At 31.4% G+C, this 72,089-nt stretch overlaps 6 protein-coding genes, 2 long non-coding RNA genes and 1 pseudogene across 11 annotated transcripts; 5 read left to right on the top strand and 4 right to left on the bottom strand.

The window, feature by feature from the left end:
* Nucleotides 1–7,186: 7,186 nt before the first annotated feature.
* Nucleotides 7,187–8,178, top strand: LOC110009659 (uncharacterized). The gene is made up of 2 exons (XR_002284539.3): nt 7,187–7,659; nt 7,764–8,178. It is a non-coding gene; the product is annotated as an uncharacterized LOC110009659 (long non-coding RNA).
* Nucleotides 8,179–8,542: 364 nt separating this feature from the next.
* Nucleotides 8,543–10,838, bottom strand: LOC149498116 (uncharacterized). Its single transcript, XR_016319439.1, has 2 exons — nt 10,486–10,838; nt 8,543–10,235 (listed from the first exon to the last, which is right to left on the bottom strand). It is a non-coding gene; the product is annotated as an uncharacterized LOC149498116 (long non-coding RNA).
* A 943-nt stretch (nt 10,839–11,781) lies between these two features.
* Nucleotides 11,782–15,640, top strand: LOC105635899 (pentatricopeptide repeat-containing protein At3g09040, mitochondrial). Its single transcript, XM_089718591.1, has 2 exons — nt 11,782–14,704; nt 14,863–15,640. Exon 1 carries the CDS (start codon nt 12,027–12,029, stop codon nt 14,592–14,594), a length of 2,568 nt encoding a protein of 855 aa, XP_089574717.1. The 5' UTR covers nt 11,782–12,026; the 3' UTR covers nt 14,595–14,704; nt 14,863–15,640.
* On the bottom strand, nt 15,629–16,960 carry LOC119371031 (BTB/POZ domain-containing protein At3g05675 pseudogene; annotated as a pseudogene).
* Nucleotides 16,961–17,974: 1,014 nt separating this feature from the next.
* Nucleotides 17,975–21,589, bottom strand: LOC119371026 (pentatricopeptide repeat-containing protein At2g33680-like). The gene is made up of 2 exons (XM_089718590.1): nt 18,336–21,589; nt 17,975–18,047 (listed from the first exon to the last, which is right to left on the bottom strand). The coding sequence occupies exon 1, from the start codon at nt 21,107–21,109 to the stop codon at nt 18,365–18,367; it is 2,745 nt and encodes a 914-aa protein (XP_089574716.1). The 5' UTR covers nt 21,110–21,589; the 3' UTR covers nt 17,975–18,047; nt 18,336–18,364.
* A 740-nt stretch (nt 21,590–22,329) lies between these two features.
* LOC110008647 (pentatricopeptide repeat-containing protein At3g09040, mitochondrial-like) lies at nt 22,330–26,702 on the top strand. Its single transcript, XM_089718592.1, has 3 exons — nt 22,330–22,686; nt 23,348–26,338; nt 26,630–26,702. The coding sequence occupies exon 2, from the start codon at nt 23,564–23,566 to the stop codon at nt 26,225–26,227; it is 2,664 nt and encodes an 887-aa protein (XP_089574718.1). The 5' UTR covers nt 22,330–22,686; nt 23,348–23,563; the 3' UTR covers nt 26,228–26,338; nt 26,630–26,702.
* LOC105635809 (BTB/POZ domain-containing protein) lies at nt 26,691–28,848 on the top strand. The gene is made up of 2 exons (XM_089718270.1): nt 26,691–26,702; nt 27,556–28,848. The coding sequence occupies exons 1-2, from the start codon at nt 26,691–26,693 to the stop codon at nt 28,846–28,848; spliced, it is 1,305 nt and encodes a 434-aa protein (XP_089574396.1).
* Nucleotides 28,849–30,164: 1,316 nt separating this feature from the next.
* BLH1 (BEL1-like homeodomain 1) lies at nt 30,165–34,312 on the bottom strand. 4 transcript variants are annotated; one of them, XM_012218926.4, is made up of 8 exons: nt 34,275–34,312; nt 33,890–33,998; nt 33,642–33,690; nt 33,277–33,370; nt 32,363–33,174; nt 31,605–31,978; nt 31,458–31,518; nt 30,165–31,357 (listed from the first exon to the last, which is right to left on the bottom strand). In XM_012218926.4, exons 5-8 carry the CDS (start codon nt 33,134–33,136, stop codon nt 30,536–30,538), a joined length of 2,031 nt encoding a protein of 676 aa, XP_012074316.1. In that variant the 5' UTR covers nt 33,137–33,174; nt 33,277–33,370; nt 33,642–33,690; nt 33,890–33,998; nt 34,275–34,312; the 3' UTR covers nt 30,165–30,535. The 4 variants fall into 4 exon arrangements, with proteins under 4 accessions (XP_012074316.1, XP_012074314.1, XP_012074317.1 ...); XM_012218924.4 differs by lacking the exon at nt 34,275–34,312 and having other exon boundaries at nt 33,890–34,080; XM_012218927.4 differs by lacking the exon at nt 34,275–34,312 and having other exon boundaries at nt 33,642–33,685; nt 33,890–34,079.
* Nucleotides 34,313–67,792: 33,480 nt separating this feature from the next.
* On the top strand, nt 67,793–70,843 carry LOC105635811 (aluminum-activated malate transporter 8). Its single transcript, XM_012218929.3, has 6 exons — nt 67,793–68,192; nt 68,424–68,564; nt 68,710–68,982; nt 69,102–69,223; nt 69,420–69,563; nt 70,108–70,843. The coding sequence occupies exons 1-6, from the start codon at nt 67,904–67,906 to the stop codon at nt 70,600–70,602; spliced, it is 1,464 nt and encodes a 487-aa protein (XP_012074319.1). The 5' UTR covers nt 67,793–67,903; the 3' UTR covers nt 70,603–70,843.
* The last annotated feature ends 1,246 nt before the right edge of the window (nt 70,844–72,089 follow it).

Genomic DNA, 72,089 nt, shown 5'->3' on the forward strand with positions numbered 1-72,089 from the left:
AATCTTTTTATTGTTTTATTTACTTGATATTTGATATTTAAATTTAAGACCCCATTTTAATTTTGAATTTAAATTGTGTTATGATAAATAATTTGAAATTGATTATTTATATAGAAAATTATTTTTGAAAGTTGTCTATTTATATCACGGGGCCAATTGGATTAGATCATAAAATGAAACGATTACAAGGATAGTAAAATTTGAAAGAAGATTGGAAAAAGAAGAATAAGACTGGGGGTGATAATAATAAGTAAGTAGACAATTAGTAGTCAAGTTGAGAACATGAACGCTGGAAATGTCGGGTAGCCGATTTTGGTATAGAAGTTAAGTGACGATTAGATTTAGAGTATAGGATTGTTTAACGTAATAAATGGAAGAAATAACATTAAGAATGAAGTTGGATAGTTTAAGGTATAAGGAATAATCTATGACGAGTTGTAATAAATATAAGAGGATTAACTAGTAGATAAAATATTAGAAGAATTCATGAATATCTTACTAGACTTAGATAAGGAAATTTTATTGGAAAACTTTTGTGTTGATAGGTGTTAGATAAAGGTGAATATTTAAGGTAGGTAACGATGATTAGGAGACGAAATAATTAATGAGAGTATTTAATATCTTTAGGATGAACTAATAAGCAACATTGGTGCAATGAAAGGTTATTAAAAAGATAAGAACTAAGAGAGTGTGCTCGAATTGCCTTGTGATACTATAGACAACTAAAGTTATGAGAATGATTTTCTTGAAAATCTTGGATTAAAGTAATAGTTTTCAAAATTTTGATTGAGAAGAGTTTTAGTAAAAGTATTACTGAAAGTATATGTGAATTGATGAGTTAATTCTTATCATTATAAATAAATTAAATTTTGATTGTTTTATTCTTTTGGTGAGTTATATGTTGGTTTTTATGGAGAAATGCCTAATAAAAAATTTGGATTTTCAAGTGGAACTATATAATCTTGAGAAAAATATATACACGTTATGCATTTTATTATTAAACCCGATTTTCTTGTAAGATTTTATTCAAAGAAAGATTTTCTAAAGATTTCAGTAGCTTTCTGCAGATAGTAATTCGAGATTTAGGTAATGATTTTAAGTTCCTTGTAAGCTTTAGCTAGGTGGTACTAAATAGTTAAACGGAATTTTGTTTTTTAAAATATGATGGTTGGTGATAGAAGTACAATTAGAATACCCGATCCTCTTTCCTTCCTCGATTTATATTAGCTACTCTTGAGCTGTCTCCTTCATATTGGAAGTAACTTCGTATGACTTTGAAATTCCCTATGTATCCATTCTTATACTTTCCACTAGATTTCAATTCGAGGACGAATTGTCTTAAGGGGGGGAGATTGAAACACCCCGTAATTTTATTTTCAAAAATTTAGAATTTTTATTAAATCAAAAATCCGAATGTTGACGGTATGGGCTGTAAATACCAAACAATTTTAATTTGAGCCCAAATTTGCCAATTGGGCCCAAGCCCAAACATATTCTATTGGAAATTCCGATTCGAGAACCTTTAAATTTCCCGAGAAATAATATAAAACTCTATCAATATGATTAATATTAATTAAATGGAGGAAATGTTATGGAACCTAACTAAAATAATCAAAATAAATCGAACCGGACCCGAAAATCAAATTGATTTTTCGAAAACCACGCGAATAACTTGAAAACCAGTGGAAAAACTCGAGAATCAAGCAAAATCGAGCCAAATTGTTGAATCAGATCAAACCGGTTCGAATCGAACCGGAATGATCTAGAAACCGACTTGGTTTCTTCTTTTCTTCCTCTCTCCTTCTTCTTCTGGGCGTGCGACAGCAGCCTCCTCCTCCCTTTCCTTCTCGTTTCCGGCCACCGCTCAACGAAAGCGAGGTGGCGGTCGGCTCGTCTGGTACTGGTGGTCGTGTTTCCAGCCTCCTCTCGCGCGGAAAGAGCTTCAATGGGAGCGAGACGGAGCTGTTCTCCTGGACAGTTCGTGTTCACCAATTTCCGGCGATCCACGCCGATTCCGGCAGCTTGAGGTCGAGGGACACGCTTCGGTCGACTCCCCTCTTCTCGGAGATCTTTTTTTCCCCCAACAATTCCGGCGATGAAGCTCGGATGACGGAGCTGCCATTAATGGCAGTGGCGAAGCCACTGTCGGGGCCATTTCCGGCTAAAGCAGGCACACCCAGTTCAAATGGAACACGCGATTGGAGTCCCCATAAGATTTCGAGCATTTTGGTGTGCGAGTCACAAATTTCTGGGTAAAAGTCGATTTTCCGGCCACCGTGGACGGCGGATACGGCGGCGGTCCGGCGACCGGCCGGCGAGCCTCCGGTGAGGCACCAAGGGACAGAATGTTCCTCTCTTCGCGAGGATCGTGGAATTGTCGCCCAAATTTCAATCGGTACGCCCTAAAACTCAATTCTCAATTTTCGTATAAATTCTGAATTAGTTAATTACTAAATTTAATTGAGTAATTAAGTAAATTAAATTGAATAATAAGAAATTAGGTTATTGGAATAGCCTAAATATATATAGAACATTTTTAGTCCTTTGTCATTAAATTAAATTGATTAGTATGCGGATTTTGCGATAGCGGAATATATTTAGTTAATTGGTTTAGGATTTTAGAATAATGTAATTGCAAATGAGTTTAGAACTTTGTCAAATAAATTACATGAACTATAATTATATTTAGGAGGTTTGATATTGAAAAAAAAAAAAAAAAAAAAAATTTAATTCTTAGCTAATATTTATGTAAGCTAATTTAGGAACTTTAATGAATATCGTCTGGAGGTTAATAGTTAATATAAATTGTTAATTAATTGATTTGGAATTCTTAGTTATTAATATGTGAATTGATTATTTGTTGATACAAGAGCTTAACGGATGTTGAGTTACGAATGTGGCGGATGTGAAATGTTGTTGTGAGTTGCCCGACGGATGGGCTGTGTGTATTGATTGATATATATATGATATTATTGTGATATTTAAACAGGTAGATAGTCCTACTTTTAGGGGAGGTGCTGCCGAAATTTCAATAGAAATTAGATTAGTTGTAAGTAATAACATAATTAATAAATTTATTTAGATTAATTCTATAACTCAATACATAATAAATATAGTGCTCTAATCATTTTATGATTATCATTATTATTTATTTAATTATTCAATTATTTATTTATTTTGATTATCATTGTTTATTATTATTATTATTATTATTATTATTTATTTTATCTTTGTTGTTGTTAATATCATTTATTTAATTATTTAATTGTATTTAAGAATGAATGCCTAATTGTGCATTGCATTATGATGCTCAACTGATCAATATGTCTGCATTTGATTGCATTGTTTGATTACCTGTGCTGTGAATATGTTATGCCTTGTTTGTGTGGAATTGGGATGAAGTGGACCACCATGGGTTTGTGAGGACGGTCTGTGATATGGATCCGATTATGATTTGACATTTGACCGTCGGCCGGGAAAATGGGAGATCGGCGCCCCCTTGTGCACCTGATGATATAGATTATATGGGAATTCACAGGATGGCTTCTTGTTGTTGCGCACCTGACAATCTAGATTTGATTGTAGCCCGCAGGGTGGCCTCCTGTTGTGAGCACTTGATGATCTAGATTGGATGGAGACCACCGGGTTGCCTCCTGTTGGTATGGAAAAGAAACGAGAGAATGGAAAAATAATGAGAGGACTGGTCAGTGAGGATTAGACCAGTTGGCCGTATGGGGGATCGGCTCCCTGGTGCACATGTATGAGAGGGCGAGCCATGTGTGAGGACGGCTCGTTGGGGTTTCAGGTGGCGCCACTGACTAATTTCCACGTGATGTGATTACATGAAGATGTTTATGATTGTGAGTGCTGATGATATGCCATTTGTGTGACTGGCTGCGTGAGCATATAACTAGTCGGATGACTAGATTGATATATTTATTCATTTGTGTGAATGAGTGTGTTGTGCTATAGGTATTACTTCTTAGAAGGCTCACATATCTTGTTTAACTTTTTAGGAAGTAAATTTCTCTTTAATTCGGTTAAGTTATGTTCCTTTGCCGCAGGACTAGAAGAAAATTTTCCCAGTTTTATAATTATTTTACAATGTAATTATATGTATAAAAAGAAAAGCTATGTATACTAAATAGTTAGTGACTCCGCAGTTGTAGAATTTACATACGATTAGTCGTGTATTAATATAGACGAAATAATTTTGTGAATCCATATTAGAAATGTGATGTATTGTTAATTGGGCCCGAACTATGAAATGTTGTAGATGATGAATTTGGGCCGAGATTTAATAAAATCTTGAGGTTTATTTTTCTAGTAGTATGGGCTAAATGTTTGAAATTTATATTGAGAAAGGAGAATTTTATTGATTCAGGCTTACTACGGGCCTCGGGGGCCTTAAGCTTACCTGGGCCCTAGTGCCGGTCCGGCCCATGGTTTCGGGTCGTGACAATAAGATTTTACAAATTTAATGACAAAAAGATGATAAATGTAACACACCATTTTTAGCTCGGATATAAATTGAATTGAGCTGAGTTTTAAGAATCTCTTATCGTGATTATTGCTTGCTAACTCTCTCTTATCATTTTTCATCTCAAGAAATGGTGTTGGATGGTTGGTATAGTTACAGATTATTGCATCTGCTGTTTTGGCTTTGTAATTTTATGGGATATTAGTTGATAGTATTGGATTTTTGTTATATTTAGTTTAGGCGAGTAATGATGTTTTAACCAGATTTTTTCACTTAAATTATCCGAGTTAGGTTGGGTGTTTGTGGAGGCATATTGGCTCGGGTTAGTACTTGAATAAAATAAGTTTTTCGTTAATAAAATTTATTCTTTTTGCTAATAAAAAAAAGTATAACACAGTATATTAAAATTTCTGCTCTTAACTCACTTCAATACCCCCTTTAAGAAGAGATATATAGAGAGGGAAAAATCAGGAAAGTGTAATAAATGATTGAAGTAACAAGTGAAATTAAATGTATCTGTATCTATATTTATCTATCTATCTATATAAATATATAATTTATAAAGCCTAAATGCTCATGTTGCAATATATTAGAATATAAAAGTGATGATGTGACATTTTATTTTTTCATTATAATTCATCTTTTTTTTTTTTGCATTTAATAAAAAAATATTTTTTTATTAAATAATGGAGTTACAAACTAATAAATAATGGAGGATTTCATTATAATTAATATTTTTTCAATTTGATAAATATTAATTTTTTTATTAAATAGTTTTTCTTCTGTAATAAAAAATTAATAGAATTATAATAGAGTCATAGTCAATAAAATTAATTAAATAATACAGGTACATTAATAAATAGAATAAAATATTAATTTTAATTCACTAAAATTTTTTCATTAAAATTGAATATTCTCATATCTCATTTAATTTGAATATATGAAAATTTGAAAAAGAAAAATAAATAATTAACTAAATATATCAGTTCAATTACAATAATTTGCTAACAATAATTAATTGTGCTTATTAATATTTTAGTTCATTAGTTAAGAATTTCAAAAGGAGCGTATAACTTTACCTTTCATCGTTTAATCAAAATTACATAAGCAAATTATTTAAATTAAAGCAACACACATATAAATTACAATAATTTTCTTGAAAATTAAATTCAATTTGATTAAGAAAATTATAAAATTCACGCATCGCAGAGGTACATGACTAGTAAAATTTGATTTCAAAGTTTTCATTACAAATTAATGTTTGATATGTTTGTGTTACAAATTAAGGTTTAGGTATGTCAATGTGCAACAATGATAAAATTAAGTATAATGTGTGAAATTGAACCTAATTGCTAATTGGTAGGTGCTAAAAATTAATAGTTGGTAGTCATTAACTAATATAGTTATTGATAAAATTATTTTTATCAGTTATTGTTAGCATGTTTAATTACGTCTGACTTAGACAATATAGAGGCGTTTAGTCATAATTCAATTCACAGTAATTTTGTGTCACTGACTATTGAACTAAACGTGAGGACCAAATGTATAAATTAACACTTGGAAGACTGAATTACCATTGCAATAAAATAATCTTTTGAAATAATTATGTTTTGAAAGAATAGTGTAAACAAAAAAAATATTTTTACTTCTAACTGTCAATCTTTAGCCCTTAATTTGGATAAAGCCTTCTATAATCATAGCTTGCACTGCATGAAGCGATCAACCATTTAAATTCATATCTGCATTATGTTGTAATCATTCACTAATTTCTATCTCTTTTTTTTTTAGTTTTTTTTATTATTTTGAGCTTTCGATTCTTTATATATATATATATATATATAAATTATATATATATATAAATTATTTCTCATCCTGTGTAAAAGGTTTCAACAAAGGAAGAATGGACTAGAAAAATTAAGGGCTTGTTTGTTAATTGTTGTAGTTGCATGTTTTTTTTTTTTAAGAAACAAAAAAACAATGCTTATTTCTTAAAAATTATTTTCTCTTTTTTTCAGTTCATGATGTGAAAAAATTACTCTCAGTCATCATACCTTACATACATACGCACTCGTATATAAATAATAAATTATTCATCTTTAAAAAAATTTTTTGAGAGAAAATTTATTTACTTAAAAATTTGCAATATATCAAATCCATAAATCTATCCCTTTTTTAATTTTTTTTGCCATTAAAATACATGTGAGTTTGTAATGTAAATAACTCATTACTATATATATGACCATGGTTTCAGAACCACTGATTTCGATTTCAAAATCATCGGTTCTGATTATAAAAAAGTTAGAATTGAAATCGAATCGCTTTAAGATGGTTTATAAGATGATTTTGGAACCATCCGTTTTGTTTTTCTAATTTTAAATTGAAATTAAATAATATATTTTAAATTTTTTAAAATATTTTTTTAAAAGATTTGTAGTTTGAACAAATAATAATAGTAAATATTATTATAAAAAACTAAATCAATTTAATAAAAAATCTTAAAATTACTTTAAAAAATTATAATAAAACAAAAGGCCTAGTGATAAAAAAAATCTTGAACTTTGAGCGTCGATTTAACCAAAATTTTTAATTTTATCGATCAATGTATGGTACTTATTTTTTAATAATAATTGTGACCTCCGTCAAATTCTGTCAGAAAACGTTGATGTGTCTATTAAATGCTGATAATACAGCAGCTGACTGAAATTTCCACTAAGCGCTCATGATGTCCCCTTGTAAAACAAAAACGACGTCGTTTTTAGCAGACATCTAAACCCTAAACCTTAACGACAAACGACGCCGCCTCCATCTATCTACCCTAAATCTGAACTAGAAAAACAACGTCTTGTCCTTCTCTCTAAACCCCAATTGGAAACGATCACTCGCACATTCTTAAATCCTTAAAAGTAGAGCACCTATTCTTTCTACTAATCCATTCTCTTCAACACAAATTATATACTTGTAATCTACTCCTAATTTTTTCTTCAAATCGATTGTGTATCCTCTTTGAACAAAATCTACAGATGGCTTCGATGAATGGAGTTGAAATGAGCCAAGCAACAGAAATAACTGTGAGCTCGAGGGCGAGAGTGGATTGCAGGCATAATCTCAGGGCTAGATTGTATACATCATAGAGTTCTCGTAATCCAGGGAGGCATTTCTTTTGTTGTTCATATTGGATGGTAAAGAAGTGTACACCTAATGGGATTATGTATTATTTTGAGTCATTTTGTGATTTTTGTTTTCTAGAATGGTTGTGTATGTTTATGAATTTTGTTTCTTACAGGATAGAGATAACGATTATGGGTTTTTTGAGTGGTTTGACCTTGAGAGTCTCCCACGTGATGAGGAAGTACTAAGATTTTTGATAAGTTAAAAGTAGTCCTTGGAGCAGCAAATCAAGTTGATGAAGGAGAAGGACGAACTAAGTGTAGAAAAGATAGCACAGTTGGAGCAAAAATGTAAAAACAGAAAAGATGATTTGGTAGACTTTAAAGCACAGAACTAAGCTTTGCAAAGTGAGATTAGTTCAATGAAGATGGAAATGGCTAAGCTGGATTACAAGGAGAAGCTAGGTTTAACGTGTATTGTTTGTTTGCTGGCAATGTTACTTGTAATGTTTAATTAGCTTGCATCTGCTTTTAGGTTGGGATGTGAACAATGAAAATTGACTTAATGAAATCATAAATTTGTCTAGTTCATTTGTTGTGTTACTTTTGCAAATAATTGCAAATAATTCCCTCTAACATGTATATAATAGGCAAACATCTTGCTTTGACGATGTACCCATTGAATGTCTCAGATAAGTTATTCTCGATGACATCACACTTAGGTAGTGCATTAATGTAGCATTTACAAAATTTCTCAGGATTTTGCTTCATTAATGTATCATGTGCATCAACATTTAATTCCTTGAGTTCCTTCATTACACTCCTAAATTCTGCAACATAGGTTGCTCTTGCAGCTCGCCAGAACAATTTCTTAAAAGCTTCACCCTTATAAGTCTTCTTCCAATTTGCATACATATGACTTGCGCAGTTCCTATGTTCAGAAAAAAGGAGCTAGTTCTTGAATGGAATTGATAAGACCTTGTTGGCAAGGAGAAAATAATACACAATTTTAAGCTCATACCAAAATGCAACATAAGAAAAGTCCAAAATGCAATGAAATAAAGCCCTAAAGACCTTTTGTTGGTCACTTACAAAAGTCCAACTAAGCCCATCACCTAAGCCCAATTCTTCAAACATAATTGCTAAGAACCAAGTCCAAGTTGCTTGAGATTCAATCTCCACCACAGCCCAATCTATTGGGTACATTTGATTATTTGGTCTCTACCTATTGCACTCAACAAAATCCCACCTAACCTTGTCTTTAAAAAGCATCCATCAAGCCCAATAATGGGCCTACATCCTTTTTTAAATGATTTCACATGGCATGAGAATCCAACATGATACCTTTTAAAAGCACCAACTTCACCTTCTTCAAAATAAACTCAAACCTCTCGTTTGTATCAGCTTGAGGCAACTCAACATCATATGATCTTAACATTGCAATGTTCCAAATAGACCCCCTGACCATTTCTTGAGCTTTCTTTCTAGTACGATTACACATCGTCAAATTAACTATATCTCTCTTTCAACTCATCTTATAGTTCCTTCACTTCCCATTCAGGTTTCTTTCTAAATGTGGGGAGAAGCTTTATTGCAATCCATTTTGCAGTTGTTTGTCTATTTGTTAGGCTCCTGAAACATTTGTGATCATCATTGTGAATTTTCATAGCAAAAGTCTTCTCCTTTTGTAGCTTAGCAGCATATACCCTCCAAGGGCAACCTTGCGCACTCCTAGCATCTGCCCTCTCAGAACAGCTTTTATACCATCTCACATTGAACCCATTTGCAATTGCAAACTCTTGGACAATAAATTTAAATTGTTCAAGAATTGTAAATCTCATCCCAATTGTAAACTTCAGCTTAGAATGATCACATTGAGGGTCATAAATAATCTTCCTCCTTCACTTCGTTAACCTATTCTTTTCAACCTCATTGTTGCTACTATGAGGTGTAATCACATCTTTATCTGTCTTTTCATAAACACTTATATAGCCACTACTTCCTTCATTCACAGAAGATTGCACCTGATCAGCAGTCACATTATTTCTTGGAACTATATTCTCACCAACATCTTTTTCCTGTAGAAAATCATGTTTATAATTCTTTTTATTCCTCTTTGCCAAATGATATTCTTCATCTTCAGAACTTGATAAGCCTTCTTCAGGAGGCACATAATCAGAATCATCAGAGGAAGTGTCATCTCCTTCTCTCACATTGACACTATGCAAATTAGTGTCCTTTCCTTCCCTCACATTCACACTGTGCAAATCACTCCCTTCAACATTAATTTCTTGCAAATTCTAATTATGACCTTCTTGCAAATTACCTACTTTATCATTTTCTCCATGACTACCATCATCAATCCCCTCCATATAAATGGTTATTTGACCATTTTTTCTACCATATTCAGCCATCTCTAACACATCTATGTCATTATTCATCAACCTTATGGAAACAGGTCCTGCCATGTTTGGGACTTGAAGAGCAATTTTTACAACATCTGTGTACCCACATTCCCTAGCCAAACCTTTTATCTTAATTAATGACATATTGTCTGAGACGCAATTATCAAAGAAAACAGGCAGTCCACCAACGTAATTGTTTGATGCCACAATTCCATAATCAAATGGTGAAATATTCATCCATATCTGTTTCATAAATAACCATGCATTAATAGTTTGAATGAGTTGTAATATACAAATGTCACTTTTCTTTAGTTATCTCAAACATGTTTTTTTATACCCATTACCCTAAAACCTCTATTATGGTGAAATATTCAGCGCAATATTTAGAGACCTCTAGTCATACGAATGCAGTGGAATAAACTACACTTAACCTAAAAATATTAATAAACTACAGTAACTTCACTTAACCTAAAAAAATTATGCACTGGAATACCTCAGTTATGGTGCAAGCTTTGATGAATGTCCGCCAAAATTATTTTTTTTCAACCACCAGCTCTGTTTCCACAGTCCTATGTCTTTACTTCACAAGAATGAAGGTCCACTAACCTTTGTTTATATTATCTGTCACTTTCTTCAACATGAAAAGGGATAAAGGGTTTTAGAAAATCATTTTTAGGGATTTGAGAGAGGGGCATAGGTCGTCGACAGTAGCTATTGACATTGGGAGAGCGACATCGTTTCCAATTGGGGTTTAGAGCGAGGGAGAAGATGCTCCCGTTTTTCTGGTTTAGATTTAGGGTAGATAGATGGAGGCAACGTCGTTTTGTTGTTAAGCTTTAGGGTTGAGATGTCTGTTAAAAATAGCGTCATTTTGTATAAGGGGGCAATTGTGAGTGCTTAGTGGGAATCTCAGTCAGCTGCTGTGTTGTCAACATTTAACGAACACGTCAATATTTTTCCAACAAGTCTGACGGAAGTCACAATTGTTATTAAAAAATAAGTACCATAAATTAATTGATAAAATTAAAAAAATTGGTTAAATCGGTTAAAATGTCCAAAATTCAAGATTTTTTTGATCATTAGGCCAAAACCAAAAAAATAAGTTGGGAGTTTTTTTTAAGAACATATTTTTCATGGTTTCAAACTGGAATTGCTGGTTTTAAACCAAAATCTCCGATTTTAATTTCAAAAAATAAAGAACCGAAATTGATCTTTAAGTTCACATATTTCGTTTACGATTTTAATATCAGAATAGTTGACCACGATTTAGTACTAATTTTAATCGATTCCATTTCAGTTCGATTTCAATTTGAAACCGAACCGCGATGACCCCTACATTACTATATCATTTGCTTATATGGCAAAAGGTGAGCTCCATTTGAATCAAATTGCACCTACTATCCATCACACAACAGATTCATAGCTAATTTAGCAGAGTCTTTTCCGCCTGGACATTCGTCTTAATGGCTTCTTCACGATGATAGTGGAGTTTCTCATTTGAAAACTTATAGTTAATTTATTGTGAGCTTGCTCACCCCTTTTCTAATAAAAAGGAAAAAAGAAAAAAGACTTACTCCTACTACTATCCACATAAAAAAATGTACTTGATTATAGATTTTTTCAGTTAAAAACATCAAAATAGTAAAAATCGAAAAGCTTACGAAAACCGAAAACAAAAAGAGAGGATAAATCCGTCCTAAGCCCATTAGTAAAACAAAGCCCATGAACAATATGAATCGAATCAGCAAACCCAATAATTTGAATCAAATCAAATTTGGGGCTTTTTCCCGCTTAGAGACAGAAAACCTAACCCCCAAAAAAGATAAGCCAGGCCACCGACTGATCCAAAAAGGGTGAGACATTAAGAAAGGAAGCTGGTCTGGACTAGTACTGAGACAGAGATCGACCGATTCTTTCGCTGGCTCACCGCTCAACTCACCGCTCAACAGTTGTTGAAACTGGAACGCGCTTTGCTTCTTTATCAAATCGACTCAATGCTTCTTTTTGATCAATCGCTCAAAGTCTGTTTCTTCAATGAAATTGCGAAACAATACCCATACAAATTCAGCTTCAAAGTTTCTTTCTTTAAGAGTGAACTTTGTATTTTCTGCTGCTCCAGTTGCTGCTACTGATATCCAAACGTCTCCGTTTCTCCTTCAGGAGGTTAATAGAAAGATACCCAGAAAGTTTCCAAGGCCTAAGTGGTCAATGAATAATCAAACTGAAACAAATTATGAAATGAAACGATCTGCAAAAGAGGAATTAAAGCGATATTCTGGGATGTTACGGGAGTGTGCTTCAAAAAAGACATTTGTTGAGGGAAAGGCAATTCATGGGAATATGATTAGAAGTGGGTTAGAGCCAGATTCTCATTTATTGGTTTCTTTGATTAATTTTTATGTAAAATGTGGGAGCTTAGTGTCTGCACGCAAGGTGTTTGATGATATGCCTGAACAAGATGTTGTGTCATGGACTGCTCTAATTGCAGGATGTGTGAGTGAAGGGTTTGGAAGTGATGGTGCTAGTCTTTATTGTGAAATGAGAAAGGAAAATATAATGACCAATGAGTTTGCCTTGGCCACTGTGTTGAAAGCATGTTCTATGTGCTTGAACATAGAATTTGGAAAGCAGGTTCATGTAGAAGCAATAAAAGCTGGGTTGTTATCTGATTTGTTTGTTGGTTCTACTCTTGTTGACCTTTATGCAAAGTGTGATGAGGTAGAGCTTGCTGATAGTGTGTTTTTTGATATGCCGGAGAAGAATGATGTGTCATGGAATGCCTTACTTAATGGTTATGCTCAAAAGGGCGATGGGAAGGAGGTGCTGAAGTTGTTTATTCAGATGACAGAATGTGGAATGCACTTTAGTAAATTCACTCTATCAATTGCGTTAAAGGGCTGTGCTAACTCAGGAAATCTGCAAGTAGGGAAGATTTTGCATTCTTTGGCTATCAGGAGTGGGTGTGAACTTGATGAATTTCTGGGTTGTAGTCTTGTTGACATGTACTCCAAGTGTGGGTTGGCATATGATGCATTCAAAGTATTCAGCAGGATAAAAGACCCTGATGTTGTAGCCTGGAGTGCAATGATTACTGGCCTTGATCAACAGGGCCATAGCCATGAAGCAGCTAAGGTATTTCATCTGATGCGATGTGCAGGAGTTAAACCTAATCAGTTTAGCCTTGCTAGTGTTGTTAGTGCTGCTACAACTATGGGTGAACTGCGCTTTGGTCAAAGTATTCATTCTTGTGTTTACAAGTATGGGCTGGAATCTGAGAATTCAGTTGGAAATGCACTGATCATGATGTACATGAAAAGTGGATGTGTGCAAGATGGTGTCCAAGTGTTCGAGAGAATGACCAATCAGGATTTAGTTTCATGGAATGCCCTTTTATCTGGTTTCTATGACCTTAAAAATTGTCATGAAGGGCCAAGAATCTTCTACCAGATGCTTATGAAAGGTCTCAAGCCCAATATGTACACATTTATTGGTGTAATAAGGTCTTGTACCAGTCTTTTGGATGTGCGCTTTGGAAGGCAAGTACATGCTCATATCATAAAGAACAGCCTTGATGGTAATGATTTCATTGGAACAGGTCTTGTTGACATGTATGCAAAAAGTAGGTGCTTGGAGGATGCAGATGTAGTTTTCAATAGATTAGCTAACAGGGATCTCTTCTCTTGGACAGTCATTATCTCTGGTTATGCACAAACTGATTATGCAGAAAATGCTGTGAAGTACTTAGTAGAGATGCTAAGAGTGGGTATGAAGCCTAATGAGTTCACTCTTGCCAGCTGTTTAAGCGGATGCTCCCATATGGCAACCCTGGGAAATGGGCAGCAGCTGCATTCTGTGGCAATTAAGTCTGGGCATTTTGGTGATCTATATGTTGCTAGTGCACTTGTTGATATGTATGGGAAGTGTGGGTGCATAAAAGATGCTGAGGCCATTTTTAAGGGCTTGTTTTCACGGGATACAATCTCATGGAATACAATTATATCTGGATACTCACAACATGGACAAGGGAAGAATGCTCTTGAAGCCTTTCAGATGATGTTAGATGAAGGCATTGTGCCTGATGAGATCACTTTCTTAAGTGTTCTTGCCACTTGTAGCTACATGGGTTTGGTAGAGGAGGCAAAACGGTTTTTTAACTTGATGCGCAAAGCTTATGGGATCAATCCTTCGATTGAGCATCATGCTTGTATGGTTGATGTTCTTGGTCGAGCAGGAAAATTCAATGAGGTTGAGGTCTTCATTGACAAAATGAAGCTAACACCATATTCCTTGATCTGGGAGACTGTTCTTGGAGCATGTAAATTGCATGGGAATGTTGACTTGGGTGAACGAGCTGCTGAGAAACTATTTGAACTTGAACCCAGTATGGACTCCAGTTATATATTGCTATCAAACATTTTTGCGGCCAAAGGTAGGTGGGATGAGGTTAAAAAAATAAGGGCTTTGATGTCTACTAAGGGTGTTAAGAAAGAGCCTGGTTGTAGCTGGATAGAAGTTGATGGTCTAGTCCACGTCTTCACATCTCATGAAGGTTCACATCCCAAAACAAGGGAAATCTATGCCATATTGGAGGAGCTAGGGTAAAAATTAACTTCAATAGGTTATAGGCAAAACTTGGGCTTGAATGTCAACTTTCGATTTTGGATGAATCTTGGATCAATTTAAGCTTATGATGAGTTCTATGTTTTGATAAGGTATGCAATTAACAAGCACTTAGGTTACTGTTTCTGCAGTTTGTTGCACTTAAGTTTCTTGTTCAAAACACAAACGCAGTTTAAGTTGAAATTTCTAGTTTTACTAATTTCATTAATCAACTGTTTTAACCATACAGTTCTACATATTTTGCTTGCAGATTCTCACTCTTTTGCCGAAGCCATAATGAGGACAGATTTTTGTTAGTTCAGGTTGCTTTTATGGGGTCTACTGTAAGTTTTTCCATTCAATTCTTATTAATAATTTTCTACAATTTTAGAATGTGAATATTTTTGCATTTCTTTTAAGGTTATGCTTGGATATGTGAGGATTGCAAATGAACAGAGATTTGAATTAAACATTGATCTTAGTTTCTATGATATATAAATTTTCTTAAGTTGGATGAAATGAATAGAGATTTGTATATGCTTCTTTAAGGTTCAGTTCAATTTTTTTTTTTTTTCTTTTTTCTTTTTTCTTCTTTTAAATTTTTGAAGTCCAAATCTTGTTTTATAAATGTTTGAAGTTCAAATTCTGATGTTAGTGTTTGAAATTTGCCATCCGAATGCAACATTAGCATTTCTCATCTGTCCTTTGGGAAAACCTTGGTGATGGTCTTTTATTTGTTCCTTAAGAGAGAAGGGATCCTTCTTCGGTTTTTATTATATTAACATATTATTTCTCCATAATTGCAATGAAGTTGTACAAGAGTTAATACATCTCATGCGAATAATTCATCTCATGACCGTAATTATCTTCTCGAGAATAGCAATAACAAGAAGATAACCCTCAAACATACATTTCTCCAATCTAATGAATTCCCACTAAAATACTAATTCCTACCAAATAAATAAATGCAAAATTTGCATAAGTTAATTTGATAGTACAGTAAGATTGCACAAGCTTTTACTATTTTAGGGAAAAGATCGCAGAAATATACATCTTCTATTCTTTATTTGTTCCAGAATTTTTGATATTCACAATCATTGTTTTTACAATCAAATGGATCATAGAACTATATAATCTGCAAAATCCTAGAATAAATCCAAGTACAGTTCTTGTTTCAGTGGAACTTTCTTCCTATTACAAGTTTAATATATGCAGATAAAAGGAAACAAAAGAGTTACTTGATGCTAGCTTAAGTGAGATCTGTCTAACTCTATGCCTCATGAAACTATGGAAAGAAGTCATATGAAATTATCAACTTGTGTTGATCATATCATGGTTTCCTTTTATATCAGCTAGTCTTCTCTTGGCAACCTTGGACCTGTAACACCACACCTCAAATGCCTCAGTAAAGTCCGGATAGCGAATATGCTCATTTCCCAACCATTCAGTCAAAATCTCTGCCTGGTCTCCAGAAGGTAATGCAAGAACTATTGAAACAAACGAGGATTCCAAGGACTGCCACTGCTCGGCATCAATCTTAAGCTCAGTATCCTCATAGTTAGTTGTCACAGAATCAATAAAAGGCTTCGTGACCCTCACAAATGGAAGCCAAACCTTCACCATATGATGCCGTTTTGCAGTTGGCAAAATAACAGTGCCATATCCTTTAGATTCTAAAACCTTTGCCGCCACCTCAATAACCTTCAACTTTATCTCAATTATTTCAACAGCTGTGCATGCTTGCTCAACAACCTGAAGTATCTTATCTGATGAATCTACCCAACTGTAGACAAATTCAAACATGATTTCCAACTTACTTACAATCTGAGATGCCCATGACATATCTGATAAATAAGATTGAAGTGATCGTACGCTCCCTGACTCTGAAACTGACTCCACAGATTTACACAATAAATCGTCCAATAGTTTGTTAAATCTGGAGAAGAGCCCTTTCAAACATTCTTTTACAACGGATTTTATCTCATCGTCAGCTGTTAATAGAGGGGCATCATCATCTTCTGTGAGCATGTATTCAAGCTGCTCCTGTGCAGATGTTTTCAGATCATTGACTGGTTGACTGGTTGGAGACGGGCAAGAATTGGTTCCGCTTGTGATCCCATGCGTGGTATGATCCTTAAGATCTCCTGCTCCTCAGCTTCTTCCCAAGGGACTGCTTCCAAGAAATTCACACAACCAGAAACAATTTTCGGCGAGCCAAGCTCACGGCAACCCGCAGAATGCCAAGGGCATTCTTCACACCATGCCATATATCATCTGATGAGGCATCTATAGCAACATACAGAAGCCGAAGAACATTGACATGGTGATCAAAGTCTGACTCTTGGCAATACACTTCAACACAATTCCGTGAGTCAATGATCTGGCAAGTAGGCCAGTTCTCAGAAAGACGGTCACCAAAGTATTTGCTCTTCTCTACCAGGATGAGAGAATGACAGTAAAACCACTCATCTCGGCCTTCCTGTGTTCGTAGCCTGACAACAACATCACTAGTTGATCGGTCACCAATCCAGCTCAGTGCCTTTATTTAATTAACCAAAAAATAAAAGCAAATATAAATCAATTTCAAGAAGTTGAATGATAACACTATGAATCTATGAAAAAACTGAAAAAAGAGTACAAGACAATATTCTGTTTGTCCTATTAAAGCATGGTTAGTAGAATGAAATGTTAGTCATTAACCTTTGGTCCACTTATTGCATTCAATTATGATGTATTAGATGTATCGTTAGTGTGGTTCAACAAGAGAGTCATTGCAAGAGGGAGAATAGGTAGGGGAACAGAACAAAGAAAAACAAACAATGCAATAGCTACTCCCTAGGCATTCATTCCCCCAAAGCATCTAAAATCTAAAGGCTACAACAATGCAATGCAGAAAGTTAAATCTCCAAGAGTTAACTCTTGTACAACTTCATTGCAAATATGGAGAAATAATATGTTAATATAATAAAAACCGACGAAGGATCCCTTCTCTCTTAAGGAACAAATAAAAGACCATCACCAAGGTTTTCCCAAAGGACAGATGAGAAATGCTAATGTTGCATTCGGATGGCAAATTTCAAACGCTAACATCAGAATTTGAACTTCAAACATTTATAAAACAAGATTTGGACTTCAAAAATTTAAAAGAAGAAAAAAGAAAAAAAAATTTGAACTGAACCTTAAAGAAGCATATACAAATCTCTATTCATTTCATCCAACTTAAGAAAATTTATATATCATAGAAACTAAGATCAATGTTTAATTCAAATCTCTGTTCATTTGCAATCCTCACATATCCAAGCATAACCTTAAAAGAAATGCAAAAATATTCACATTCTAAAATTGTAGAAAATTATTAACAAGAATTGAATGGAAAAACTTACAGTAGACCCCATAAAAGCAACCTGAACTAACAAAAATCTGTCCTCATTATGGCTTCGGCAAAAGAGTGAGAATCTGCAAGCAAAATATGTAGAACTGTATGGTTAAAATAGTTGATTAATGAAATTAGTAAAACTAGAAATTTCAACTTGAGCTGCGTTTGTGTTTTGAACAAGAAACTTAAGTGCAACAAACTGCAGAAATCTAATCTGAGAAACTCGGAATTACAGAAGAAAATGGTGTAAAAAGAATAATCTGTTTCTACTGCACCACTCAACTAAGTTTCCAAGATAACCATAATATCATATATCACATTTCCATTATCCCTAGAAACAGTAACCTAAGTGCTTGTTAATTGCATACCTTATCAAAACGTAGAACTTATCATAAGCTTAAATTGATCCAAGATTCATCCAAAATCGAAAGTTAACATTCAAGCCCAAGTTTTGCCTATAACCTATTGAAGTTAATTTTTGCCCTAGCTCCTCCAATATGGCATAGATTTCCCTTGTTTTGGGATGTGAACCATCATGAGATGTGAAGACGTGGACTAGACCATCAACTTCTATCCAGCTACAGCCAGGCTCTTTCTTAACACCCTTAGTAGACATCAAAGCCCTTATTTTTTTAACCTCATCCCACCTACCTTTGGCCGCAAAAATGTTTGATAGCAATATATAACTGGAGTCCATACTGGGTTCAAGTTCAAATAGTTTCTCAGCAGCTCGTTCACCCAAGTCAACATTCCCATGCAATTTACATGCTCCAAGAACAGTCTCCCAGATCAAGGAATATGGTGTTAGCTTCATTTTGTCAATGAAGACCTCAACCTCATTGAATTTTCCTGCTCGACCAAGAACATCAACCATACAAGCATGATGTTCAATCGAAGGATTGATCCCATAAGCTTTGCGCATCAAGTTAAAAAACTGTTTTGCCTCTTCTACCAAACCCATGTAGCTACAAGTGGCAAGAACACTTAAGAAAGTGATCTTATCAGGCACAATGCCTTCATCTAACATCATCTGAAAGGCTTCAAGAGCATTCTTCCCTTGCCCATTTTGTGAGTATCCAGATATAATTGTATTCCATGAGATTGTATCCCTTGAAAACAAGCCCTTAAAAATGGCCTCAGCATCTTTTATGCACCCACACTTCCCATACATATCAACAAGTGCACTAGCAACATATAGATCACCAAAATGCCCAGACTTAATTGCCACAGAATGCAGCTGCTGCCCATTTCCCAGGGTTGCCATATGGGAGCATCCGCTTAAACAGCTGGCAAGAGTGAACTCATTAGGCTTCATACCCTCTCTTAGCATCTCTACTAAGTACTTCACAGCATTTTCTGCATAATCAGTTTGTGCATAACCAGAGATAATGACTGTCCAAGAGAAGAGATCCCTGTTAGCTAATCTATTGAAAACTACATCTGCATCCTCCAAGCAGCTACTTTTTGCATACATGTCAACAAGACCTGTTCCAATGAAATCATTACCATCAAGGCTATTCTTTATGATATGAGCATGTACTTGCCTTCCAAAGCGCACATCCAAAAGACTGGTACAAGACCTTATTACACCAATAAATGTGTACATATTGGGCTTGAGACCTTTCATAAGCATCTGGTAGAAGATTCTTGGCCCTTCATGACAATTTTTAAGGTCATAGAAACCAGATAAAAGGGCATTCCATGAAACTAAATCCTGATTGGTCATTCTCTCGAACACTTGGACACCATCTTGCACACATCCACTTTTCATGTACATCATGATCAGTGCATTTCCAACTGAATTCTCAGATTCCAGCCCATACTTGTAAACACAAGAATGAATACTTTGACCAAAGCGCAGTTCACCCATAGTTGTAGCAGCACTAACAACACTAGCAAGGCTAAACTGATTAGGTTTAACTCCTGCACATCGCATCAGATGAAATACCTTAGCTGCTTCATGGCTATGGCCCTGTTGATCAAGGCCAGTAATCATTGCACTCCAGGCTACGACATCAGGGTCTTTTATCCTGCTGAATACTTTTAATGCATCATATGCCAACCCACACTTGGAGTACATGTCAACAAGACTACAACCCAGAAATTCATCAAGTTCACACCCACTCCTGATAGCCAAAGAATGCAAAATCTTCCCTACTTGCAGATTTCCTGAGTTAGCACAGCCCTTTAACGCAATTGATAGAGTGAATTTACTAAAGTGCATTCCACATTCTGTCATCTGAATAAACAACTTCAGCACCTCCTTCCCATCGCCCTTTTGAGCATAACCATTAAGCAAGGCATTCCATGACACATCATTCTTCTCCAGCATATCAAAAAACACACTATCAGCAAGCTCTACCTCATCACACTTTGCATAAAGGTCAACAAGAGTAGAACCAACAAACAAATCAGATAACAACCCAGCTTTTATTGCTTCTACATGAACCTGCTTTCCAAATTCTATGTTCAAGCACATAGAACATGCTTTCAACACAGTGGCCAAGGCAAACTCATTGGTCATTATATTTTCCTTTCTCATTTCACAATAAAGACTAGCACCATCACTTCCAAACCCTTCACTCACACATCCTGCAATTAGAGCAGTCCATGACACAACATCTTGTTCAGGCATATCATCAAACACCTTGCGTGCAGACACTAAGCTCCCACATTTTACATAAAAATTAATCAAAGAAACCAATAAATGAGAATCTGGCTCTAACCCACTTCTAATCATATTCCCATGAATTGCCTTTCCCTCAACAAATGTCTTTTTTGAAGCACACTCCCGCAACATCCCAGAATATCGCTTTAATCCCTCTTTTGCAGATCGTTTCATTTCATAATTTGTTTCAGTTTGATTATTCATTGACCACTGAGGCCTTGGAAACTTTCTGGGTATCTTTCTATTAACCTCCTGAAGGAGAAACGGAGACGTTTGGATATCAGTAGCTGCAACTGGAACAGCAGAAAATACAAAGTTCACTCTTAAAGAAAGAAACTTTGAAGCTGAATTTGTATGGGTATTGTTTCGCAATTTCATTGAAGAAACAGACTTTGAGCGATTGATCAAAAAGAAGCATCCAAAAGGTGGCGAAGATGGAATACGCATTTTCTGGGCAACAAGTTTGGATTCCATGAGTTCCAACACTTGGATTCACTTCCAGGATCGGTTTCCCCGGGTCAAATGCATCTAATACGTTCGACTGCAAAGTATTTTCTCTGTAATTCATTGCTGAATGGAAAAGTTTTCATGTCAGGGGATAATACTTCTCTATCAGGTACAAATAATTCTCCGCGACAATAAATTTCTCTTTCAGGCAGAAACGATTCTCTGCGGGGCAAAAATGTTTCCCTGTCGGGAAAAAATAAGTTCTCAACTAGACATTGCGCGGATACAGAGACATTAAGACATGAAGGAATAATGTGAGAAGATGCTCTCGTTTTTCTGGTTTAGATTTAGGGAGAGCGACATCGTTTCCAATTGGGGTTTAGAGAGGGGGAGAAGATGCTCTCGTTTTTCTGGTTTAGATTTAGGGTAGATAGATGGAGGCAACGTCGTTTTGTTGTTAAGCTTCAGGGTTGAGATGTCTGTTAAAAATAGCGTCATTTTGTATAAGGGGGCAATTGTCAGTGCTTAGTGGGAATCTCAGTCAGCTACTGTGTTGTAAGCATTTAACGAACACGTCAATATTTTTCTAACGAAGTCTTACGGAGGTCACAATTGTTATTAAAAAATAAGTAACATAAATTAATTGATAAAGTTAAAAAAATTGATTAAATCGGTTAAAACGTTCAAAGTTCAAGATTTTTTTATCATTAGGCCAAAATCAAAAAAATAAGTTGGGAGTTTTTTTTAAGAACATGTTTTTCATAGTTTCAAGCTGGAATTGCCGATTTTAAACTAAAATCTCTGATTTTGATTTCAAAAAATAAAGAATCGAAACTGATCCTTAAGTTCACATATTTCGTTTACGATTTTAATATCAGAACAGTTGACTACGATTTAGTACTAATTTTAATCGATTCCATTTCAGTTCGATTTCAATTTGAAATCGAACGGACCCTACATTACTATATCATTTGCTTATATGGCAAAAGGTGAGCTCCATTTGAATCAAATTGCACCTACTATCCATCACACAACAGATTGATAGCTAATTTAGCAGAGTCTTTTCCGCCTGGACATTCGTCTTAATGGCTTCTTCGTGATGATAGTGGAGTTTCTCATTTGAAAACTTATAGTTAATTTATTGTGAGCTTGCTCACCCCTTTTATAATAAAAAGGAAAAAAGAAAAAAGACTTACTCCTACTACTATCCACATAAATAAATGTACTTGATTATAGATTTTTTCAGTTAAAAACATCAAAATAGTAAAAATCGAAAAGCTTACGAAAACCGAAAACAGAAGGAGAGGATAAATCCGTCCTGAGCCCATTAGTAAGACAAAGGCCATGAACAATATGAATCGAATCAGCAAACCCAATAATATGTATCAAATCAAATTTGGGGCTTTTTGCCGCTTAGAGACAGAAAACCTAACCCCCAAAAAAGAAAAGCCAGGCCACCGACTGATTCAAAAAGGGTGAGAAATTAAGAAAGAAAGCTGGCCTGGACTAGTACTGAGACAGAGATCGACCGACTCTTTCGCTGGCTCACCGCTCAACAGTTTCTATCGTCGTGGTCTTCGCTGTTTGTTGTCGCCGCTCAACAGGTTCTATTTTTTTTCTTTTCTTTTTTCTTTTTTTGTTGTTGAAACTGGAACGCGCTTTGCTTCTTTAATAAACCGAACTCAATTTGAAATGGGGAGAATTTTTTTTTTTTTTTTTTCAAGAAACGCATTTCCAAACCGTTTCAGTCCCATTTTTCCAAATTTTTCGATATTACAGACATGGGCCGAAAGGTTTCAGGCCAGTGTCAGCCGGGTTCCTTGTTGGAAGCGTTTTCTTAAACCGGAAAGGCCATAGAAGTTGGCAAAGTTGCCGTTTCCGTGCATCCTATACTTCTAGTTCGACAAACTTGTAGCAGAAACGGAATTATGTTTTATACACCCACTGTTGCTTTATTTGTAAATCCTCATTATTTCACAAATGGGAAATGCACTTGTTTTGTTAATTTTTTTTTCTTGTTTATATTATTTGCCTAAAGAATTAGGTACTTGGTGGGTTCGATTAGTGCGAGTCAAAATGTTCGTCTAATCTGTACGTGGGTTTTCTTGTTCTAGATAATTTTTACATAGTTTCTTTCCTTCCATATATATTACTTTTTTTTTTTTGTGGTATATTAAGATAGACCCACTTCACATTATTCCTTCATGTCTTAATGTCTCTGTATCCTCGCAATGTCTAGTTGAGAACTTATTTTTTCCCCGACAGGGAAACGTTTTTGCCCCGCAGAGAATCGTTTCTGCCTGAAAGAGAAATTTATTGTCGCGGAGAATTATTTCTGCCTGATAGAGAAGTATTTTCCCCTGACATGAAAACTTTTCCATTCAGCAATGAATTACAGAGAAAATACTTTGCAGTTGAACGCATTAGATGCATTTGACCCGGGGAAACCGATCCTGGAAGTGAATCCAAGTGTTGGAACTCATGGAATCCAAACTTGTTGCCCAGAAAATGCGTATTCCATCTTCGCCACCTTTTGGATGCTTCTTTTTGATCAATCGCTCAAAGTCTGTTTCTTCAATGAAATTGCGAAACAATACCCATACAAATTCAGCTTCAAAGTTTCTTTCTTTAAGAGTGAACTTTGTATTTTCTGCTGCTCCAGTTGCAACTACTGATATCCAAACGTCTCCGTTTCTCCTTCAGGAGGTTAATAGAAAGATACCCAGAAAGTTTTCAAGGCCTCAGTGGTCAATGAATAATCAAACTGAAACAAATTATGAAATGAAACGATCTGCAAAAGAGGGATTAAAGCGATATTCCGGGATGTTACGGGAGTGTGCTTCAAAAAAGACATTTGTTGAGGGAAAGGCAATTCATGGGAATATGATTAGAAGTGGGTTAGAGCCAGATTCTCATTTATTGGTTTCTTTGATTAATTTTTATGTAAAATGTGGGAGCTTAGTGTCTGCACGTAAGGTGTTTGATGATATGTCTGAACAAGATGTTGTGTCATGGACTGCTCTAATTGCAGGATGTGTGAGTAAAGGGTTTGGAAGTAATGGTGCTAGTCTTTATTGTGAAATGAGAAAGGAAAATATAATGACCAATGAGTTTGCCTTGGCGACTGTGTTGAAAGCATGTTCTATGTGCTTGAACATAGAATTTGGAAAGCAGGTTCATGTAGAAGCAATAAAAGCTGGGTTGTTATCAGATTTGTTTGTTGGTTCTACTCTTGTTGACCTTTATGCAAAGTGTGATGAGGTAGAGCTTGCTGATAGTGTGTTTTTTGATATGCCGGAGAAGAATGATGTGTCATGGAATGCCTTACTTAATGGTTATGCTCAAAAGGGCGATGGGAAGGAGGTGCTGAAGTTGTTTATTCAGATGACAGAATGTGGAATGCACTTTAGTAAATTCACTCTATCAATTGTGTTAAAGGGCTGTGCTAACTCAGGAAATCTGCAAGCAGGGAAGATTTTGCATTCTTTAGCTATCAGGAGTGGGTGTGAACTTGATGAATTTCTGGGTTGTAGTCTTGTTGACATGTACTCCAAGTGTGGGTTGGCATATGATGCATTAAAAGTATTCAGCAGGATAAAAGACCCTGATGTCGTAGCCTGGAGTGCAATGATTACTGGCCTTGATCAACAGGGCCATAGCCATGAAGCAGCTAAGGTATTTCATCTGATGCGATGTGCAGGAGTTAAACCTAATCAGTTTAGCCTTGCTAGTGTTGTTAGTGCTGCTACAACTATGGGTGAACTGCGCTTTGGTCAAAGTATTCATTCTTGTGTTTACAAGTATGGGCTGGAATCTGAGAATTCAGTTGGCAATGCATTGATCATGATGTACATGAAAAGTGGATGTGTGCAAGATGGTGTCCAAGTGTTCGAGAGAATGACCAATCAGGATTTAGTTTCATGGAATGCCCTTTTATCTGGTTTCTATGACCTTAAAAATTGTGATGAAGGGCCAAGAATCTTCTACCAGATGCTTATGAAAGGTCTCAAGCCCAATATGTACACATTTATTGGTGTAATAAGGTCTTGTACCAGTCTTTTGGATGTGCGCTTTGGAAGGCAAGTACATGCTCATATCATAAAGAACAGCCTTGATGGTAATGATTTCATTGGAACAGGTCTCATTGACATGTATGCAAAAAGTAGATGCTTGGAGGATGCAGATGTAGTTTTCAATAGATTAGCTAATAGGGATCTCTTCTCTTGGACAGTCATCATCTCTGGTTATGCACAAACTGATTATGCAGAAAATGCTGTGAAGTACTTAGTAGAGATGCTAAGAGAGGGTATGAAGCCTAATGAGTTCACTCTTGCCAGCTGTTTAAGCGGATGCTCCCATATAGCAACCTTGGGAAATGGGCAGCAGCTGCATTCCGTGGCAATTAAGTCTGGGCATTTTGGTGATCTATATGTTGCTAGTGCACTTGTTGACATGTATGGGAAATGTGGGTGCATAAAAGATGCTGAGGCCATTTTTAAGGGCTTGTTTTCACGGGATACAATCTCATGGAATACAATTATATCTGGATACTCACAACATGGGCAAGGGAAGAATGCTCTTGAAGCCTTTCAGATGATGTTAGATGAAGGCATTGTGCCTGATGAGATCACTTTCTTAAGTGTTCTTGCCACTTGTAGCTACATGGGTTTGGTAGAAGAGGCAAAACGATTTTTTAACTTGATGCGCAAAGCTTATGGGATCAATCCTTCGATTGAGCATCATGCTTGTATGGTTGATGTTCTTGGTCGAGCAGGAAAATTCAGTGAGGTTGAGGTCTTCATTGACAAAATGAAGCTAACACCATATTCCTTGATCTGGGAGACTGTTCTTGGAGCATGTAAATTGCATGGGAATGTTGACTTGGGTGAACGAGCAGCTGAGAAACTATTTGAACTTGAACCCAGTATGGACTCCAGTTATATATTGCTATCAAACATTTTTGCGGCCAAAGGTAGGTGGGATGAGGTTAAAAAAATAAGGGCTTTGATGTCTACTAAGGGTGTTAAGAAAGAGCCTGGTTGTAGCTGGATAGAAGTTGATGGTCTAGTCCACGTCTTCACATCTCATGATGGTTCACATCCCAAAACAAGGGAAATCTATGCCATATTGGAGGAGCTAGGGTAAAAATTAACTTCAATAGGTTATCGGCAAAACTTGGGCTTGAATGTTTAACTTTCGATTTTGGATGAATCTCGGATCAATTTAAGCTTATGATGAGTTCTATGTTTTGATAAGGTATGCAATTAACAAGCACTTAGGTTACTGATTCTAGGGATAATGGAAATGTGTTATATGATATTATGGTTATCTTGGAAACTTAGTTGAGTGGTGCAGTAGAAACGGATTATTCTTTTTACATCATTTTCTTCTGTAATTCCTTTGAGTTTCTCAGATTAGATTTCTGCAGTTTGTTGCACTTAAGTTTCTTGTTCAAAACACAAATGCAGCTCAAGTTGAAATTTCTAGTTTTACTAATTTCGTTAATCAACTATTTTAACCATACAGTTCTACATATTTTGCTTGCAGATTCTCACTCTTTTCCCGGAGCCATAATGAGGACAGATTTTTGTTAGTTCAGGTTGCTTTTATGGGGTCTACTGTAAGTTTTTCCATTCAATTCTTGTTAATAATTTTCTACAATTTTAGAATGTGAATATTTTTGCATTTCTTTTAAGGTTATGCTTGGATATGTGAGGATTGCAAATGAACAGAGATTTGAAAGAAACATTGATCTTAGTTTCTATGATATATAAATTTTCTTAAGTTGGATGAAATGAATAGAGATTTGTATATGCTTCTTTAAGGTTCAGTTCAATTTTTTTTTTTTTCTTTTTTCTTTTTTCTTCTTTTAAATTTTTGAAGTCCAAATCCTGTTTTATAAATGTTTGAAGTTCAAATTCTGATGTTAGCGTTTGAAATTTGCCATCCGAATGCAACATTAGCATTTCTCATCTGTCCTTTGGGAAAACCTTGGTGATGGTCTTTTATTTGTTCCTTAAGAGAGAAGGGATCCTTCGTCGGTTTTTATTATATTAACATATTATTTCTCCATAATTGCAATGAAGTTGTACAAGAGTTAAAGTCTTGGAGATTTAACTTTCTGCATTGCATTGTTGTAGCCTTTAGATTTTAGATGCTTTGGGGGAATGAATGCCTAGTGAGTAGCTATTGCATTGTTTGTTTTTCTTTGTTCTGTTCCCCTACCTATTCTCCCTCTTGTAATGACTCTTGTTGAACCACACTAACGATACATCTAATAGATCATAATTGAATGCAATAACTGGACCAAAGGTTAATGACTAACATTTCATTCTACTAACCATGCTTTAATAGGACAAACAGAATATTGTCTTGTACTCTTTTTTCAGTTTTTTCATAGATTCATAGTGTTATCATTCAACTTCTTGAAATTGATTTATATTCGCTTTTATTTTTTGGTTAATTAAATAAAGGCACTGAGCTGGATTGGTGACCGATCAACTAGTGATGTTGTTGTCAGGCTACGAACACAGGAAGGCCGAGATGAGTGGTTTTACTGTCATTCTCTCATCCTGGTAGAGAAGAGCAAATACTTTGGTGACCGTCTTTCTGAGAACTGGCCTACTTGCCAGATCATTGATTCACGGAATTGTGTTGAAGTGTATTGCCAAGAGTCAGACTTTGATCACCATGTCAATTTTCTTCGGCTTCTGTATGTTGCTATAGATGGCTCATCAGATGATATATGGCATGGTGTGAAGAATGCCCTTGGCATTCTGCGGGTTGCTGTTGAGCTTGGCTCGCCGAAAATTGTTTCTGGTTGTGTGAATTTCTTGGAAGCAGTCCCTTGGGAAGAAGCTGAGGAGCAGGAGATCTTAAGGATCATACCACGCATGGGATCACAAGCGGAACCAATTCTTGCCCGTCTCCAACCAGTCAATCCATTATTAATAAGGAGGGTTTTTCTGTCTGCCATTCAATTTGCTACATCATCACCTGCTTCAGTCATGAATGATCTGAAAACGTCTGCACAGGAGCAGCTTGAATACATGCTCACAGAAGATGATGATGCCCCTCTATTAACAGCTGACGATGAGATAAAATCCGTTGTAAAAGAATGTTTGAAAGGGCTCTTCTCCAGATTTAACAAACTATTGGACGATTTATTGTGTAAATCTGTGGAATCAGTTTCAGAGTCAGGGAGAGTACAATCACTTCAATCTTATTTATCAGATATGTCATGGGCATGTCAGATTTTAAGTAAGTTGGAAATCATGTTTGAATTTGTCTACAGTTGGGTAGATTCATCAGATAAGATACTTCAGGTTGTTGAGCAAGCATGCACAGCTGTTGAAATAATTGAGATAAAGTTGAAGGTTATTGAGGTGGCGGCAAAGGTTTTGGAAGCAATAGGATATGGCACTGTTATTTTGCCAACTGCGAAACGGCTTCATATGGTGAAGGTTTGGCTTCCATTTGTGAGGGTCACGAAGCCTTTTATTGATTCTGTGACAACTAACTATGAGGATACTGGGCTTAAGATCGATGCCGAGCAGTGGCAGTCCTTGGAATCCTCGTTTGTTTCAATAGTTCTTGCATTACCTTCTGGAGACCAGGCAGAGATTTTGACTGAATGGTTGGGGAATGAGCATATTCACTATCCGGACTTTACTGAGGCATTTGAGGTGTGGTGTTACAGGTCCAAGGTTGCCAAGAGAAGACTAGCTGATATAAAAGGAAACCATGATATGATCAACACAAGTTGATAATTTCATATGACCTCTTTCCATAGTTTCACGAGGCATAGAGTTAGACAGATCTTACTTAAGCTAGCATCAAGTAACTCTTTTGTTTCCTTTTATCTGCATATATTAAACTTGTAATAGGAAGAAAGTTCCACTGAAACAAGAACTGTATTTGGTGGATTTATTCTAGGATTTTGCAGATTATATAGTTATACGATCCATTTGATTGTAAAAACAATGATTGTGAATATCAGAAATTCTGGAACAACTAAAGAATAGAAGATGCATATTTCTGCTATCTTTTCCCTAAAATAGTAAAAGCTTGTGCAATCTTACTGTACTATCAAATTAACTTACGCAAATTTCGCACTTATTTATTTGGTAGGAATTAGAATTTTAGTGAGAATTCATTAGATTGGAGAAATGTATGTTTGTGGGTTATCTTCTTGTTATTGCTATTCTCGAGAAGATAATGACGGTCATGAGATGTATTATTCGCATGGTACCACGTCCTCAGCCAAAACCTAGCATAGAATATTTCCTCCTCTGTCTTTGCTTGGGCCGACTGGGCATATTCTAATGCCAGTAGGATAGCCACTGGTTTTAGTAAATTTGAACTTTCAGTTCAAAATGAAAGTGACCTTAACAAGAAGGATAGAGAAATAGTAGAGGACTTTTATCGATGCTAGTCATATAATAAATATTAATTTAGGTCAAAGATTTCAATATCTTTGCCAAACAAGCAATCTATGTATATATATATATATATATATATATATATATATATATAAAAGAAAAAAAACTGGATATCTTTGGTATACCTGACCCTTTTGTATATTTTATATTCTAGTAAACAATAATTACTTTCTTTTTCTTCTTCAAGCCAATGATTTTGAAACATATTGATGTGTATATATAATATCTCACTCTTGCTGACTTCATTTTGCTGCCTTGGTTTCTTTCTTACTGATGTGTATATATAATATCTCACTCTTGCTGACTTCATTTTTGCTGCCTTGGTTTCTTTCTTACTTCTGGAGCAGAAGGCGTTTATGGGGTTCCCCAGACCAACCATCTTATCTCATTGTTTGGCATCAGAAAACTATAATTTGCAGCAATGGCGACTTGTCTGTCTGACCTTGGTCTGAATAGGACATGTGATACTGATGGTTCAAGAAGCCCACACATCACAGATCTCAAAGTACATTAAGAAAAGGATTCCTATAAAAATCTAGGGACACTTTGATCCTGTAAGAGATAGTTTTACCTTGTATCCTAAAATTGTAGAAAATAAAAAAACCATCCAAATTTGAATCTTGATTTCCTGGAAACGAAAATGAGCAATTTATATGGTTCCTGATACCCTTTATTTGATGAAATACACATTCGAAACCACATTTTTTTCACAATCAATATATTAGTATACCCCAATAACTAATTCTTATGACATTTTCAAAACTTACAAAAATAATATACAATCCTCAACCCATATATTCTCAAATCCTAAACTGTCTAAGAACTCAAATGGTTCTCTATTGCCAAATGTATAGGACCTATACTATGTAAAATTGTTCTTCTTTCTTTACACTACCATTGCATTATCCCTTGTTCCCTACTAATAGTTTGGAACAGCAAGAAATAGTGAAAAGAGATTCTGAAACTTGTTTCATGGCCTTACACTAATTCATCATCATCATCACCATCACCATCAGGCCACAAAATCTGGCAGCAATTGCGCTGCAAACCTCTTTCTGTTCTGAATATCGATGCTGTCATATGCAGTTGAAGAGTGAGGTGTTGATGTGTTAATCCCTCCAAATTCATTGGGTTCGCCCATTTCTACTCTTCTTCCCAATTGAATGTTCTGATTGGGAAGAAATGTCTGATGCGTTGCTGATAGCGACAGGTTTTCGCAGTGGGGAAGACCGAGCGTAAGCGAAACAGCATTTCCTGAAAACCTTGGTGGTGTGAATTGTTGTTCTGTATCAAACCTTCCGAGTTCTCCAATTGGGTACTGACCAAATCCTCCAATGAAGTTAGTTTGCGCACCAATGAATGAATATCCATCTCTACTCTGCCTTTCACTACCAAATTTCATCGAAATCTGCTCATTATTAGTCTCACCAGGCTTAACATCCATGTTTATGGAAGGAACGCTATTTGGAGATTGAATCAGTTCAGTGCTTCTGTGTCTTTTTGGACTTGCCTGTGTTAATCCTTCCAATTCTGATGATCCTATGAGCGAAAATCCTGACTGGTTTCGTACATTTCCTGCTACAGGAGACGTAGAAATTGCAGGAGCATTCTGGTTTGTCGAACTGTCTAAGGACTTGAAGCTTTTAGTCTGATTCTCATTAACTGAACCTTTCTCATGCCCAACTGATTTTGAAGTAGAATTTTCCTTCTGCTCGCTCTTGCTTTTTTTGTCATCCGACCCATTCCTTTCTTGCTCTTTTATTTCCTCCATGTACATTTCTTCCACCATTGGCTTCCAAAGTCGAACTCGAGCATTTATAAACCAATTAGACACCTATATAATAATAATAATAAAAAAAAAAAAAACAGAACATTCAACTGTAAGAAATTCTTTCACAGCAGAAAGGTAGAAAATTGCAGGATCTTAAGCATACCTGACTCCGAGTGAGTCCAGTCTGTTTAGCTAGCATACGCTTATCAGAATCCTTGGGATAACTGAAAAACAAGTTTATAAATAAATGAGAAAATGAATAGAATTCTTTTGAGTTGTACATATATATATATATATGTATGCTACTTACGGATGGAGGAAGTGCTCGAACAGCCAAGCGCGAAGAACTGAAACTGAACGTTCAGGCAATCCTCTTTGGGGTCTCCAAGCATTGTGCTGGATCATTCCCAACTGTTGAAGAGCTCTTTGTTGTCGAAGATGATGATCGACGAATTTAAGCCTTGAACCTTCAAGTTTTCCTCCAAGGCAATCTTCTTCGCCTAAGCTTTTGTTTGCAGCTTTAATTTGACCTGTTATTGCATCTTTTAAGCACCTGAATTGTTTTGAGATTGTTTGAAGTGCAAGAGCTGTGTATGTTTTCGCAGAACCAATTCCTGCTGCTTGTTCAAATGAGGAAATTACTATCTGCATCTGGTGGTGATATTGTCTGTACCTTTGCTCCACCTTTACAAGAAAAATTAACAGTCAATTATTTAAAACGAAAAAAACAAAACCCAATTCTTGTTTCTTGAAATTAAATTCAACAATTGTTTTCTTTCAATTCAAGAAAAAGTAATGTTTTTTAGTGAAAATCATATGCTTTCAAGAAAGTGACTTCTTGAAATCGCTTCATTCAACAACTTGAAAATGCTACTAAATGAAAAGAACTCCACATTTTGAAAATTTTGAACTCAATTTTTCTTTTTATGGATATCTATTAATGATAGAGACCCAATTTAAAATTGCTAATCTTCTTTCTTGGCTAATATTTACTAGTAGTCACCAACTTGTAAACATAATTTGATAATAGTCCATGATTAAATATAATATTATATATTAACAACATACCTCATCAAGCATGCTAATAAGCTTGGCCTTCTTCATCTGAATTTCTTGCCTCTCTGCCGTGGTAAGCTCTGCTGCGCGCTTACCACCGCCGGCGTCTCCACCGGCTGACCCATCACCACCTGATGATTCTCCAATCATTTTGTTGCTATTGTTACTGCTAATCCCATTAGCTTTCTTGGACAATTCATTCTTGATTTCATTACTGTTAACGTTGACAACTTCATCAAGAAGTTCTTGAGCAGCCTTTAAGTACTTAGAGCTCAACAAAACCCCTTGCATACCTGACACCCCATTTGTAACACCTGAACCGGACGATACAGACCCGCCTGAAACTCGCATATCTTCACCTGACACGGCTTGAGCCTGCGACCCATAACCTGGTGGCGGTGGCGGCTGCTGTTGCTGTTGCTGAGATGAAAGGCTTAAAGACAGTCCTTGCTGAGCGCGTGGAATTTCACGCGCAGCCGAAGATGGGTCAATTGGGTTGTAAAGATTGTAATGAATTCGTGGAACAAGTCCATGCAGAGCAGAAGCATCATGATGAGAAGTAGGGTCTAAAGGGATACCGACGAATTGTTGAGTGTTAGGTGGCGCGTGAGAAAGATGTGGTGGCGGAGAAAGGTGGTTGGTGCCGGAATTGAGGAAAACTAGGTTGTTAGAAGGTGGAGGTGGTGTATCGGAGTATTGGACATAAGTAGGGTTCATTAAAACAAGTGTCTGAAGACCTTCTGCGGATGCTTGGATTTCAGGATTGCCATGAAAGTACGTCGCCATTTGATTGATAGAGATTTTCTTGGAAAAACTATTATACACTGAAAAGAGACTACGTTAGTCAATTAGTTAAATAACCACTTTCAAATTCACATATCAAATCCAAGCATGCAAGAAAAGAACACACAAAAACAAAAACAAACCTTATGAGAGAGTGTGGATAGATCAACCCATCAAAGAAAGAGTGTGACAAAGAAACTACGAGTCATTTGGTGATCTTTGTTTATCACTGTAAGCCTGAGAATCGAGAAAGATAAGAGAAAAAGAAAGTTAAAGATCGAAGAATTCAAGATTTGAAATACTTCAAGAATTTGATCAGGAAATGAATTCTTGATTCTTTCTTCATCCTCTAGAGTTTAAAGAAGATAAAATCTAGAAGAAGAAAGAAAGGAAGGAAGAAAGGAAGTAGAATATGGAGAGAGTATAGCTTTTATAGAGAGAGAGGAGTTGATAGAGAAAGAAAGAGAGGGAGAATTGATTATAGTATTAGTTTTTATATAATTAGAACCTGTTGTGATGGAAATCTGAGTGTTGCACGTGCTTGATGATCATCTGCACTGCAAAGAAAAGAAAGAATTTTCACTTACAATGACCTAAAACCCAAGAAATTGAGAGAGAAGAAATAAAGAAAAGGAGAGAGAGAGAGAGAGAGAGAGAGAGAGAGAGAGAGAGATACAGTTATGGTTAAAAGTACAAAAAAATTGAAAAAAAAAAAAAGAGAAAGAGATACATCAAGAACACATAAAACACACCAACCTGTCTATATGAAAGATCAATATCTATGGATTTTATTATCAGTCCCTTCACTAGTTAAGAGAAAAAATAAAAAGCCCTTTGTCAGACCAAAATCTCTGCAACTCCCTTGCTGAAAAGGAAAAAGAGAAGTAAAGAGAAAGACTGGGTTAAAAAGGCTTGGAAAAAGATACCATTCTTTATATATTCACTCATTATCCATACATTTATTATCATCTTTATATATATATATATATATATATAAAGAAAATTTAAAGAAAAACTAAAAAATTAAAATTAAAAAGAAAAATATATGTATATATACTTTCTCATGACGTTATTAGGTATAGCCATATTTATGTATATGCCTAGTTTATCTTTCTGTTTCAATGGCTTTTGAGTGAGTTACCTGCGAGTAGATCAAACAAGGGAAAACCTCTGATTTGACCCTCTCATTTCAAATCATTCATTGCACTTATTTTTTTATATATTATTAAACAAAAAATTAACTGTAAATGAAAAATTGGGATTAGGAAGTGCAAAAGAAAGAAGATATATAGTATATATACACACATACAAACAGCTGAAAGACTAGGAAACGTCTCCTTCCAATAACCCAAAAGATTAATTCATTTATAAAAAAAAAAAAAGAAAAAGAAAGAAAAAGAAAGTAAGATTGATGATGATGATAATGATAATGATGATGAAGATGAGAATTGTGAAGATGAGAGAAGAGGGTGTGGAGGGACCCAATGGTTCAATTCAATAATAAATATCTCTTTGTCTTTTTCATATTTTTGTTTGTTTTCTTTTTTTCAATTTCTTTTCATTGTTTTGGTATATTATTAAGATTATTATTTTTTATTTATATTATTTATATTTATTTGTGGTTGGATGCCAGTGTTTCAAGATAAAGCAATTAAATCGCTAAGGAACACACAACCAACCACCACACAACACCTACTTTAATGCTCTAAAAAGTTTTTTTTATCTAATTATCTATCAAATAAAAAAAATCTCCATATTTTTTTAATATATAATAAGCTAAGAATATTGTTTTCCAAAATGTAAATATTATTATTTTTTTATTACTGTTATTTCAAACGTGGAAACACGTTTCCTAATACAACCCAAAATGTAAATTATAAGTTCTTGTAAACTTACAAAATTCAATAGTGGGTCCCAATCATATGCATGCATTTGTATCAATGGAGCCGAAAAATGTATGGACCCCACTTTCTTGTTAGGTTCTCACTGTTTTTCTTTCTTTCTTTCTTTCTTTCTTTTTTTCATATTATGGGGATTTGGAAAAAGTGTGTTTGTTGGTAAAGAATTGATATTGTCATTAGCTAAATAGACTATCAATAACAAAATTATTTTCATTTTAAATAAGTATTTTCTTACTTTTTGGATAATAGATGGAGGTCGGTAATTTTCCACTCATAAATATTTGTTCCATAAATTAAATGCTTAACCTTTTAGAGATCATTCTGTTGAACTCAAGTATGTTTTATTATTCGAACCACTCCTTTGTAAAGCTAGTTTATAAAAGCATAATAACGTTAATTATTATTTAACAACAAAAATTAAATGATGTTAAATTAATATTGGTTAATGTAATTATCGAGTTCAACTAGTTATCTCTAAGTGCTACATTTAGACAATTAGGGATTCATTAGAAGCCAATAGGAAATAAGTGAGGACTTAAATGCTTTCACCCTCCTTCCCTCTCTTCAAAAGATCGAAGTTAACAATATGCCAAAAAGAAAATAAATAATAATAATAATAATAATAAAGAGAAGGCCTTATATATATAGGACCAGTCTACTTGTATTTATGTATTATCTAAAACAGTATTCTGAGATAACTTTTCTATCACCATCAGAAAACAATGATATTGCAAGAATGAAGTTGTGATGTTAACAGGACTTGGGTTTTAAACAATGATGTTCATAAGTTTATATATATATATAGCTAGTAGACACAGTTAGTTAATACACACAGATACATGTGAGATATAGTCTTAAATTAGGTCATTGTGACTATTAATTAATTAATTTTTCTCGTGTATATAAGTTTTTCCTAGGATTCTCCCATTGAATAACAACTTTATAACAACTTAAGATAACCAAAAATTAACTAACTTGAGTGCTGGTGAAAGCTGGTCCTATTTGAAAATGTCCTAATCCCAACATAGATATCTCAAGTCGGCAGTCACTCCTCCAATTATGTACACTTAGCCTGTCTTTTACTTACATATATATGAAAATATTTCTTTTCTGTTGCTTTTATTTTCACCCAAACTTCCATACTTTTTTTTTTTTTCTTTTTGAACGTAACTTCCTATACTTATTTGTTGTTGGTAGGTGATTGAATAAATATAAAGCATTTAATTTACTTTAAATTGAGTTTTTATATTTTACTTCTTTTTTGTTCATAAATTTAAGTCATTTTGATAATATCATAATTAATAAATTCTTTTCAATTTTATCCTTTTTTAATATCAAAATACAATAACTATCTATATAATTTTTTAAAAATTAATTTAATTAAATTAATAAAATTTTATTATAATTTATAGAAATTATTTATTCATTTAATATTCATTCAATAACTTTAAACGATTTATTTTTATATAAAGTAGAGTATTGTTAACCAATTTTATGTAATATATATATATATATATTGGAAATGAAGTTTTTTTAGTATATATAAAAGTAATGCAAACTATTTGAAAGATATTGTTAACAGAAGAACATTAGTTAGTTGATTATTTTAACAAAAATATACAAGTAACAACTAATTTGAAACATTCCAAATAATAGTAATGTGAACTGTAATTTCAGAAAATTGCATTAGTATGTAAATTCAAAACTAAATGATGTGCCAATAATTGTCCATTGAAGGCAATATGCCTTTTTTTTTTTTTTTTGTTTTTTGAAAAAAAAAGACTATTCTTGATTTAGTCTTTTAAGAGTTCATACTTCTTTTTCTTCTTCTTCTTCTTCTTATTATTATTTTCATTAAAGTCCATTCTTCATAGTTGTTGTTTAAAAGTAAATTTATATATAAACAACCATCAAAATGTGGTGACCTTCCAATGTCCTTTTCAAATGCATCAAAGACATTGTGAAATGGGCAATTATATTAATCTAAAACTCAAAATTGCTATGATATATATAGCTCTAAGATCATTTTCTAGTAATATTGCTATAATAATTAATGGGTTTTGATTAAGAAGATATGCTAGGGAAGTTTCCATATTGGAATCTAAGATCAAAAGTAACCACTATGATGATGACTTTTGGATTGCTTTAAAATTCAAATTAATGTTATTAATTTAAATATTTAGACATTTCACTATTTAATGTCATTAATTAACTTGTAATAATTTCTTATTTCAAATAATTTTTTGGTTTTCACGTAGTTGTCCAATCTAAAATTTCATTTGCAAGTTGGAAAATTCCTTATTTCCTTGTTAAAGAGTTACACAAAAAAAAAAATCAATTAATTTAATAATTATAAAAGAGTTTGCTCGAAATGGTAATTAATTATATTAGAATTATTCCCATGCATCTTTCAAATTATATTATTCCCATGCATGTGCTTGTTTTACCGTTGGTAGTACATGACCGTACCATATATATTATTGTCTCCTTAATGGTAATTAATTAGTCTATTTCAAAAATGTAAGCACCACTAATATCACATCATACTAATCCCAATCTCTAAAATCTCTTGATGGCCATCATAGATTGAATATTCTCACTCCTTTTCATTTTTTTTTAATTTTTATATATTATATAAATTTATATATTTATATTAAGCTAGAGTATACATTAGTAAGTAATTATATTATGATGGCTATATGTGTATATAATATAGTATTCAATATTGCTATCATGGGGACTCTTAGCTTGTCTCTTCTTTTTCAAATTACCCAATTTCTTTTTCAAAAGAAAATGACTAAACACTTGAAAAGCTATAGATTTCTTAAACAATTCATGTATGTGTCAATGCTAACAGATTAAAGTGAATTAATAAATTAATTAAATAATTAAGTCGGCATGTTGAAGTAATACCATATCCATAGCTACATGTGTCTACTAATTAATATATATATTTGCATCATCATTATCATTATCACCATCATCATCACTGTATATAATAATACTATTACTGAATTCAAGTTAATATTTAATTTTTTTATATGTATGTTAATTATCTTCCATATATATATATATATATATATATATATATATAGGAAATAGGTGGGGCCATCTTCTCAACCTTTAACCATTACAGTTGGTAAAAACTATCTCCAAAATGCATGGGCCATATTATAATTTTCTACTTAATTATTATTATTAGCCTACAATATGATAATTTATTATTATTTGAGCTTCAATTTCTTTTAAAATGCTCTTAAAATCACTTAATAAGCACTAAATAAACCTTTTTTTAATATTAAATTCTTTTAATATTAAATTTAAATACGAGGTAGAAAAATTTAGGAAAATATTAAATTCTTTTAATATTAATAACAAATATTAGATACTTTTTTTTTTCAAAAAAAGCAACTAAATAAAAAAATAAAAGTACATGCTTAACACGTGCCCTAAAGGCACCCATTAATGGGACCCTCATTTCATATTCCACCCTACGCACACTCATAAATTCCTCTATCTCAACCTTTTTTTTTTTTTTTAAATCTCTTTTACCTTTTATTCTAAAAATTTATCCCAACTGTTTCAATTTTTAGGTCTATGTAGATTGAACCTTTTGGATATCTATCATCATATGAAAAATGATTCCTAAAATTATAAATAAGATGACTTCTTTTTAACATCATATTTATGGTTTTTACAAAAAAAACAAAAATTGTTTTTTAGTTATTATTAATTAAATTAACTTATATAGGTAAAATATTTTGAAATCAAACATGAATTAAATTAAAGGACAACAATACTAATTAATAGGAGTAAGATCGACGGTAATACACTGCATTTATTAAAATTAGCGCTACCGAAAAACATTACATTTATCGGAATGATTTCATCTAAATATCATTCCTGATCGAAACATGAAACATATGTGAATAAAAATAAAAAAGAAATGACTAAATCAACTTAAATATTCTAAACAATAATTAAAAAAAAAAAAACTCAAGAACAGACAAAAAGTCGAAGAAAGAGTAAATTGCAATCACTAATTAGTTTGTAAGTATCTAAAATAATTATTATTTGATATCAATTGAAGAATCAAAAAAAAAAGAAAAATGAGATTATATTTGGATAATTATTCTTGAAATTGCATGATTGGTTGGTTATACTTTCTCTAATTGCTACCGCACTAGTCTATTAAGTATCCAAATAAAGAAAATTTGATAATTAAAAAAAAAAGAAAAAGAAAAAGAAAAATGTTGAATAAGTTGATCGTATTGAAGCTTGTTGACCACGCAGAGAGATAAGAAAGTGAGAGAGAGAGAAGTAGCTTTCAGAGATGGACCCAATGGTCTTAATTAGCTACTAAAGAGGGGCTGCTTCTTAGCTCTATTATTATGTGATTCTCTTTTCTTCTTTGGTATAGAGAATACCCTTCTAAAGACGCAACCATTATTGGTTTTTGGTTCTTCTTTTTCTTCAATACTAAAGCCCCCACCCTTCTTCTTCTTCTTCTTCTTCTTCTTCTTACATATAACTCTTTAAGTACTTTGCCTATCATTTACCTACTCCTTACCCACCTCTATTTTTGACAATTAGGACTCAGTAAATTGTTCGGTTAACCGAAAATTAAACTGTATCATTTCTGTTTTATATTAAAAAAAAATTGAAAATGGATTTGAATCGCGTGTGAAAGCATATACATTTTGAAAATGATGTAATTGTCATTTATCATTTAAATATTTAAATATTTAAATTCCTGCATTACAAATTAAATTGAGATATATCCGCATGAGCATACATAAAATGCGCCTCTATCTAGCTTAGCTTTTTTTGGTAGATGGGTCAATAACAATATCTTTACCCTAGTTGGGTTTGATATCATTTTGTTAATGTCAAGTTCATTGAATCACCTTTATCTATAGCTAGGTAAATTGCATGATTGTGTGTGTGTGCTCTTTTACTTAGACTAATATATGGACTATGGAGGGGGAAAGAGGCTTCAAATTGACAATTAGAGGTCTCATTTCCACATAGCAATAACTTTATAGCTCTATATAGTGAGGGGTGATAGAGGTAAAGTAGTACAATGATGAACATTGTGTGATTAAGCAAGAATACCCTACAAAATAGTAACTTTAGCCCCATTTGAAGTGCATGTCCTAAACTACAAAAACTTCCTATTGAAGATCATATAGATGGGACATCTATTTTTGGCCTTGGTTGCATGTAATTTTCATTATCTTTACTAAAAGTTAGAGAAGATAATGGGAAGCACATTTGGTCAAAATTTGTTTCAATGGTCAAACCAACTAAAATCATCACCTCAACAATAATTACCTTTCTTCATGGGTCAAGTTCTGCCATTCCTTCTCAAATTGTACATGTGAAATTAAGAGTCTTCCAATTAGAATGTTGATGTGAATATAGAAAGGTTGAGAAATAGATTTTGTATTTAATTTTTTTCTCCTACATAAACCTATATGACTTTATTTATGGCTTGTTTGGTTTATCAATTATGGCTAGTTATTCCTTATTCACTACTAGGAATTATATTAAATCTTTAAAGCACTAATCCATAAAAATCTCAATTTGAGTTCATTATAGGTAGTTGAATCTTTAAAGTACTCCCTCCATCCACAAATAACCGTCATATTTGCAAAAGTATAATGTCACATTTATAGATTTTAAGAAATAATAATTTTTTTCTATTTTTAAATGATGAATATTAATTGCTATAATTCCCTAAAATTTCTCTCTTTATTTTAAATAAAGATAATATAGTCAATTTACTCAATAATTTATTACAAATTAAACAAATTAAATGGCTTTCTTAAAAAACGAGAAAAGTGCGAATGTAATAGTTATTTATAGACGGATGGAATATTTATCATTAACATTTTAATTTTAGTGTTTCATTATAATTTTGACCTGTTAATTTTTAAAATTTAAAATAATTTTTATTCATTATGTACCAAATACTGTGACATCCTACCGAGTCGAGTCTTTGCATAGAGTTGAGTTGAGTCGAGTTGAACCAAACCCGGTTGGGGTAGAATGGGTTTATTAGTGGACTTACTTGATTGAGAGAAAAAGAGCAAAGTGTAAGGATTAGGATTTAATGGCAGTAAAAGAACAAGTTTGAGTATTAAGTTGTAGCTTTTACCCAATTGAGGTACCATGTAGTAAGTTTCCATCATTTATCTTGCTTTTGTGATGGCCTAACCGCAATCATCAGTTCACTTTCCCATTGTTTATCTTTATCGTCATCTTCTTCATCTCCTTCATTTCCTTTATTTCTCCATCCAATTAGGCAACCTCAATTCTCTCCAAGTAAGTAGAATTACTTGCAGCTTTATGTTATTCAGTCTCTACTTGAGTTATATTGTAGATAAGTTATAAGAATTTTGATGTGTATAGGAGAAGGGAGTTCAAAGAGTGTAGAGAAGAGAAGCTAGAACAGAGCTCACGCGTTTTTGGAGTAAAGGTTTGATATCTCTTGATTTTTATTATTGTCTTTGCATGAGAATTTGTGTGGTGTGTTGCTATTGAGACAATATATTGCTTCATGGTGGAGAATGGTAGTGGTGAGAAAACAGGGGAGGTATTGAGTTTATGTTGAAAACAGGGGAGGACTTCATCTTGATTTTGACCCCATTTAATGAGGGAATTAGGAAGTATCATAGAAGAGTTATTTGTTCCTCTATGTGTTAGCTTTGCATGGGTTTTTGAATCACCCAAATTGGATTTGTATATTGAGAGATATGACCAAAAGAGTGCAGACTGCGCAGGCTGGAAACGCGTCGCGACCTGGTACTGCGTAGGCTGGAAGCACGTCGCGCGCTCGCGACTTTGCACTGCGCGCGCGCGACTTTCACTTCAAACTCACTGACTCTCATTTTGCTCTTCTCGCGCTCGCGACCTTGCAAGACGCGCTCGCGAAGTTGGCCCTTGGCCTGGAAGCGCTCGCGACTTGCGTTGCGCGCTCGCGTAGTTGGCATGAAAACTCACTGTCTCTCATTTGGCATACTACGCGCTCGCGACTCTCAAGTACGCGATCGCGACTTGTGCCTGAGAACTCACTGTCTCTCATTTGGCACACTACGCGCTCGCGACTCTCAAGTACGCGATCGCGACTTGTGCCTGATAACACACTGTCTCTTATTTTCTGCATCTCGCGCTCGCGACTTCCACAGGCGCGCTCGCGACTTGGCTTTTCCTGCATTTTTGGACTTTCTTTTTCTATGTAATTGGGTTCTTTGCTCAACTTGTATGCATCCAATCATTTCAAAACAAAAAGACAACATTAGAACATGGATTAAAACAACATCCAAGCATGCAAATGATGTGAAATCACATGAACATTATAATTTATGAAGTGATGAACTATTACTATGATGTTGTGTTATACATTTGACATACCAACATTATGCTCCATTGAGGTTAGGTAGAAACCATGTCGATAAGGCCATGTCGCGACATAGGATAGCAGATCTGCGCCTCATACAGTTTGTTACTCCGGCTACAGGCCGTTGAGTGGATATGATTATATGGGCCATAGCAGCCAAGTATACAGTATTCATCTAGTTTATACAGTTTTTCTTATCACCTCGGTTTCGCTATAACCTTATGGAGCCATACAGATTTCATGAATCATACAGCATAATAAACAACAAGTATCATGCTATATGTGCTTATATGTTTAATTATCCAGATGCGTTTACATGGTTATTCCTATACATGTATGTGCCTTATTATTTCTTGTTATGTTGAGATATCCATTGAGCTTTATTTGCTCAGCGAGTTACCTGTTTAACTCGCAGGTTTTGAGACCGGTCCGTAGAGGGTCCGTTTACAACTACTGCCGTTCATCTGTAGAAGACTCAGTCTTCAGGGTAGATACTCATGTTATCCTTTTTATGGCATGTACAGGGCACACAGTTGGGCCCAATCCATTTTGTAAACAGTATCATGTCTTGTAAATATTCAGTACATTATTACTATAAGCAATCTCAGCATGATATTAGATTCATTATACATTATGATTTCAGCATGTCAGTTCATTCAGTCAACCAGTTTGTAGCGTCTCGGCTCGGTTTATTCGGGTTTACGGGTGGACCGGGAAGGGATGTTACAAATACTCCCAATATATCAATTATTTTCTTACACTCTTAGATTTAAATAGTCTCTCCATTAAGAGAAATAAAGGGGACAAGGCCAAAGATACAAACGAGTTGAATGAGAGTTGAAATTAAATTGTTGGATGTAAATTCAAGTTTGAGTTTGGCTTGAGCTCGATTCAAATTTCAAAAACTAAGTTTGAGCTAGTTTACATATTTAAACTTAAATATATGGTTTACTATTATCAAATTAGCTCTTAAGAGTTGAGAGCCCTATTCTATACGAACTTCATTTCCAAGTTTCAGAGCTGGAGTTTGTTTACCAAAACAAAGCGATAGAAAATTTACATTCTCAAGCTCAAACTTGAGCTTATTTACAGACTTTTGAGAGCCTTATTAAGGAGCTAGCCTATGAATTTCACTCCAAGTTTCAAATTCAATTCGTTTATTAAGTGAGTTAGATAATTAGACTTGAGTCATATTATAAAGGAAGAAAACAGAATTTACAGATAGATTAAGATGAAAGTTTAACTGAATAATTTTTCCATTTTATGTCTATCTACCCCTAAACAATATTAATTGGCCCGTTAATTGAGAGAGAGCCAATTCATGCGAATAGACTCCTAAGGACTCATTAATTAGGATATTTCCAACTAAATGTGGAGGTAAGTGGTGAGATAATGACATTAATCTCTTAAAAATTCAAAATTTCCCCAATTTAACTCTTCCTGTTTAAAATTTTGAATTTCGCTCATTTTACATCAACTCTTTAGCAGTTTCAAATATATGAGTGCAAATATAACAAAAATGTTGAGTCAAAATTTTTGTTACTCCTACTGTCTCCTCAACTTCTACAATATACACTAATATAAATTTGGAACGTAATATAAACATGTAATTGCATTCACATGCTTTTCAAAAAAAAAAAAAAAGAAAGAGCAATAGAAATAGGGGAACAATAATTCTAACATCATAAATCCACTATTTTCATTTGATCTCAATGACATTCCAGCTAATTCACTCACATATTTTCAAGATATGGTCATAAATTCTCAACTTTCAAATTTGAACTCCTTACCTGATAAGAAAAAAGTGTCATGCATATATTTGTAAGGTGTATTATCAATATAAAATGGTATTTAGAACCAGAGTGTAACCATCTAATTGTGTGTATATATTATAGATAATTACACAAACTATCACTAATATTCGTGTTCTCATCCATAAAGTCGAGCACATTATGAAAACCACATAGAAAACTATTCGTTTAGTCATATTTTAGAAACACAAATACATTAAAACATCATTCCCTTTTTTTTTTACACACTTTTCTCGTTCAGCGTGCAATTTTCAAGCAAATAAGAAAGCTTATATAAAGCATTTTGGACTTTTTTATCCGATATCATTTTCAAAATTTCCATTTGAAGTAAAATTTTTTATATAAATTAAACCCCTAATTGAAAATTTTTTCTATATAAAAAAAATAGAGAGAGAAAGTGTCATTGATTGGTCATGTAAATTCAATTAAAGATAACATGCAGATAAAATTCTTTTAATAAAGATAATTTTGGAATTTTAAACTTTTAACCTTCCTTACTCAAGTTGGTCTAAACGCATTTATTCAACCTCATGTTGATAATACGGGATTGCAGGGGATAATCAAAATAAAACACCTATTTGGGTCATAATCTAGATTACTAATTAAAATCAAACACTAGTCTGCACAAGAAGCCTAAAAAACTGCCGTTAGCAGAATTGACAGAGACGACTCGTGTTAGTGACCGTTGAGACATACTTTTGATTCACAATTTCAAATACCATATGAAAGAAAAGAGGGACCCATCCATTCTACTCTATGGTAATAATTAACAAAACATGGGACGTGTACTCTATTGTTAATTACCTATTAATTTTCTTACTTAAGCCTATATTCTTCATATTACAGTATTTTTGCATCTCTATATATAAATTGAAATTAGCATTTCAAGTTCAAATCCTTTTCTTTAACCATAATCTTTAATCTATAAAAAATGATAATAACAATAACATTATTATTATTATTATTATTATTATCCTAAAAATAGTTATTATTTTCTTTTCCCTTCGGGTATAGATGACATTATTCCTAATATTTTTACTCGTATTTTTTATAAGATAAGGTTAATTAAATTATGAATTAGAGGGAGAAGTTTTAAATTTATTACATCAAGATCAATACGTAGCTAGATTAGCAAAAATGAACTATACTCTTAGACGTAAGGATGGTAACGGAGTGAGATAGGACTAAAGATTACCTCTCTCATCCCTACCCTATCAAAAACTGAGGTCAAGGTTTAATTATTTAGCTTGCTATTAGGACAAGATAAATTTCCTCGCGAATATTTTTTTAAAGAAAAATGACAATCATTAATAAGGAATGTAATGAGTATTTCATATTTAAAATAAGAAATGTAAATATAGAAAATTGAAATTTTCTATTTGGAGATTATTTAGTTGACAAAAGATATTTTTAAAAATAGAGACTTATCGTCTTTCAGCGAAAGAAACTCTTTGCAACTTTGTTTTCTTAAAAAGTTATTACGGCTGTCATTCCAAAAGATTTTAACTGGACATTCTACTAAACTCCATTAATAAAAGAAATTTAAAGATATAAAGTCTCTAACCGTAAAAATTCAATAATCAATTTAGAAGAACATCAAAGAGGGAGAGGGGCTAGGCTTTGGATTGAGGATTTATATAGTAAACTTAAGTCAATTAATTTATCCTCCCAATACATATTTTCTTCTGATCTTTTTGAATTTTCAAAAACTTAGTGAGATTACAACTAGATAGAAGAAAATAAAATAAAGCAGAAGAGGAAGCATATACGTAAGTATTAATGGGCATTGTCCCCCATGCTTTACGATCCTATTCCTATACTAAGAATAAGAACACAAGAAGTGCTTGAATCAATTCCTTAGAGGTGTTGCAATTTCATTTTATTGCAATCCAACGTGTTCTATATATTTTATATACCGATAATTGGTTTTTTTTTAAGAATAAAATAAAGGACTTTATTAATAATTCATAGCATGAGACATAACAATAGAATAAATATTTATTTTTTTTGGTATTTACTATTAGAATTATTTGTGGACCAACTTTTCTATACTATATGTTAGTTTTACGTTGTTCAATGTACATATTTATCTAATTTCATATGTTAATATGTAACTACATAAAATTAATATTAACAATAACATGGCTAAAATTACTTTTTTTAGTATTTTATTTTTGATTGACAAAATTATGTGAAAAAATCATATGGTATCATTTGTATGTATATAACAAGGTAGGAATAAAACTTCTTACCTCATGAAATTGGGTAAAAGTCTAAAGAAAAAAACAAAAAGGCTATTAACTCATTAATTTTCTTTAATACTTTTAATTTTAGAAATTCTGATTAAGGTTTCATTCAATAATAGTTCTTAATATAGATTTTAGCATTTTGACTAGGTAAACACGCTATTTTTAGTATTTTATAATAATTAATAGATAACTTTTTTGATACTTTTATATATATATATATATATATATATATATATACACACACACACACAGTCCGCTTTACATTTTTCATCACTTTAAATGCCTGTAAAACAAAATTTATTTTAAACAACTTGGCAAGCACAATTTAAAATTAACTCAATGAACTCATTCCTCACTTATCCAAATCATAATTACAATTCAATTAAGTAATTAAATTAGATACCAACAAGTGTCGAGATAAGTGGTTTGACATTCTTCTCATTTTTTAAATGAAAACGATGATTCAATTTCATGAATGGAGTAAATACTTACTGAAAGCATTTTACCCTCAGTAAACCGATCCGGTGCAAGCATACGAACAGAGATTTTCTTTTAACTTTTGGCACCTATACCTCTACACAAGTATTTAAAGCGTTGGTAGCATTTGCATTTCTCTTTAATTAAAAAAACTAACTTAAATGTCAAAGCTCTATCAAAACTTTCTTAGATTTTATTAAATGAAATTAAATAAACATTGATTCTTCTATTTTCTCTAAATATATGCTATTAAAAAAAAGACTAATAAAATTAGTATACATAAACCCTCTCTTCTATATTCTTTCGTAATCTTTTTAATACAATTAATTTTCTATAATAAATAGTATTATTAGGATTTTACTTATGGGATGAGTTTGGAATTTCTGATATTTTTGCAAGAAAATTAATTCTAAAGATATTTACTATTTTATATCCAGAAGAAATGAGATTGACAAACTATACTATTTAGTATGAATAGTAAATATTTTGCGTAAGGTAACCTAGGAAAAATGAAAGCTCCCTTTGCTTCTAAACAATAACTTACTTTTCAAACATATTTTTTCTTTTAAAAAAAAATATATCTTTCAAATGATTTATTTTTCATTTTTTGGTTACAATACTGAAAATTAGTTAAAAATATTAAAATTTTTAACTCATAAGACTATAAAAATATTTTTATAAGAATAAAAATTTCGAATTTTAATAATTTTATTGTTAAATATGAGAAAAAATGAAAAATTATATAAGTTGTTAGTAACCAGTAGTGCTGAACGATGGTGACTGGTGGCCGCTGGTGGTGGCGACAGTGGCTGGTGGCCACTAGTGATGAATGGTAACTAGCGATAGTAGCTATTAGTGATTAATAAATTAAAAATAGGTATTTATAAGGTTAGTAAGTTTGTTCATATCAAAAAAAGTTTTCATCTCTTGAAAATAGAAATTCATTTTTCTTTTCTTAAAAATGACTTAGCTTTCCTTTTAATTGATAAATTTTCATTTATTTATTTTTCTATAAGTTATTTTGCAGAAACAAATGTAGTCTAAATTTATAAGTTTCTAAGTACTTGGAGCATAATGATATAATAATTATTATTATTAATTCAGACTATAATGATAATTAGAGACTAAACTATGATTTTATAGTAAAGGAAGTAAAAAGAATTTTAGTGTTCCATTAAAGTGCACTTTGCGATAGCAAACTTGTGTTTAATCTTTAATGGCTTTGAGATAAATTCTAAGGAGAAATAGCAATTCTACATATATAAAGACAATGGCATCAAAGTGGTAGACCAAAACCTCAAAATTAATCACAACAATGGTAATAACTTAATTAAGAAAATACGAATATTAGATATTTATAAACTAGTAATATTTTAATTTTATATAGCGTGTTTAAAATTTGAAGTTATGTTGACACGTAAATATAAATATAGGTAATGTCACAAGACATAAGACAAGATGTGCAATCCTGATCTAATCAAACTAATAATAATCTTTTTCTTGAAAAGAAAATGAAATTGATATGAGATATTTTCTAATAAGATGGTATTGCAAGCACCGACAGATAGAGGAGATTGACTTTGTAAAAAATTTTTATTTTATTAAATATGTATATTTTTACGTAGACTTTTAGAAATATTATAATAAATTTAAGTATATATTCTACCATTCTTAATAAATAAAAAGAGAAGTAAAAATAAATCATGACGATGTGTAAAAGTTAGAAAGTTAGAAAATTACGTGTGAACCCTTTTTTTCCTTTTATTATTATTATTATTATTTGTGATACGTTTCATTTAAGTTATATGTGGACAATAAGTCAAAAACTGAGTTGAAAGATACACCAAAAATCTAGGCACAAATGCACAAATCATAAAATCATAAATGATTTCCTTGGAGAAATTCTTAGGGAACCACAAGCTTTTCAATTTTCTCCATGACATTTGAATTATGGCTCACAAAATCTTTTAAAAGAATTAAAATTAAATATTAGTAGCTATTAGAAATTGACTAATGGCGGTTAGTTTATTAATATTCATGTTTGATAAAATTTTGGTAGCGGTTGTTATCAAAATATAAAATGACATTAAGAGTATAATTGCTTTTATATATTTGTGATGTACAAATTTTTTTGAATATAAGGTGAATATATTATTTTTTATTTTAATATATTATATAAATAAAAATATTAATTAAATTTTTAAAATACTATTTAAGAAAATTTATTAATAATTTGAAAAGAAAATAATTTTATTAATAATTATTTTTATGTGATTAACGAAATTCAAAATAATATAAATATGAATAAAGTACAATTGATATGAAAAAGTTTCACAAAATAAGTAATCACGTATTTAGATTTGTGTTAGTTACTATCTATTGATTAAAAAGCTTATTAAATACCTATAACCTAGCTTTTGAGTGCAAACTAATAATCAATTACACGAATCAGCTGAACTAAATTGACCTGTGACTCCTTTATCTATAAATATAAATTCTTTAACGATTTTATATAATAAGTAAAAAGTAAATAATTCTCTTAAATTGTAAAAAATATATATATATTAATTTGATTCAATTAATTTTTATCCCACATCATAAATTCGATTAAATATAATTTAAGAGAATTGTAAATATAGTTAATTTATTTAATATATATAGATAAAATTTAAGAAAATTATTAATTACTCTAAAACCACTTATATTTATAGATAAAGAAAAAAAATAAAATAAAAATCTCCCAACTTCTTGTTCCTCTCTACTTGGTTACACGACTGCCACGTCATCCAGCGCACTAATTGCTCGACTACGCATGAGCTTGGGACCCACCACCTCGATTCCACGTGCCGTTTCCCAACCCTTTAAAGGGGCCGAAAAAAATAAAAAATAAACAAACAAAAACAGAAAAGAAAGACCCACACCCACTTTGCGGTTTCCACGGGCTAGTCCCCTACGCCCCTTCCCTCTCTCCTTTTTTATTTCCCTTTTTTTTATCTGCCTAATATTTTTTTATTTATAATTTAAAATTTTATTTTATATTAAATAGTTTTAGTCCTTTGCAATTTAATACTGATGATTTTTCTACTAAAAAATATAGAATATTAGGAAATAATATTAATTTTAAAATTTTAGAAATTGGTGTAACAAAAAAAATGAAACATTAATAATTTAAAATATATTGTAATTTTAAACATCAAATTTGTAATATTAATGGTAAATCTATGATGAAAATCAAAAAACTCATACTAAATTTACTTTCTATTCTACCTATGTCTATAATATGTTTTATTCTCTAACTAATATAAATTGTTTCAAAATAATATATTTTTATGTCTTTCTTATTAATAATTTTATTGAGTTCTTCATTTTAAAATTCTCATATTTTATTTCACTATGTCTCTATAAAAACAACTTACATATTTTGAGAAAAATCTAGATAAATGTAATACAATTTATTTTCACATTATTGTTTTAGTATTTTCTTTATTATCATAATTAGACATGTAAAATTCATTTTATTTATTTTTTATCTATAGAGAGTAAATATATCATTAAAGTGAACTAATTCGTGCTTTATATTTGTTCCATATCAATTAATTTTATTTATAGATTTAAAAAAAATTATTATGAAGATCCTTTGTTTGTTTTGAGGTAAAAAAATAGTTTAAATATTATTTATTTAAAAAAAAGTTGGGTTTGGACTTAGCGAACAAGAATTGGTCCCACTTCCCAACTTACTGTACACGCGTCAAAGGAGCAGACTATTTTGTTTTTATATTATCTTAATTTAATATTTTAATTAACGAAGATTCGCCTCCCCTTGCCTTTTTCTTCTTTCCCTCCCCTAAGGTGTGGCCCCCCACCACCTAATCAAAACTTCCACGAATTGTCGGGACCCACGTGTCCACAAAGTCAAGAAAGTAACCAATCGGAGCAGAGGTAGGGTCTCGGGGGCAACTACTTGCTTCTGCTTTTTTCTTTTCTTTAATGCTATCCCATCTACAAGCTTGTCACTGTCGGCTTTTACGATTTCCATATAGACACGTGTCCTCCTCTTATATCCACCTCTCTTCTTTGTCCCTGTTCTCGTTTTGTCCTTGCCACGTTGGTGTCCCGAGTCGTTTTCTTGAAAATGACCGTTTAGCCCCCTTCTACTTAAATTAAATTTCGTTTGAATAATATTTTACCGAGAAAAACAACTTTTCGAAGTTATTATAATACGAACTACCGGCAATGTCAGCTTTTATGGGTCAATTTCAAGCAGTGCACGAGTGTGCCCCTTTTTGTAGGTTTATCCCAATGTAGCCGTTCGATTAGATAGATAAAAAGCTTCGATTACGATTTAACGGAGCAGATTTATTGATCTGATTGAACGGCGTACGGTTGTGTGCAGCCAATTCTCATAGAGTTGCGTGGAGAGATTGATTGGATGGTGACGTAAGCCATACGCAACTATCAGCGTCTTTTAAGAACGACAAAAATCCACTGTGATATCGTGTAAATTTTGAATGATGGAGCGTAGGTACTCAATTTCATGCGCAGAAATGGCATGTATGCTGCACTGTCCAATGGGCGATGGGCATGCATCCATGGAGAATGGGGCCGCGTCGAAGGGTTTTAAGATTAGGGCGATTGAGCAATTGTAGATTGGAAATGTATTATCATCTGTGGCGTGACTTGTACCAGTGACAACGGCAGGGGGATCTTCTGTATGAATGGAATTTTTCTATGGTGATAGCGCCTTCATTGTCATAAGGTGTGGACTAAAGAGCGACAGTGCGGATTTTGCCATTTTCATAATTAAAGATTTTGCAACTTTTTTTATTTTTTTTACACAAGTTTCTTTATTTTTTATGCTTTGTATTGAATTATGTATAGAATTTAAAAATCGTTGGCCAGATTTCAAAAAATAAAAATAAAAATAAAAAATAGAGCAGCAAAATTATACCACTTCAAGTAAAATTCAAATTTTTATATAATATAAACATATTAGACACTCTCTTCCTACCATTTAAGTATGCACTACTAATTTAGAATACCTTAAAAAATTATTTTTTTATTTTCTATTTTACCGATTCTCAAATAAAGTTATTTTTTTATTTTCTAGCATCAGGCCTGGCAAAAATTGTTAACTGGCAATTCTGATTCTTGGAACTTTTGGTCCTTCATAAACCATATTCATTCTGATTTCTATATGACTTTATTGAAATGACGAATTCAAATTCCAATTTTGCCGATTTTTGTCATGTTATTTTAGGTTAATTTTTTTTTTTTATCGAGTTCTAATTCGAAATAATACAGTCACCATACTTAATTAACAATATTCTTTTTACTTATTTTAATTTTCATGTCATTTCTCGCTAAATTACTGATGACGATAAAAGTAGTAGACTATGAAAAAAATTACTTTCGAAAGCTTTTCTTTTTTAATATGTTCTTCGAATCATAGGAAGATCTAAAATAAAACAAAATGATTTAGCTCTCTCAATCATTGGTAAAATCACAATTTCTTCCGACAATTAAACAGTGTTCTGTTTGGTTTTTTCATTTATTTGAAGAATAGAAAATCTTGAGTTTGAGTCCTTTCGAATACAGTTATTTTTACGAATTTTGTGAGCCAAAAGAGCTACCTCTATTATATAACTCGCAGTATTATTTTCGGTCCATATTCACTATAATGAATTAAAAAATAAATAAAAAAGACAATTTCTTCTCATATTTTAAGTTTATATACAAATTCTGTATCAACATAGGATAAAACTCTAATATTTAGGAGGGGAGAAAAGAATTAAATATATTGCGGATGATGATTAGTACAACTCTATTCATTATTATTGTTTATGATAAGGGACCACGAAAAGAGTGATCATTGTAGATAAGATGATCAAAGTAGGAATTGACTGTTAATCTAATGATTACAAAATTACTATTTATACATATGAGCTCATTAAATGATTATATTTTGTAAAAAGAAAAAAAATGTCCAAGTGTCACCATTCGTCCTTTTAAAAACTTCATAAAATTTTCTGGTAAATTGAAATATGTATAATTAGACTCACCTGTGAAAATGATTCAGATATATTTAATAACATGTTGAGTGTTGAATATTTATATCTCCTGCTTTACTGACTATAATTAACTTGTAAGTTTTTAACTTATTTTGGTTAACAAATTGGTTAATAAGAAATGGATTTTTTCAAATAATTACTTGTCCCGTAATTTTTATTCTAATTTGATTTATAAATAGATTAATAAAATTTAATTGGTACAATTAAACTATTATTTTTGCTTTATTTTTCTTTGGTATACTTCTGTATTGATTTTCATTAAAATAATGATTTATATTAAATTTTTATTGCAATTAATCAGACTATAAATTATCCAATAATCAAAGCAATTGGATATTATATAACTGGAAGATTAAATGTTGATATTTTAATTTTGTTTATTTATTAATTAATAGTTAGTAATAGTAGTTTAACTATTATATTTATTGAAAAAAGAAGTATATTAAATAAAAATAAAATAGTAAATTGCTCACTTATTAAAAATGAAACAGAAAAATAATTTTTTACATACGAAAAATAAAATAAGACAAAAATTATGAGAAGCCGTTAATTAATAATGTAGTTAGGCTGTCTTCAGTGCTTCCCACAATAAATGGAAGCCAACAAAAGTCGTTGGACTGGGAATCCTTCGCAATCAATTCATGTCTTCAACCGTTAATCAATCTGAAGACCTTATAATAATAATAATAATAATAAGTACATATTTAACATTTAATGAGAAAATAATTATCCAAAACTCATCACAGTTAATAGCAATTGATTTAGCTTAGTAATTTTTTAAAAAATAATAATAATTAACCATCACAATATAGTAAAACAATGAGAATATGAATGTGGACATAACCTTGAATTTATTACTACTCCAAGAAATAAATAAATAAATATAGTATTTATTTATGCTTTTTTTTTTTTTTGTTTGCGTGCGTATTTCCACACTAGATACTCCTTTCATTTTGTTAATTTTGATTTTTTTTATTTTTTACAAAAATTAAGAAAAATTTTTAATCACCTTAATTCTAAAAGAAATAAAGCTTTAATTAATATTCACTTAATTCAAATAAAATGTATTGCATATATTTAAACAATGATAAAGTTAGAATAAAGTAACTAATGCTATTTTAATTTTCTAAAAGAGTCATCTAAGTAAAAATAAAAAAAAAATATAAATTATCAAATTTAATGGAACAGAGGGTATAGTTTATTTTTTATTAATTCTATTATCTTAATTTGTAAAATGTAAATTAGCATATTTAATTTGTAACATCTAATTAAGAAAAATAATCAAAAAAAAAAAAAATCCTGGTAATTAACAAATTGAATTAGGTCCAGCTAATTAATTAGTAAGAGGAAACACAACCAATAATTTGTCCCATGAAAGATTCGACTTCTCTCATAGATCTTGATCTTTCTTGCAACCAAACTTGGATTTTTGTGATTAAAAGTTCCATGTTCAAATGGTGGTAGCTAGAAATGCTTGACTTGTTAGCTTTGAAACTTTCTTTATTATGTTTATTTTATTTTATTATTTTATTTTTATACAAAATTGGTAACGTGGCCTACTTATATCCACGGATTAGTATCTCACAAGTGGCCTGTTAGGCAAGACAAGTCATCTATATAATCTTTCCTTGACCTTCCTTTATTCATTTTTTTTTCATTAAAAAATCATAAAGGAAATGATATATTCTTGACACATACATAACACTATTTGTTCACATACTCTTTACTTGGAGGAACCCTTCTAGCCCTTCAAATTATAATAATAAGTAATAATATCAATTTAGACTTTACCTAACTGATCTCAGCTGCCCCTATTGTGGATTTTGTTTCTTTATCATGTGTTTTCGTGTTAGATCAATAATAGAGTTTTCTAATTTTGACTGTCTTCAGTAATAGCTTTTTAAGTAGCTTTAAACGTTTTGATTAAATATTACTTTTTATAATATTCGGTAATATAATATTTGAATTAACTTTTAAAGATTAATGTAGGGTTTTATAAAAAGTTAAGCCACGTAATGTTTAACTTTTCATAAAACGGTAAAAGTTAGATATTATAAAAAGCTACTCAAACAGCTAACAGCTATTAAAATAACTAATTTTATTGAACAGACTCTTAATAGGTAAAGTTGATTTGGAAATAAGGTCGAACTAAACTCTAATTACATGTTATTTTAACGAAAATTTAGATAGAAGGAATTGTTCTTTTTTTTTTTTACAAAGATTGCATAACCTAAAAGGAGTTAGATTGTGACATTGGAGATGTTTCCCTTTTGCTAATTATAAAACTTAGGAAAATAATAATCATTGTTATCTTATCAAAAGGATACATCATTAAACACTTTATTTACATATATAATATATAGCAAAAAGTTACAATATGATAAACACTCCCAGACTATCTTGGTGGAGATCCTTCTTATCAACCGTCGGATTTCAATATTTTGAATCTGGAGGGCATCTCCAAAGTCAATCTATTAGCTCACAAGCAACATATACATGTATATTCTATTATAAATAAAGGGTATATATATTATAATATTGTGAAGTTGAAGATCATGCAATTCTTTTTGTATTATATGAATTGTTGTAATGTATGATGATATTGATTTATGGGTAGTTCTCTGAACACTAAGGTATGATTTTGGAGGGCTAAGTGCCTCACAAAGTATAGACAATTTGATGTTATGTCCTATATAATTCACCTCACTATCAAGATCATGCCCTTTGCTTGCCATGTATCTTTCAGTCAGTCTCCTGCTGTGTTTCTTTGTACCATTCTTGAAACTAATATTTAAATCAAAACCTTAGATACTCTGTCACATGGTTTGATTTATATATATATGTGACTTGAAACATCAATTTTTATAACTATCTTAGGGGTCAAGATGATCCATGCATATCCATGCAACAACTTGGATTGTCTCAACTGCACTATTTCTATTGTCCCCTGGTAATCAACGGCCGATCCAGAAAAAAATTTTCTAGGGTTAATATATAATAAATTATAATAAAAAGAATTTATTTAAAATTTTAAGAGGGGTTAGTTAAAAAAATACATGTCCATCAAAAGAAATTAAGAAAAATATAAAATTCAGTTGAACCCTTTCTATAACGTAGATCCATCGTTGCTAGTAATAATAATAATAATAATTAAAAAATAAAATAAAATTGAATGATAAAATGGTGACACTCAATTATATTTTTTGTTACTAGGTTTTCATCTACATGTCTGTTTTCTTTTTAAAAATTTTTTTTAATGGGGTTTGACAAGTAACAGAACACATTTTCTAGATGAAGTTTAAAAAAGAAAAAAAAAAAAACAAAACAAAAAAAGAGAAAAGAAAAGGTGAGTGTTTGATTACTGATTAGATGAATAAAAATAAGAAGTCCAAAGTGAGATATTGGCCCATGTGTCAAGTTGCTGAGTTCTGAAACCAATGATCTTAAGAGAAAATGGGGCCTTTTGCTTCTTTTCTTTTAAAAAAAAAAATATAATAAACAATTGTTTTTGAGTTGTACAATCATGAGATTCCCAATTTCTCATTTAGGTTGGAGTGGTATCCTACATGTTTCTTTACATAAACGTTTTTTTCAAGCCCATTATATTAAAGCCTATTACCATTATTATTCAAATTTCACTTTATCATAATAATATATTGAGAATACGAGGTTGTAATTGAGACAAACTGCTCGTCTATTCAATATTTGGAGAAATAAAAAAAAATTCATTCAAATTTATTTCATAAGTTTAACGAATTGAAACCGGATATGTTTATTAAGTTCGTTTAATAAATAAGCGGCAGCTTAAGCCTGTAAATGGTGAAATTTATTTTTAAACATTAAAAGAAAATGCGCTCTGATCCAATAAAGTTTTGCTTTTATGCATCCCTATGAAAATATTAATCAACTCTAATTAATAATTGGTTCTAAATTTACATTTGATATGGATTAATTTAAAAGTTTTAAAATAATTAAATAATAATCTCAAACTATTGTTAAAAATAATTTTTTAAAAAAAGTAAGTTGCAATAGTTTAATATGACACTGACTTTAGTAATATAGCTGTTCTATTTGGTTGATTTGTGAGTACTGAAAACCTTACCACTTTCAATTGAACAGACTGGCTAAAAGCTACATGTCAATTTGATGATTTTTGTTTTTGAAATGGACCCAATTCATTTTGTCCCAAGAGAATGAGAAAATTAAATGAGGATTAGAAACATTGGGCCCATGTATAAATTTGGACCACATCCTGTGGCCCATTTTTTTGTAACAATTAATAATTGTGTCCATGGGCCTCCACCAATTGGCCTCAAAGTAAACATTTTGCTTGGGAGATGTGCCAAAATCTCTCTTGTTTGGCTACCCTTTCATGCAATAATTTTACTTTATTCTTTAGAGAGAACAATTTCACCTTTTAACCAAAAAAAAAAAAAAAAAAGAAAAGAAAGGGGGGGCGCTTTCATGATTTAGATAGGATATCATTTTGTTCATTGAAAAAAAAAAAAAGAAAGAAAGAAATTCAAAATTAAATGGCAACATGACATAGTAATTATTAATAGCATTAAATGTTCATATTTCACTAAATGAGGGAAGGTGACATGCATACAAATATTTTAAATAGGTATATAGAAATAGAAATTTCAAAGAATTGAATTTTAAACTTGGATCTTCAAATAGCCATTGGGCAAATGTAATCAAAACAAAAACATCTAGAAAGGGACATCTAGGGTTCCAAGATAGGCATTTAACCCTTATGTTTATAAGCATAATAAGAAATTTTTACCTCTTGATATGGCAACTATAGATTTTAAGAAATTATTACTGATTTCATTTTTGTTATGTTCCTCTTCAAGAAAGGAAATGCATATATAGTTATTTTGTTTTTTCAAGTTATCTTTTGTGTCTCTGTCTTTTAGGTATATAAATATATATGTATACACATACACACATACTAGTCATGTAGTACGAGGATTGCATATACATAGTATCTACTATTTGTAAATTCTTGAATTTATTTATTTATTGCATAATCTTTTATATCTTCAAAGACAATAAAATTATAACATAATTTTGTAAGATATAATATATATTTTTTTATGTAAAGATATAAGATAATATTAATTATATTAAAAGTCTTTCTAATCATCCATGCATTTAAATAATAATACCAAGAAAACATAATTTACTTTCAAGTCTTTTCTCAATAAAAGTGTGTTAAAAAGAATATCAAAGCCTCATAAGACTTCTTCACAGCATCATTTATGCTAGAGCCAAACTCCCTGCTAAGAAGGTAATGAATTTCGTTAAAAAACATAATATCATGTGTGATTTAATTTATCTTCTCTATATCCTCTCAACTATTAGTATTTTTACTAATTTGATGATTTAAGGAAAACACCTATTTTAAATATTTTGTATTAAGATCATTTTAGTGTTAGACTATATCTCTCTCTCTTTTCTCTCAAGTCGTCGACCATAATTTTAGTTTGAACTGCCGATGGTGATTAGTTGTAACCCTAACTTCTATTCTTTTTTTTTTCACTTCATATATCTTATTCACTTTTAATAAACTCAAAATTTTTTTTCTTATAATGTAAATATTGGTTTTTGTTTTTCTTATAATATTTTGTTTTTCTCAAATATTGCTTTGTTATTGTTGATTAGTCTCCATGTTTGGAGTTTATTTTGTCCCGAGAGTTTATTACTAAATATAAATATAATATTTCATTTATTTGATTGAAGACTTTAACTCTTGACTCATAGATGTAGATCTTCAATCAATCAAATATGGTACTTCCACATGTTCTTCCATCGATGTTTTTAACATATATCAAGAACTTATATTTATACATCATATGTTTCAATTTCTTGAAAAATCAATCCATGAATAAAAGATTCAAAGAAATTATTATTTTGTCATTTAAATCAATCAAAGAAGTAGTTGCTATTACGAAGATTTATATCTTTTATCAAAATCATTTTCAAGTGTAAGAATCTAATATTATCTCATTTCATTATTCAAAAGAATATAAATGATTCTTTTGATTTTATCAACGAACTCTATTAACTACTAATAGCAAAATTTTATGTTTGATCTATACGAGTTTTTGTAATACTTTATATTATTAATGAATTATATTTCTTCAAAAAAATAGGAGGAAAAACACTAATATGTTGAATCAAGGAAAAGACTTTCTCGTTGTTGTGAACTCTATAATGTTATTTTAACCCATTGAGTCTCCTAATAAATAAAATTCATAGAATTACATAGTCAAGAGAAAACTATTATGTTAGTATGTATCCGTAATATTATTTTAATCCATAAGACCTCCCAATGAATTGAAAAAAAAAAAAATCCATACAATAGAAATTCAGTAATTAATCAAACTATTCAAAAACCAGCAAGCAAATTAGTAGACAGTAAAAATTATTTATGATGATAAATATCATGGAATTAATATCTTTATAATTTGATAATCTACTATTTTAAAAAAAATTGCAAATAGGACATCAAATTATTCAACGGTCATCTTTGCGTATATATATTAAAATTTCCACGAGCATCAGCACACTCTTTTGGAGTATAGAAACTTATCTCATTTTCTGGATAGTTATTCTTTCCCTTCTTCTTTGTTTATTTAGGATTCAAGTCCTAATTCTTTGGGCAGATACTCATGGCATTAACTTCCTGAGATAGGTTTCTGTTACTTTTTTTTCCTTTTGTTTACCGAAAAAAAAAAAAAAGAGAAAATAAGAAAAATATTGTAGGATTATACCTATTAAAGCAATGAATATTTTAACATTCAGGCCCATTCTATAGAACTTCAGCCCATCTATAATATTCAGGCCCATTTTTCTATTTTGCAACATACGGAATGCTATCAGGCGAACTTCATAGGCCCATTATGTCGCAGTCTCGTAGTGATCAACTTGTCCTTGTATTTGGCTTAATTTTAATGGTGGTCCCTGAACGTAAGGGCGCGTACCTTATCAAATTTCATTAAATCATAGAGAGTAGATTATCTAAAATAGGGAGAATTACTCTTACATCTCTATATATTAATCAAATATATTAATTAGTATCGTTTTTTTTCAAATTATATGATACATTCTTAAATTTTAATTTCGTCAAATATTTTAGTCTTTTTTTATTATTTTTTTATGGATTTTACCATTAAATTTCTAGGAAAATATGAAAATTTCCTAATATAAATTATGTAAACTCTTCGTAAATTTCCAAAATAGACAAAGGAAATTCATAAAACATACTCAAAAATTTTAAAAATAAATTAGTAAATTAATGTTCTTAGTATATTCTTTGCGGAAAATAAGTAAATTCGTTTTTGGTACAATTTTAATTAAATTAATTCCATCAGTAAATTAATCAATTGGTAAAAAAACTCAAAAAAAAAAAAAAAAAATCTATTGTCCGGCCCATAGCCACCATTACCCACCTCCTTTTCCATAAAAAAAATTTAGGGACATAAATGATTAAGGACATTTAGTTAAAAAAAAAATTTCTCTCAGACACATAAAATGTAAATGGAAGGAATAAAGTTTATAACAAGACAATAACTTACAGACATAACCGTGTATTTTATGAAAAGCAGGTTTTGACTAGTATATTTAATCAATATATAAGTATGTAATAGTAATTTTTCCTCTAAAATAAAAAAAGAGATAGATCGAGGCATCTCCTCTGTCCATACTTGATCTTTTAATGCAAAAAATTGGCTAAATCATATGATATAACCTAGAATTTTGCAGAGTTACATAAATTATCCTCTAAAATAACCTTAATCCCTCAAACACCCAATTTTAACTTTTTTGTAAAAAATTGCATTCTAATTTCAAATTAGTTAGACAATCAACAAATAATATCTATGGGTCCAACACCTTGAGTTTGAGTTAGCTAACCTAAGGCATTGGTTAGCAGAACAACATTGCAATAAGATAGCTAACATTTTGAAGCATATATATAGAAAAGAATGTTTAAAAAACTTTTTGTGCAAAAAATTAGCTTTTTGTAATTTAATTATAATTCTTTATAATAGGATTTTCTTAATATGCCACTTAAAATATGTGTTGTTATAATAAAGATGATTAATTCTAGCTTTTATTAATTATAATATAGATTTGATTTTATAACCAATCAAATTAAAAATTATGTTAAAATCTATTTAAAATAACTACATTTATTATGCTATTGTAAATTAAAAAAGATAAAAAATTCAGTAACAAAATAGAATGAATATAAACTTTGATTGTTTCAATATAATTATTTTTACTAAACTTTCATTGTTTAAAAATTAATTTTTTAAAATTACTTGTTAATTAAATATTAACAATAAACTAAATTGAATTCTTATATTCTTACTATATTTAAAATATACATATTCAATGCACAATATAATTTTTTATTTTATTTAATTGAATTCTTATATGTTTACTATATTTAATATACCATTATGTAATATGTTATATATTTTCTTATTTTATCAAATAAAATGTTTATATTCTTACCATATTTAATATATGCCTTATTATATTATATAATATAATATTTTAATCAATATAATTTAGATTTAAATAGAAAACTGATACAATCAATTAAATTAAATTACTTTTATTTTTTCAACTAATAAAATTAAATTTGTAAAAATATATTCTTGGGAATCTATAAATTTAATGCGATTATTTTAGACAGTCTAATATTCTCTCCCTATTTCCACTTATATATATATTATAAATAATAGTTTATGAGACATTACTTATTGTGAAATAAAATGAGCTACTAAAATCTTTTTCTAATCTTAATTAGTTTAATTTAGATTATCATTTTTAACTAAATAATATATATCAATACAACATGCACTTGCCTCTTAATTGAGGATCTTGTGTATGAAAAACAAGAGTGATTACAACCATACGATCCATATGGACATAATTCATATAATCAAGAAGATTTATGTTGCACCTTGAATTTGTGTTCTTTTTGGTTATTTGGTGCAAATTTGGATTGATTAATTGCAAAAAAATTAATTTTTTTGATAAATTGCATATCGCGCTCCTCAAATAACCAAGAGATGATATTATTCAGTTAAAAATATTTTTTTGATAAATCTACTTAATTTATTATTATTTTTTTCAATCAAGAATATTTTTGTACTAATGAGTGCAACTAGCAGAAATTCAAATAAATTTAATAATGCATCCTCCATATATACTTAGTTTGCATATTAAGAAAAGGCCTTAAAATTTAAATCCTCATCTATGAGATGATAAGCAAATTGGTTTTGATAACTAAATCATTTTCTTTAATTCACTTTTTAATCAGAAATTTAAAGCACTAAAGTAATTCTGAGAACTATAGGTTGTGGCTTGGCATTGCAGGCTAGGTATGTAGGAAGAACTCTCGGGTTCGATTCTCACTAAATACACTTTCAACAAGAGGCGAAGAGTTTTAATTAATAGAATCCGGATCAGTGACATAATCAGGAATTAAAGTTATGAAAGCGAAATTGAAAAATTTACTATTTTAAAGGGTAAAATAAAAAATTTTTAATATTTTATGAGAAAATCTGAAAAAAAAAAATTTAGGGGGGCGGGAACCACCCTAGACCCCAGCTCCATCATTGGCCCGGAGAGCGGTGGTTTAAAAAATAAATAAATAAATAAAGTGTGATACAGAAAGAAAGAACCTTGAAAAGGGTGGGACGATAATGACCTTTCAAGTACAAAACCATGTCCTTTGGTCTTTAAAATTTTCCCAAATACAAAACTATAAAACAAAACAAGGCAGTTCTTTCATCTGTCCAATTCTAACTTATTATTATAGGTTAAACAATATAAAATAATGAAATAAAAGATGGGTTCAAGCTAAAAAGCTTCACCCACTTATAAAAACGCACTAATTATAATTAATATTAATAAATTAGAGATATTTGGAATCTTAAGGGCTTCTCTTAATTAATAATCTCAAGATTTTGTACAGTATTAATTTGCTTAACAATAATTATATAATAATATTTATAACCTCATTAAATAGAGCTAAATGACAAATTTCCGGCCAAAAAAAAATATATATATAATTAGTTAATAGATAATATAAAATAAAATGCCATTGCTATATGTTTTTGTTAGTACTGTAGTTCATGCATGATATTTTATTAGTTAGGTTTATTGGAAGAAGCATTAGGTTTATTGGTGATCAAAATTGTGTGATGTGATCCTCCATAATGCTTAATGGTTAATCAAAATCAATTCAAATAAATCTTCTATACCTTCCATTTTTTATTTAAAGCGCGTTTTCTTTATAAAACGAATTAATCTTTAAACGTGTTGATTTATAGATTTAGTGAATCAAATTTCTAATAAAAACAATTTATTTATCATTTCTATATCTTCCTATATTACATAAATTAATAACAAAACAATGAAATTCAGCATCTTACTTTTAATTTCGGAGTGTGTGTCAGGCTCCATCTCAAAGATAAAGATTAATTTCTTTGAAGTGCTTTCAGGCGCTGAAGCGAGAACCTCTTTCAAGTGAATTTTCTCAGCATATAAATACCAGCAACTAATTATTATTATTTGCATACTAATTCATTATCTTTTTTTTTTTCCCTTGAAGGATAGGATTTCATTAAGAAAATAAATGAGAAGAATAAAAGCAGCTAGGAACTACATTACAATTCTGAAAACTAACATGAAAATGCTCTAACAAGAATTTAAGTTCATACGTAAGCTTGTCTTCTAATCCATCGAATTAAAATATTGGTTCTACAACTGAAAATAGACCTATAGTCTTCAATAACAATGTCTAAATTAGAATAGGCAATAGTAAAAAGAAAACATAACATAAACAAGTTATTGGCAAAATTAAATAACTAATCATTTATCTTTTTCTTTTTTTTATCCTCTAATCTTGCATAAATTAGTAAAAAAAAAAAAACAAAATTCCGCATTCCATTTTAAGAATTTATATTGATAGAAATAAATTTAAAGCACTCAATTAGTGATATATAATTGATAATTGTGCCAATCAGGTGTTGTTTGATTGGTCTTGTTGATTCTTGTAGAAAATGTAGGGAGTGAAAGTCAAGACCTTTCCATTATAAAAGTTATTACAAATTTGGTGAATGTTATTCAAAGGAGAGGGATGTCTCCTACTATGTAACCCGCAATATTATTTCGGTCTATTGGGCCTTCTATGTATAAAAAAAATTGATAATTTTTTCTAACATCAACATAATTAAGATAAATTGATTTAAAAAGCAAATATTGTACGGCTGATTGTTTACTTTAAAACTTGAAAGAAGGGACATCATTTTACGTGTGGGTAGCAATAGATGAAAGTCAAATGGTATTACCAAATTGTGTGTTTTTAACTAATTTGACAAAAACATAGATCACACAGGCTTTCCAAATTATGGCGTGCCATGAGCCACTAGTCTGTATGCCTTTTTAAGTGCCAGGCTTTTCTCATGGTGCCCATAATAATTTTTGAGTAATTGAAAGGTCAGAGCTGCATTATAGTTTTTTTTTTTTACTCTTTTTTTCTAGAATTTAATATTTTAAATTATTTAAGTGATTCGAATATTAGGTTTTACAATATGTCTTGAGTAACACCTAATTTTCATAATTTGTTTTCTTTTGTTCTTAAATATTTTAAACTCTAAAATCAAATCAAAGACTATTTACTTATGCATTCAATATTTTATCCCCCTAACTTTGAAATCCAATTTCGCCATTGTTGGCGTTTAATTAAATTTAGAAAAAAAAATTACTAATTCTTATATCACGTCAAAATTAGTCCATCTGTCCTTGCTTTTTTAAAAATATATTACTTCATCTGTAGTCCTTCCGTCACTATTTTATATACTTTTCTATTATATCTTGTGAGAAAAATGAAAATACTTTCGTCAAGTCTTATAAAAGGAGAGGGTATTTTCATCTTTTCACAAAATATTTAAGCTTCAAAGTGACAAAAAGAACCAATTAATAGTTGATGGAATCGAATATTAGGAATGGAGTGATGCATATACTTTTTTTTTTAAAAAAAATAAAGGATGAAATGATTAATCTGGCATAATATAGGTACCTAATAGAAATTTTTGCTTAAATTTCAAAGGTTGAAATTGATAGATAAATATGACTTGAGATATAAAAACAATTACAATAATGCCCTCCCACACACAAAAGAAAAAGCTTGCCAGTATTTGAGTTAGATAGATAAGTAGGGTAATGTATCACAAAGGAGGAATGAAGCATCCATAAAGTACTGTTATGTCAAAATTAAAAGAAGAATATATATATATATATATATATATATATATATATATATATATATAGATAATCTAAAACAAAATACACATCAGAATGTGGAGCTCTTAATGCTTCATCAATCAAAATCAAAATTTTAGAACACTAAAGAAGAAAAAAACAAAAGTCCTATATTCCTAGTATACTAAGAAAAAACAAAAGGAAAAGAAAAATGGAAATAAAGTATGGATAACATTTGGATAATAAATATAAAAATAGAATTGAAGCATTGTATCTAGCTCTTGCTTTGCTGTTTCCCTCTTATAGATCTATCATCATTTGCCATTGAGTATTTCAATTTCATCCACATGTTCATATATGCCTTTGCAACTTGATTCATATTGTGGCGAATTTTGGAACTCTTTCATATATTGAGAACTTGCTTTACATATGCATTCTTTTTTGGTAATATATGTAAAAAAGGAAAGAAAACATATTGGTAGTTAGGAAAAAAAAAAAAACAAAACAAGAACAAGAAAGTGAGTGTCATTCATGCTTTTCTTTTCATTTTCCCTTAGAATCTGTTCTGTAATATTAGTTGTTTTAATAGTTATTATAGTAACTATTTATTTTTAGATGGTAGTTGTTTATATATCGGTTTAAAGTAGAATTGTTCGATGAAAATAGTTGTTTTATTTAAAATAATAAAAAATGACATTAGTTGTTTAATTAGCTAAATTTGAAGGGAAAAAAAAAACAATGAGTATAATTATCAAAAAATTTAATTAAAAGTTAAACATTAAACATTATAGTATTTAACGTTTTATGAAAATTAAAAAGCTTCTTCTAACTCTAAAAGTTATGTTATGAGTGATACAATTAATAAAAATAGAGTTCGGTAAACAGGGCCTTACCGATCTTAAATTTATTGGTTCCCCAATTTTTGTTTTTTGTTTTTGGCTAAGATCGATCAAGTACTGTGAGAAATTCAAAAGAAAGAATCATATGATCGTGTCAGATCCTACTCACTAGTGATTTGCTGACCTTGCCAACCTGATAGTAAATCTAGAGATACATATATAAAGTCAATACATTATATTATATAATATATGTATATGAGATTATAATAGAAATTAAAAATATGTGTAATTCAACGAAAACCCAAATGCTAAAAACATTTAAATGTATGTTTCTTTTATTAATTCTTAATTAATAGTTAAAAGGGAAAAAGATAACATGGAGGATTCTTAGTAACTAATTTTTTTATTATGTCTAATTAATTAGGATTTATTTTTTTTCTCTTTTAATTTTTTTTTAAATAACTTTTATTTTCTTTTTGCTTTTTCCCTTATCTCATTGTCATGCTGTTGTCACTAAAATCCAATGTGAAGTAATTTTATCTCTCAAACTGGTAGCATTGCATAGTGGTGACCTATTTCTTTGCCTTTCTTTTTTCTTTTTCTTTTTTTTTTTCTTAGTTTTGTTGGACTTCACTTGCCTATATTAATTATTTAATCAGTTTAATTAATTAATTAATAAATATTCCCCAATGCTGATTGATCAGACTTTTCCAATTTGTGAATTCCAGTACTTAAAATTCAACTTAATTAGTACTGTAAATATTTATTTTTTTTTACCAAGTTGAGGTATTAATTAATCACAAGTCAGAAAAATGGTTAATTTATTTTAGGTATCAAAGTCTTTTTGAAGAAATGCATGCATGCCTTCCACTAATTCCCATTAAATCCCACTTTTTATGAATTTTTTTTACTTTGTAAACTAGACAGAAACAGTGCTATTCACTACAGAAAGAAACTACTTGGAAAGATCAAATTTCAATTTCTCAAGTAGTGGGTTACAGTGCATATATCGCTAGACCTAACTGACTAGCTATAGGTTTTTTTTTTTTTTTTTTTTTTTTATGGGTCTTATAAGAGCACAAGAAAAAGCCTATTTATAGCTATATTAGCTCATTTTCAGCTCATATAGCTTTAGTGGGTTAAACTCTTATTTGTTCTGTCTAGTGTGGGCTGAAAAATTTTAGGTAATGAATCATGGGCTGCTTTTTTTTTTTTTTGCTTGTATAGTGAATTAATTAGTTAAAAAGATTGTTTAGATCCAAGGTTGTTTAAAGATAATATATTTTAGTTTAGACAATAATAAATAAATATTAATGGAAAGGTAACTAAATTAAAATAAAATTAAATCCTAGTCATCTACATTTTTAGGAAAGGGAAATTATTTTCTCAAAGAAAATATTTGTCCTTTAATTAAACCTACAAAGGACATTAACACGTGTATTAATTAATTTAAACCTACAAAATATTTGGCTTTTCCTCCAAGGAGTAAAAGAAGTCAACTTTCCGGCCGACGGATTCTACGTTTGGGTCTTATTCAATCTGAAACTCTTAGGAATAGTGCCCTCTCTTTTAGCTATTATAAATATAGGGTTGGTGATCACGTTCCCTCTCCAAGGGCATTTCTATTTCCTAACTTCTCTTTTTCCTCTCCTTCTTTCTAATCTCTCTCAACTTACTTACAAGTAAAGGAACTAATTCCTTCTCTTTAATTAGTTTCTTGCACATTTGTTCAGCCATGGAGATTGAGTCTGCTACTCAAGAACTTAAGGCTGGGCCTTTCGAACGTGCATGGGGCTGGCTTAAGGCCTTGCCTTCCAAGTCCAAGGCTAAGGTGATCAGTGTTGCTAAGAACATCAAAAAGGTTGGACAAGATGACCCAAGAAGGATCGTTCATTCCCTTAAAGTGGGACTTGCTCTTACATTGGTGTCCTTATTATATTACTCTAGGACTCTCTATGATGGCTTTGGAGTTGCAGGAATGTGGGCTGTTCTAACTGTGGTAGTAGTTTTTGAGTTCACTGTAGGTAAGGAATTGAGTGCACTCTTCTATTTTAGCGATTAATTTGAATCACTACTTCAATCAATTTGGTTCTTGATCAAACGATCAATGATCATCAATTAATTAATATCTCGATAACTCAATCGATGGTTGATAATTAATTAATTAAATTCTCAATCATTCAATCCATGATCATTAAAAGTTTGAAATTGATAGCAATGCATTAATTTGTACATTTTTTTTCTTCTTTGTGTAGGTGGAACCTTGTGCAAGAGTTTGAATAGAGGCTTTGCAACATTTCTAGCTGGTGCTTTAGGGGTTGGAGCTCAACAATTAGCAAGTCTTTTTGGAAACAAAGGAGAACCCATCGTTCTTGGATTTCTTGTTTTCCTATTGGGTATGTCTATAAACTATAAAAACAATTTCTTTCTTTCTTTTCCGGCTAGGGTTTAAAACTATAAACTCAAAAAACTTTCGAAATGACTCTGAGTGCCTAGTATGTAGATTATTCACTTACATGCAACTTAATTGGCTTTATGCAGCTGCAGCGTCTACATTCACAAGATTCTTCCCAAGAATCAAAGCAAGATATGACTATGGAGTGTTGATATTTATATTAACGTTCAGTTTAGTATCAGTTTCTGGAATTCGAGCAGAAGAAATCTTACAATTGGCTCATCAAAGACTATCAACAATAATAGTAGGAGGAGCAACCTGCATAGTTGTATCTATCTGTATCTGTCCAGTTTGGGCTGGTGAAGATCTTCATAAGTTGGTTGCTTCCAACATAGATAAGCTAGCAAGCTTTCTTGAAGGTAATTCATTAATAAACTACATATATTTCAATTAAAATTTGTATATATTCTTTAATTGCTTTTATTTATTTACTTATTTATGTACATATTATAATTAGATTATGACAAATAATTCTCAGGTTTTGGAGGTGAATATTTTGAGTGCTTAGAGAAAGAAGATATTACGGTATCCAGTACGGAAAAATCGTTTCTTCAAGGATATAAAAGTGTACTCAATTCAAAATCCACTGAAGATTCCATGGTAATTAAAGATTCTCCACTAACCTGCACTTTTCTTTTTGTCTTCGCATGAGAACCACTAACTTCTGCACTTTTCTTGAATTGCTTCTCTTCCTCCATCACAAATAGATGCATATATATATATATATATATATATATATATATATATATATTAACTATAGGTAAGCTAATCGATTTAATGCTTCGGAATATTACAGGTAAATCTTGCAAGATGGGAGCCTGGACATGGCCGTTTCGGCTTTCGGCATCCATGGAAGCAATACTTGAAGATTGGAGCTATCTCAAGACAATGTGCATACCTCATTGAAGCTCTAAATAGTTGCATCAACTCTAATGTCCAAGTAATTGATCTACCACAACTTTATTCATATTTCTTTTTCTTGATACATAAAAAAAATTAAAGAAAAGAATAATAATGGCATAACTTGACCAATATATTCCATGCATTTGATTCCATTCTAAAGTTACAGCCACCTTTACATTCAGCTTTTATATTATATATCACAACAAAGACAATAACCTAACAGCTCATGGTTCCATTTAGATTAAGAATACCCTAAAATTAGTCTTTTGGAATGATGTTGACATTCTTAATTTCTTGAAGATTTTCTTGTATATTTAATGCAATCCCAAAAGTATATGCACCATCCAAAGTGTTTTGATGAAATCACCATACAAAACCACTTTTAAAGGTATCTTCTTCCATAAATAAAGATTTTACAAGTACTTTCCTTTCTAAAATAATCAAAAAGGGTAAAAAATTTTAAATTTAAAATTACTTTTCAATTAGGATTTGAACCTCAACCACACATATTTGAATATAATTCTAATGCTATTTATTTATTCAACTTAAACAATTAAACTTACAGAAGCTACTCTTTGCAGGTGCCGGAGGAATTTCAGAGTAAAATTCAAGAATCATGCATAAAGATGAGTGAAGAATCAAGCAAGGCACTAAGATCACTAGCCTCATCAATTAAAACAATGACTAATCCATCCCCAGCAAGCATTCATGTAGAGAATTCAAAAGCTGCCATTAATGAACTGAAAGTAATTCTAAAAGCAAGCTCATTAGAGCAAGCAGACCTCTTCGCAATAGTTCCAGCTGCAACAGTTGCATCAACATTAGTTGAAGTTGTGAAATGTGTTGATAAATTAGCTGAGTCAGTCGAAGAACTAGCTAACTTAGCACATTTCAAGAATGTTGAAGCTACTGTTTCACCAGAGAGTAAATCTCAGTTACTGCTTCACCGGGGAACAGTAAATCCTGTCCTGGATGGTGAAAATGATCATGTTGTTATTACAATAGATGAGAACCCTACAGATTCACCGGAAAATCAGAAACCAGCAAGACCTAGCCGGCAACAACTAGAAGTGTAAATATTAGTATTATGTTGCCATAACATGTGAACTAGTTTTCTTTATTATAGTTCACTGTTAATTAACTCTAGTGTAGTCAAGTTCTGTAATATTTTGTGCTTTTCCCTTTTCATGTGTTAATTTTAGCTTGTGCATTTCTTGAGTCAAGTTCTGTAATATTTTATGAATTTCTATTTTCACCTCTTGTGGGAAAAAAGTTGGAATTTCAAGTATATATATGTGCCGGATTTTTTAAGAATTCTCATCGGAAAATTGACGAGAACCATAGAATATATATATGAATTTACTTGTACAATTTGAAATTTGATTGCGATGGTGCTGAATAAATTAGGTAAATTAAATATTGTGACTCAAAATCATGTCCTAAAGGCACAATAAGTTTTATTTAATCAATGGTTTTAATTGAATATCAATTAAATAATTAATAAAAAAAAAGGCACCCTCTCCACTGATAAGCAAAGCAAAGTATAACTTGGGCTACTGATAGGTTATAAAAAATCCATTATGAAAGCAAATATTATTGCTGTGGTTTACTTATTATACTTTAGTGTGGGTAGACATGCTTTTAATTAATTTATTATATTTTGATTTGGTGCGAATGCAACATTATTAGTTGCATTTGACTTTCACCCAAAATAAAATATAAATTGAGAAGTTGTTCAAGCAGAATACATGTCCGAATAAGGTGAAAAACCAAATAAATTCTGTCCCTAAACTAGCAAAAATCTAGAACAACACTTTGCCTCTCAAACACACATTTTCATGATGCCTTACATTCATTAGGCATATATTATAAACTAGTCGAAAACCTGCAAGAAAAAAAGACCAGTGAAACAGTTACCCATCGGGAGAGGTCACTCTCTGCTATTTTATTTTTCCATATTGACATAGGAGGATTGCAAAGTTGAAATGAAAATTTTAATTAGAAAGCAACTGATACAAACAAACCTGCAAAGAAAGAGGTCGGCCCTCTCGCATGTTGTAGTTTCTGATGCGTTGATGCGTGTATAACTACGAATGCCCAATCTAAAACAACTCAAATATTTAAAAATTAAAGTTGGCGCGGATTGGATTAGATGATCAGATTAGATTAGGTTTCAAAAATTTAATAATTATCGGTATTATATACTAAATATTAAATTGAAACAAATAAATTAAGTCGTCAATCAAAATAAAAAAAAAAAAAGAAGAAAAATAGAATGCTGAACAAAGAAAGAGTCTTAAATTTTATTTTTGTTTCAGCTTATATATATATATATATATATATATATATATATATATATATATATATATATATATATATATATATATATATATATATATATAATAGAGCGAGAGGTCATGAGTTCGATCTTCCGCAACGTAAACTCCCATGGGTCAGTCCCTTTGCCTCTAAAGGCGAGCAGAGATTAGTCAAATTTACTGTGGACAGTTAAAATGGACACAGACATGTCGTGCAAGTATAAAAAACAACTCAAAATTCTAAT

This window comes from Jatropha curcas, chromosome 2, assembly GCF_041381405.1.
Source record: "Jatropha curcas cultivar XTBG-Jc1 chromosome 2, XTBG_Jcur_1.0, whole genome shotgun sequence".
NCBI lineage: Eukaryota > Viridiplantae > Streptophyta > Magnoliopsida > Malpighiales > Euphorbiaceae > Jatropha > Jatropha curcas.

Bases quoted from the DNA above. Each gene is read 5' to 3' on its own strand.
- LOC105635899 (XM_089718591.1), top strand. From the start codon at position 12,027: ATGAAATTGCGAAACAATACCCATACAAATTCAGCTTCAAAGTTTCTT.
- LOC119371026 (XM_089718590.1), bottom strand. From the start codon at position 21,109: ATGGAATCCAAACTTGTTGCCCAGAAAATGCGTATTCCATCTTCGCCA.
- LOC110008647 (XM_089718592.1), top strand. From the start codon at position 23,564: ATGGAATCCAAACTTGTTGCCCAGAAAATGCGTATTCCATCTTCGCCA.
- BLH1 (XM_012218926.4), bottom strand. From the start codon at position 33,136: ATGGCGACGTACTTTCATGGCAATCCTGAAATCCAAGCATCCGCAGAA. The intron at 31,979-32,362 runs GTATGTTGTTAA...TTTCTTGTAAAG, and splicing joins TTATTAGCATGCTTGATGAG to GTGGAGCAAAGGTACAGACA. The intron at 31,519-31,604 runs GTAAGTAGCATA...CTTGTTTTTCAG, and splicing joins TTCGAGCACTTCCTCCATCC to TTATCCCAAGGATTCTGATA.
- LOC105635811 (XM_012218929.3), top strand. From the start codon at position 67,904: ATGGAGATTGAGTCTGCTACTCAAGAACTTAAGGCTGGGCCTTTCGAA. The intron at 68,983-69,101 runs GTAATTCATTAA...AATAATTCTCAG, and splicing joins GCTAGCAAGCTTTCTTGAAG to GTTTTGGAGGTGAATATTTT. The intron at 69,564-70,107 runs GTAATTGATCTA...TACTCTTTGCAG, and splicing joins GCATCAACTCTAATGTCCAA to GTGCCGGAGGAATTTCAGAG.